Raw genomic sequence first — 72089 nt, 5'->3', positions numbered from 1 at the left:
ATATAATAACTGAAGATCTTTGTACATCTTCGTGCTTCCAGGATGAATGGATATGGCGAGTCATGAGCTTCCTTCATAATGAGCTCCCTCAAAGAGTCGTCACTAGGAACCCATAAGCGATCTCGATAACGAACTAAACCATCTACCTCAGAATACAACTTCCGGCCCTTGGCTTCATCTCTTGCTCTCTACTTTTGCAATTGCTCATAAGGGGACTGTCCTTCAGGGATTCTATATCTCAAAGTCGAATGTACTGACAACGTGGCAAGATTAAGGGCCTCGCCCCCAGCATACACTGTAAGGTCAAACCGTTGTATCTCGGACTGCAACGGTCTTTGAAATGATAAATGAGTGATAACTACTGCTTTTCGACTCAATGCGTCTGCCGCTGCATTAGCTTTTCCCGGATGATAGCTAATGTCACAGTCGTAGTCTTTCACTAACTCAAGCCATCTTCGCTATCTCATATTCAACTCTTTTATAGTGAGGAAGTACTTCAAACTTTTATGATCGGTGAATATCTTGCACTTCTCCACATACAAGTAATGTCTCCAAATCTTCAATGCAAAAACTACCGCTGCAAGCTCAAGATCATGAGTATGGTAGTTTTTATCGTGAACTTTCAACTGTCTCGACGCATAAGCTATAACTCTGTCATTTTGCATCAGAACTGCACCCAACCCAAGTTTAGAAGCGTCAGTATAGATAACATATTCTCCTATCCCCGCTGGCATAGATAACATTGGGCCCATAATCAAGGCTTGCTTCAAATTATCAAAATTGTCTTGGCACTCGGATCCCCATAAAAACTTTGCATTCTTCTTAGTCAAGGCGGTCATGGGTACCGATATAGATGAGAATCCTTGAATGAATTTCCGATAATAACCAGCTAGTCCCAAGAAACTGCGAATCTCGATTACGCTCTTCGGTACTGGCCACTCTCTCACTTCCTCAACTTTGCTTGGATCAACCTCGACTCCATCTCTAGAAATGATGTGGCCTAAGAATGCTACTATATCAAGCCAAAACTCACACTTGCTGAATATTGCAAACAACTTTCTATCATGTAGTACTTGCATTGCTGTCCTCAAATGACGACTATGCTCCTCTTTATTCTTCGAATAGATCAATATATCATCAATGAAGACTATGACGAATTGATCCAGATACGGCTGAAATACGTGATTCATTAGATATATGAAGATCACTGACGCATTGGTCAACCCAAATGGCATGACCATAAACTCGTAATTCCCATATCTCGTCCAAAACGCTGTCTTGTGAACATCCGACTCTCTCACTTTCAACTGATGGTATCCAGAACGAAGATCAATCTTCGAAAATATCGATGCACCTTGCAACTGACTGATACATGTGACCGTCCTTGAAGACGTCCACCCACACAGCAATATTCAAGTGCTTTCGCACTTGATTCAGTTCTGCCACCAATTCAGGAGTGGTGACCTCCCCAGAGTTGTATAAGAGCTCAAGCTCCTGCAATCGCTCCCAGTAATGCAGACTTTCATAGAAGACTTCATCTTCTATCTCAGCCTTTCTGGCCTCCACAGAAAAGGGTGAAAGACTTGAGTCACCCGTATCAGACATTTTTTATCTTGAATATTTTGGATGATATGTCTAAAACTAATTGAGTCATTTCTATTTATAGCAGAATATCAAGAAAGCTGAAGAGTCGTCAACGTTTCAGCAAAACCAATAACCTCTCTGACTCTTAAAATTATTTTGTAGCACTACTTTAATTATTATATGCACCAATTTAGGGGGAATGTCAGTTTTTAAGACGTTAACTGAGAAGAAAATCGTTTGTGAATTCTCAACTGACTTGAATCAGTTTCCCAACTGATCGTTCAGCTTGAAAATTTTATAAATCTTCTCACATAAGTTAACCAATTAAAAACTTATTATATTCCAAATCAAATGAGGTGACTAAATTTTTATGACGTGGCATACTTTAAAACCGCTCATTATTATATACACACGATTACAGCACACGTGCACACATTTTTATTCAAAATTTTTCCCGGGCTGACACGTGTCCAGAATTTTAACAGTCACGAACAAAAGCATTTTGCCCGCTTCACTTCAGTTCTATTCTTCACAATTACAATCAGTTTCTAAGAGTATACAAATTTCAGAACTTATTCTCTTCAATTTGCAGATCACTACACTTTCCGAAATGGCAAACCAGATCCCAGCCCATATCTTGAATGCGATGGTCATCGATTTTAACTCGGTTCTATCGATTCAAGAAGCAGACGTTAAGAATGTATTTCTAAAGCTTGAGTCGGCAGGTCTCAGGATGTTCTTGGGACAATCTTCTCAGAAGATATACCTCAAGGAGGTCAATGAATTCTATCGGAAGGGATTTATCACTGCTAATGACACTATCTCTGTGACTATCAATAATCAGTTGCTACTCCTTTCTGAAGAAGCTTTCGGAGAAATCTTCTCTTTGCCAACTGATGGTTATGTCAGCTTTTCTGAAGTAAAAACTCATGACATTGAAGAAATGCAGTCTCGACTATCTGCTGATGGACGGAAAATCAAGGTTTCCGATCCAAAGAAGGAACTGAAACCAGAAATTCAGTTGTTAGCTGATATCGTGGCAAAGGGAATATTAGCAAAAGCCGGTTCTTATACTGCTCTTACACTCGAAAAATTCCAGGTAATGACCATAATCATGGGTGAAAAGAAAGCAAATTGGAGATATATTCTTTTTAACATCTTGAAGAGTATGCTCAAGTCATCCAAACAGTCATGTGGCTTCGCCATCCAAATCAGTTATCTGTTAAAACTGAAGGGTTTGGTAGCTGAAGAAGCTGAAACATCATCAAAATTCAAGGTATTTACTGCCAAAAACACCTTGCCATCAAAAACCAAAATAGAGGTTGAGCCATCACCAGTCAAGAAGGTCAAAACAGCAAAAAGAAAACTGATTCTCAGTGAATCAGATTCAGAGAAAACTCCTTCCCCTAGCTTGTCAAGAGACCAAGGACTCAAAGAACCAAACCAATAACCACAGTGAAAGTCATTCCACCTGAGAAAATTATTCAATCAGCTGCTCAACAGCCCATTCGAGCTATCCCTTTGCAAGTAGTCTCACCTGATGATTCAGTTATTAAAGCAAAGACACCAGCTAAGGTAAGAGCTCACTTGACTCTTGTAAATCGCCCTACCATCCTGCCTAGAGCCTGATCTAAAGGTGTAATATTAAGGGAACCAGTGCACTCCACACATTCTGGAATGGATCTTCCTCACATTCTCTCAACGTACAAAGGAAAAGGCAAGCTGGTTGAAGAACCCCGGCCATCCAATGTCATTCAAACACACATTGACCTAGTTTGGGAACAGGTCAATGCATTTGCCACATCACAATTAAAATCTTTTGATTGTTCAGAACAGAAATCTTTGCCAAAGAACTGAAGCATAGATCTCAACTGAAAAAGTTCATCAAGCTAGAAGCAATTGTGATGAAAGTAGTCAAAGCTGCTACAATTCCACAGGCATTAGAAAGGCAGAAATATTTCTTTAATAAGATTCGCGTAAAAAAGCTAACAAGAATGGTAGCAAAGCTGAAATCCAACTACAATCCCACAAGTCCAACTACATACAATGATAGAGCTGTGTTCACTCAACTGGACACATATCTTAGTAGTCTGCAGAGTGAAATCAGATTTTGGGAGAAGATCAGGAACTAGTTCTTCATGACAAACCCCCCAACTCAAATATTGAAAAAGATTTATCCTCCTCTCCACAAAAAGAACCATCTCCACAACAGGCAATTGAAAAGCCAGTTCAGGGAATACCTCAATCCTCTCAGACAGAACATCAGCTATATTCTGAAGCAGAACTATCCTTGGCAAACATTGATGAAATCATTCAAGCTGTTACCTTGGAAGCTCAGCTAGAGGAAATACAATATGACTCAATTACCCATTCAGTTGAACAACCAGAGCAAGACATTAAGATATCATCTGAAGCACCAGCTGAGTCACTTATTGCTGAAAAATTTATATCTGCTCAAACTGAAGATCAAACTGAAGTGCCAAACCAAACTTCAGAAAAAGAAATAACTGAATCGGAAAAAGCTCAAACTGAAGCACTAGTTCAGCCAGAAACTTCTGCTGAACAAGATATTCAAACTGATGAACAAGCAAAACCCTCAGAACAAGAAACTGCTGAACATGTAGAAGGTCAGTTGCTCACTGAATCAAAGGAGCAAGAACAAATTTCAGTTAATTCTCCACAGGAGGCCCCTATGTATGAACCATCCATCTCCCTCATTCAGCCAGACAGTCCATTTCTTGATCAAAACCAACGTTCATCATCTCAAATTCAAGAAAACATTCCAGCTCAGCCTATGGCTGGAACAATGGAAACTAATCAAGCATTAGTTCTTTTTGGACAAACATCAAAGCATTCAGAAACGCCCAGTCAGCGATCTCCAATTCAATCCACAGAAATGGATGTTGTTCTTGAAGAAATCCAGAACATACAGTACAATATGCAGCAGATGCTCGCTGAAATCAAGAAAATTCAATTCGAACAACTGTCTCATACTGTCAAATTAGATTCTTCGACTGAATTTGACTCGGCGAAACTAAACGCTCTTCAAGCCAACATGGACTCTCTTAGCAGAACTGTGCATGAAATAAAGAAGGGGCTAGTTAACTCACTCTTTACAACTCAGGATGTAATCAGTCAGAGAGTTGAGCGACTGGAAACCTCTGTTTCAAATAAAATAGAATTGCTACAGACCTCCCTCACAACTGTTGCCACAAGTATCTCATCAGATGTAAAAATTCTTTCCATTGACGTTCGAAAGTTATCAGACAAAATGGAGTTGTTTGACAAAAAGGGGGAAGAACAGCAGCTGAAGAAGAATTAATCAGATTATTAGAATCAACCGATATAATATTCTCAGATTTTATGTTATCTACAAGGAATCCAGTTATTTTATGATTCAGTTGCGTAATCTATTATCTACAAAGAGCTCAGTTATTCGATCTTAAATCACTTGGTTTTGTCAAACACCATAAAGGGAGAAATTGTTGGAAACTAGATTCTGGAGTTTGACAAAACATGAATCAATCGATTAACAAAATATGAATCAACTGATACGCGCAAGCAAATTCGGCAACTGAACTTATCGACTGAAATCAGCCGATACAATGATACAGAGTAAACTGATCAGTTGGAACTGATCAGTTAAAACATTCAGCTGAATGCCTCAAAGTCTCTCAACTGAAGATGTCTCGGGAAAGAACAAAGAAGACATAACAGATTACAAGAGCACCGCACAACAACCAAGACTACTTAAAACAACGCATTCCGGACAAAGCAATTAAGACGCCGAATTAAAATAAATGAAGCAAACAATATCGAAGGAATAATCAAGTGGAAACCAACGGATACAAAGATTCAAATTTATCTCAAGATTACCGTTGGAAAAGAAGAGTATAAATATGGTAGAAGAAAAAGAAGAAGTGACGATACATCATTCAAAACTTGTTATTACTTTGTCAAAATCTCAGCTCACTCTTACTTGATTTATTCGTAGCAATCAAGGCTACAAGTTGAGCAAACTAGCACTCTGTAATATTTGTTAATTCAATAGTGCTAAGATCAGTTACGCACAGAGATCATTTTGTAATACTAAGAGTTTCAGTTTAGGCAGTGGGTAAGTCCTAACTGAAGTAGGTCTGTACAAGTGTTGTATTTGATCAAAGTCTTTTAGTGGAAATCCTATCCTTGTGATAGAAGGGGTGACGTCGGAGTAATTGAATTCTCCGAACATCCAGAAACAATTCTTGTGTATTTAATTTCAGTTCTGTATTCTATCTGTCAGTCAGTTACCTTCCGCAACTACCTCAGTTTAACTGATTGATATTTACCAACAAGATTCCGAGAATCAGTTTGTCACCAAACTGAACTCAAAAATTCGATAAGACCAATATTAATTTAGAGTGTTTATTCCTGTTCTGGAGGCGCGTGGCCGACGTCCAGCCACCACGCGCGGCCACTCTTTTTCCAGCAAACGTAAAAGATGATTTCCTACAACTTTTATGTTATAAGTTTTCTGAAATACCCAGCCGAAACGTGCCAGAAAAGAAAAAACTAGTAAAATTCACACGCCGACTTCGGCTGCCGAAAAACACTATTTCCGAGGCCGATTCCGGAAAACCAAAGACATGAATGAGAAGTATGACATACAATGAACAACTTTTGTGTTTAAACTAAGGTCAAATACGGTCATAAAAGGTACGGAAATTGGGAGTGAAAACAGTACCTGAAAAGTGAGTTTTCGGGCAATATTCCCTTCCCGGGCAGTAGCGATTTATGAATTTTAACAAAAAATTGGCTGATGATTTTTTGACATCTCCTTGTGTGGTATATTTCCGGGTAAGTTGAGAGTGTCGTGGAATTTTTATAGAATATTTGGAAAGGTTTTGGGTACATAAAAATATTTTTGGCTCCTTTTCTCTACTTTTTGAGTTATAAACTCTCACCACTCTATCCTACACTAGACCCACTCCTTAAACTCGAAAATTCAGGCTAAGAACTCTTGAAATTCCTGAAGTGAAGGGTGCATTTTATCGGCAATGGTCGAGGCTTATCTCCAATCTATGATGAACAAATCTCGATCATCGGTTGGGCAAGAAGGGAGGTGCTGTGTTGGTTAAGCAACTATGATGATGTTATGTAGGTATGTATGCATGTATGAATTTGTATACATAATATATTAGTTATTTCATTTTATTTTATTTATAAAAATTATTGGTAATATATGATAATTTAATATATACCTAATTATGGGGTATTACAAGTTCCCTCTTGTTTTTATTTCACCCAAAATTTTCCGTATGAACACCTATTTCATAAAAATGAAATTCAAACTTAGACAACCCAAGTAGTCTTATATAATCTAATTCCAACATACATATTCACTTAATCCCAAATTTCTTAATGACTTTCAAAAATTCCTTAAGACATGGTGTCTAACTCACTTTTTACACGCGTCTATTGAGTAACCTAACCATCAATCATATTCAGCTTTCTAGAAAAATTTAACTCTAACAAATGTACTATCTTAACTGTTTAAGATCATGACTAAAACTTATGATGCATTAAGTTCCCAAAAATATGTCAACTTAATGTCTAATCCTATAACTTAACCAATTGGTCAACTTTACCTCAAATTGTTATCACTATAAATTTTTAATTTGCCACAATATTATTTCACTAACGCTTAAATTTTTAAGCTCAAGATTGATTCATCCTACAATGTCCTTGATTACCGTTCCTCATAACATTATAACCCAGGTATTTAAAGGTTTTAAATATCCCTTCAAGCTTAAATCATCGGAAATTCCTGTCACTTAAACTATTTAATTCTCACTTATTACTGAACTAGTCTTCAAATTCCTTAATAATTGCAAAATAAATTCCTAATTTCCTCGAAAATTATCCACTTGGTCTTTAATTACCAAAAATTCCACAATTACCCATAAGTTCTTGGTGTTCCTAATTATATTTTATAAGTTTCCCGTAACATAAAGTACAATAATTTTAAGCTTATTAATCACAAACTCAATTTCCCGTAACCAAATCTTAAATTTCCAACAAAAATTGAAATCTTAAGTTATACATTTTATACTTCTAAATATTATCATAGTGTTCGAATCATTATTGTTTATATAAAGTCCTCAAAAATTAACCAACTAGTAACCACAAACCATGAACATTTTCTTAGAAAACCTACATGCTCCAAAAGCATTCATATTTTCAAGATTAACTTATGACCCATAAGTAGAACATCGGTACTACTAATCCAAAAATTACTATAGTCAAATCATTTTCAATCTCTCTTAACGCCCAATATTCGAATTCTTAGACATGTCCAATTCCAAACGCAACCAACATGCAATCCAATCTAGTTTTTTTAAAAAAACATTTAATCTCCAAAATATATAAACAACTCAACATGTACTGTAAAACATATATCATGTAAACTTGCAGGTGATATCATTAAAAATATCTAAAACATTTAAACTTACAGACTTGAGGCTTGAAGATTGAGCTGCAGAAGCTGGTGGTGGCACAACCCTATACAGGATCCTTGCTCTGATACCAACTGCATCGTCTACGAATTTAAAAGTGCGGAACTTTTTTTTTTAAAGCTCACATTTTCGAAATAACATTTAAATGTTTTGCATGCATGCGCTCTACTGAAAAATATGACATTTAAAAATGATCTTAAATATTTGACAATAAAAATAGTGCAGTTTAAAATAACAAAACTCATCCAAAATCATATTAAACATAAATAAAATAAAATATTAAAATCATCAACGTATAATAATGTTCATATCCTCTCAAATCTAATAAATTATAATGCGGAAAAAATGTGGTCCTCGGGTCGTGTCACCCCACCATGTCTGTCGACTCAGAGTTCAGCACCTCCAATCCCCCCGACATCGAACTCACGTGCATTACACACACCTAGTAAGTTGACAGACTCAACACACTTGTACCAGAAATAACAAGTACATACACATGGCACAGAACAGTGAAAAATAGCATACTCAGAATATCTTTCATGACTTTAAAAGCGTAATGAAAAAGTTTCATATGAAATCCTTACGTGACAAACATATCATCATTAATCATCGGTCATCATTTATCATTTACCATTCATCATTCATCGTTCTTTTAGCGAATTCATTTAATTAATTGTGACCATCGTACATCATTCATCATTTACGATGGTTCCATCATACATAGAACTACGGTACCCGGTGCCTGTCGGACATCAGTGACATGATTACTCATCCACTATGCCTATGCCTCATCATCATCATTTACATATACGTTTTAAGCATTTACATATAATTCGATAGCCACAACTAATTCTCATCATTCAAAACATTATCATTTTCATCACTTATCAAAATTATGCACATGCGTAAATTTTATTAAAATCAAGCAAACAGCGTATATTTTCATAAATTCATAAAAATCGTGACCGTGATGCATAAACATTTAAAAATATGATAAATTTGTGCTCAGGGCGCTGCCAGGACTAATATCTCACACCGGGTGCAAAATGACCATTTTTCCCCTGCAAACCCGAAATGACCATTTTACCCCTGGACCTCTAAATTTCAATCCGAAGTCAACCTATCACCTTAAAAGACATCAAAACATAATAATAAGAATTTCTTAGACGTAAACCCGAGCCTGTTTCAATACTTAAAATATTCGTTTTAAAACTTGGACCGTGATCCCGGTTTTATCCCAAATCAACCCAAAACTTAACCAAATTTTTCCCAACTTAAACCGTGACTTAAAAATAAATTACCAGCCTCTAAAACACCTGTTCCAGACAACTTATTACCCACGAAACAAGCCCAAAGATTGATAGAAATCTCTAGCGTATGCACACAATTTTCACAGCTTGAGCGATTTTACGATAAAAATCAAATCTCTCTCATTTCTTAGTAGAAAATTACGAATTTTCTATCGAATCAAAGATAACGCAGAGTGATACAAATTATATGTTGAACATATTTCCAGAAAATCAACTTATAAGTATCAGAATTTAAAATAACCGAGGGTGAGGGGTTTCGTGACACAGAAATTTCACAACTTGCGCTGCTTTACAATAAAAATCATATCTCCCTCGTTTCTTATCATAAAATTACAAATTTGCTATCGAATCGAAGAAAACACAAAGTACTACAAACCATATGTTGAACACATTTCAAAAAAACAAATCTATAAGTCAAAGAAATCAAATTAACCGAGGGTGACGGATTTTGTGATACAGAAATTTCATAGCTTGGGCGGCTTTACGACAAAAATCTATCTCTCTTGTTTCTTATCATAAAATTACGAATTTGTTGTTGAATCGAAGATAACACAGAGTGCTACAAATCATATGTCGAACACATGTCCACAAATCCAAACTATAAGTCAGAAAATTCAAAATAACCGAAGGTGACATGTTTTGTGACACAAAAATTTCACAGCTTGCACAGCTTTACGATAAAAATCATATCTCCCTTGTTTCTTATAAAAAAATTACAAATTTGCTATTGAATCGAAGATAACACAGAATGATAAAAATAATATGTTGAACATATTTCCCGAAAATACCCCTATAAGTCGCATAATCAAAATAACCGAGGGTGACGGGTTTTGTGACAAACTTCAACGAAAAAAGTTATCGACCCTCGACTTAACCCATCTAACCATCAAATATAGCCTATTGACACCCTCTCACCATCGTGTACAGCCCTTAGAAACACGAAAACCGGCAGCCCCTTGCACCCATCAACAAAAACGTGAGAGTTATGCAAAGAAGATCAAGATTCATATCAAACTTTTCGCAAAAACACAAACACAAGCAAGATCGATGGATGAACATGAAACTACATAAATTTCAGCATATTTATGGCGTGAGTGAAGAGAAAACGAGATACAAGCGTGCCTTGATGTGTAGATGCTCGAAAACTTGAAGGAATGCGCGTCGGAGAAGCACCGGAAAAGCGGGAATGATCTTTTATTGAAGAAAAATGGAGGAGCCAATTTTTCTCTCTAACTTGCTGCTGGAAACGAAGGTGGAGGCTGGAGAATAGAGGGGGTGGTCGGCTGATTGAGGTATAATGGGTTCAGGTTTAGTTTATGGTATTATTTATAGGGTTTAACATAAGATAATGGGCCCTTAATTGCATTTAAAAAATTTAATGAAGGTCTTGAGTCCACTAAGCTTAAAAATAAGGCCATCAAGTCCCAATACACTCCCGAAAAATATTTTGTTAAGATAAGTTTTTGAAAGTATTGCCTGAGCCCTCAAAAAGTCCCCTGATTCGGTAAAATTTGTGTGCCGCTTAAAATATGCTCCGGCGGGTAAAAATACCGACAAAGCCCATTTCTAGAAAAATACACTTAAAACACCTTATTCTAATTGATAAAAATTTAATCATGTAATTAAAATAATTTTCTTGATAATTCCCCGGTCTCCGTTCCTCGATCGAGCACAAAATGCAACTTAAAATCCTAATGCATGAGACTTTAAATAAACCATGAATTAAAACACATAATTATGCAATAAACATCCATTTAATACATTAAAGAAATTTAATAAACTACAAAGAAATTTAATGACTTGCATGCATATGGTTTACATGGACTTTCAAATTTTTGAGACGTTACAATCTATTCCCCTTAAATTGAATTTCGTCCGCGAAATTCGCTTATCCTCGATAATCAAAAAGTTCACTCTCTTAATTTTAGTATCCCAAAAATCCTCGTTTTCACTGCGCTACTTTGATAAAATAAGTGTTAAGATGTCCTTACGTCTCCTCAATCCTAATTAAATTTCCTGCCAAAATCCTTGATTGTGAATCACAACTTAAAACGACTTAGGGCGATTTAGTTCTATTCTACTATGACCTCGAAATTGACTTATCTCGCAATTTCTCATACTAGATATGGATGTCGAAACTTATCGCACCTTAATTTTCTTATACTATGCTCATAATGCTCATCAACCTATTACATTAGCATTTATGCAGTTCAACTTAAGAAATATTAACACCAAAATTTATTGATCGACTTATATCCTCGGTAATGCACTTAAAAGTTAAACATTATCTCAACCCCATAATAATATTAGCCTAAGATCCTTGAATCGAATATTTATCTTACGGCACCAAACTTACGTAACTTACTATTTACAAATACATCTCGGATGTAAAATTGTTGTAAATCTTAAACCTCGAGTAACGTTAATCCATAAAACCCAATTCTACAATATCAACCTTTTACCTATAATAAAGCCCTCTTACCCTCAATTACATGCTTAAACTATTTCTTTTCCAATTACAATATAGTTGAGGCCTAAGACCCTTGGACTTTCCTTCATGAAACAAATGTCGCATTCTTACGTATCCTTAATGCTTAATTAGTACTTGCGTATAAAACTTAATAAGTTATCCCATGGTAGCCTTAGATTAACTATAATAAATAAATTTCTCCTATAACCCATAGAGTTCTATAATCTGCATATCAAGATTTTACATTTCTTACTCGATAAAAATTTTAATATTCGTCCCTTGGTAACCTATGATGAACACAATTAGTTCCTTTTTGTTTTTATTTCACCCAAAATGTTCCGTATGAACACCTATTTCATGAAAATGAAATTCAAACTTAGACAACCCAAGTAGTCTTAGATAACCTAATTCCAACACACATAATCACTTATTCCCAAATTTCTTAATGACTTTCAAAAATTCCTTAAGACATGGTGTCTAACTCACTTTTTACACGCCTCTATCGAGTAACCTAACCATCAATCATACCCAGCTTTCTAGAAAAATTTAACTCTAACAAATGTACCATCTTAACTGTTTAAGATCATGATTAAAACTTATGATACATCAAATTTAAGTTCCCAAAAATATGTCAACTTAATTCTATTCCTATAACTTAACCAATTGATCAAATTTACCTCAAATTGTTATCACTCTAACGCTTATTTCACTAATGCTTAAATTATTAAGCTCAAGATTGATTCATCCTACAATGTCCTTGATTACCGTTCCTTATAACATTATAACCCAGGTATTTAAAGGTTCTAAATATCCCTTCAAACTTAAATCATCGGAAATTCCTGTCACTTAAACTATTCAATTCTCACTTATTACTGAACTAGTCTCCAAATTCCTTAATAATTGCAAAATAAATTCCTAATTTCCTCGAAAATTATCCACTTGGTCTTTAATTACCAAAAATTCCACAATTACACATAAGTTCTTGGTGTTCCTAATTCTATTTTATAATTTTCCCGTAACATAAAGTACAATAATTTTAAGTTTATTAATCACAAACTCAATTTCCCGTAACCAAATCTTAAATTTCCAACAAAACTTAAAATCCCAAGTTATACATTTTATACTACTTAATATTATCGTAGTCTTCGAATCATTATTGTTTATATAAAGTCCTCAAAATTTAACCAACTAGTAACCACAAACCATGAACATTTTCTTAAAAAACCTACACGCTCCAAAAACATTCATATTTTCAAGATTAACTTGTGACCCATAAGTAGAATATCGGTACTACTAATCCAAAAATTACTATAGTCAAATCATTTTCAACCTCTCTTAACGCCCAACATTCGAATTCTTAGACATGTCCAATTCAAAACGTAACCAACATGCAATCCAATCTAGTTTTTTTAAAAAAACATTTAATCTCCAAAACATATAAACAACTCAACATGTACTGTAAAAAAATATATCATGTAAACTTGTAGGTGGTATCATTAAAAATATTTAAAACATTTAAACTTATAGATTTGAGGCTTGAAGACTGAGCTGCAGAAGCTGGCGGTGGCACAACCCTATACAGGATCCTTGCTCTGATACCAACTGCATTGTCTACGGATTTAAAAGTGCGGACCTTTTTTTTAAAGATCACATTTTCGAAATAACATTTAAATATTTTGCATGCATGAGCTCTACAGAAAAATATGACATTTAAAAATGATCTTAAATATTTGACAATAAAAATAGTGCAGTTTAAAATAACAAAACTCATCCAAAATCATATTAAACATAAACAAAATAAAATATTAAAATCATCAACGTATAATAATGTTCATATCCTCTCAAATCTAATAAATTATAATGCGGAAAAAATGTGGTCCTCGGGTCGTGTCACCCCACCAGGTCTGTCGACTCAGAGTTCAGCACCTCCAATCCCCCCGACATCGAACTCACGTGCATTACACACGCCTAGTAAGTTGACAGACTCAACAAACTTGTACCAGAAATAACAAGTTCATATACATGGCACAGAACAATGAAAAATAGAATACTCAGCATACCTTTCATGCCTTTAAAAGCGTAATGCAAAAGTTTCATATGAAATCCTTACGTGACAAACAGATCATCATTAATCATCGGTCATCAATTATCATTTACCATTCATCATTCATCGTTCTTTTAGCGAATTCATTTAATAAATTGTGACCATCGTACATCATTCATCATTTATGATGGATCCATCATACATAGAACTACGGTACCCAGTGCCTGTCGGACATCAGTGACATGATTACTAATCCACTATGCCTATGCCTCATCATCATCATTTACATATACGTTTTAAGCATTTACATATAATTCGATAGCCACAACTAATTCTCATCATTCAAAACATTATCATTTTTATCACTTATCAAAATTATGCACATGCGTAAATTTTATTAAAATCAAGCAAACAGCGTATATTTTCATAAATTCATAAAAATCGTGACCGTGATGCATAAACATTTAAAAATATGATAAATTTGTGCTCAGGGCGCTGCCAGGACTAATATCTCACCCTGGGTGCAAAATGACCATTTTTCCCCTGCAAACCCGAAATGACCATTTTACCCCTGGACCTCTAAATTTCAATCCGAAGTCAACCAAGCACCTTAAAAGACATCAAAACATAATAATAAGAATTTCTTAGACGTAAACCCGAGCCTATTTCAATACTTAAAATATTCGTTTTAAAACTTGGACCGGGATCCCGGTTTTATCCCAAATCAACCCAAAACTTAACCAAATTTTTCCCAACTTAAACCGTGACTTAAAACTAAATTACCATCCTCTAAAACACCCGTTCCAGACCACTTATTACCCACGAAACAAGCCCAAAGATTTCTGGAAATCTCTAGCGTATGCACACAATTTTCACAGCTTGAGCGATTTTACGATAAAAATCAAATCTCTCTCATTTCTTAATAGAAAATTACGAATTTTCTATCGAATCAAAGATAACACAGAGTGATACAAATTATATGTCGAACATATTTCCAGAAAATCAACTTATAAGTATCAGAATTTAAAATAACCGAGGGTGAGGGGTTTCGTGACACAGAAATTTCACAACTTGCGCTGCTTTACAATAAAAATCATATCTCCCTCGTTTCTTATCATAAAATTACAAATTTTCTATCGAATCGAAGAAAACACAAAGTACTACAAACCATATGTTGAACACATTTCAAAAAAACAAATCTATAAGTCAAAGAAATCAAATTAACCGAGGGTGACGGATTTTGTGATACAGAAATTTCATAGCTTGGGCGGCTTTACGACAAAAATCTTCTTATCATAAAATTACGAATTTTTTGTTGAATCGAAGATAACACAGAGTGCTACAAATCATATGTCGAACACATGTCAAAAAAACCAAACTATAAGTCACAGAATTCAAAATAACCGAAGGTGACATGTTTTGTGAAACAAAAATTTCACAGCTTGCGCGGCTTTATGATAAAAATCTTATCTCCCTCGTTTCTTATCAAAAAATTACTAATTTGCTATTGAATCGAAGATAAAATAGAGTGATAAAAATCATATGTTGAACATATTTCCCGAAAATACCCCTAGAAGTCGCATAATCAAAATAACCGAGGGTGACGGGTTTTGTGACAAACTTCAACGAAAAAAGTTATCGACCCTCGACTTAACCCATCTAACCATCAAATATAGCCTATTGACACCCTCTCACCATCGTGTACAGCCCTTAGAAACACGAAAACCGGCAGCCCCTTGCACCCATCAACAAAAACGTGCGAGTTATGCAAAGAAGATCAAGATTCATATCAAACTTTTCGCAAAAACACAAACACAAGCAAGATCGATGGATGAACATGAAACTACATAAATTTCAGCATATTTATGGCGTGAGTGAAGAGAAAACGAGATACAAGCGTGCCTTGATGTGTAGATGCTCGAAAACTTGAAGGAATGCGCGTCGGAGAAGCACCGGAGAAGCGGGAATGATCTTTTATTGAAGAAAAATGGAGGAGCCAATTTTTCTCTCTAACTTGCTGCTGGAAACGAAGGTGGAGGCTGGAGAATAGAGGGGGTGGTCGGCTGATTGAGGTATAATGGGTTCAGGTTTAGTTTATGGTATTATTTAATGGGTTTAACATAAGATAATGGGCCGTTAATCGCATTTAAAAATTTTAGTGAAGGTCTTGAGTCTACTAAGTTTAAAAATAGGCTCATCAAACCCAAACACATTCCCGAAAAATATTTTGTTAAGATATGTTTTTGAAAGCATTGCCCGAGCCCTCAAAAAGTCTCCCAATTCGATAAAATTCGCGCACCGCTTAAAATATGCTCCAGCGGGTAAAAATACCGAGAAAACCCATTTCTTGAAAAATACACTTAAAACACCTTATACTAATTGATAAAAATTTAATCATGTAATTAAAATAATTTTCTTGATAATTCCCCGGTCTCCGTTCCTCGATCAAGCACGAAATACAACTTAAAATCTTAATGCATGAGACTTTAAATAAAAAAAGAATTAAAACACATAATTATGCAATAAAAATACATTTAATACATTAAAAAAATTAATAAAATACAAAAGAAATTTAATAAATTCCATGCATGTGGTTTATGTGGACTTTCAAATTTTTGAGACGTTACAACCTCAGTTTAAATGGCCCTTCCAAGGACAGAATGGGAAGAGGCCATTTCAGGGACCACAAAAATGCAAGGGTCATATCCCTCAGCAGAAGGCTCCTCAGAGGCCAGGTGAGCACCCGGTTTGCCCGAAGTGCCACTGCCAGCATCCGAGACAATGTTTATGGGGATCAGACAAATGTTTCAAATGTGGAGCCACCGACCATATGCTGAAGGACTGCCCACATTGGAGGCAGCCGACCTAGGGGAGAGTGTTCGCCATGTAGGTAGAGGAGGAGGCGAACCCAGACACGACCCTGTTGACTGGTAACTTATTTAATTCAGCACCGCATTATCTTTGCTATGCATGTTTCGAATTTTATTTGGGATTATTATTGTGCTAGTTAGTATTTTTGGTGACTTTGTCTAGAGATTTTCTGCTATGCATGAGTTTAAAATTAGAATTTTGGGATATAAGTTTTGTGTTTTGTGATAACGTCTCTCAGGAAATATTTTCATTAAGAGAGTAGCCACGAAGGCATTGATAGATTCCGGGGCCACTCACTCTTTTATTTCGGAGATTTTCGCTAATCATCTAGACGTCAAGTCTATTGGACTCAATGTGAGCTATTCATAGACAGTCTCATCAGGGGAAGAGCTATCAGCTACTAGAGTGGTCAGAGACATCGATCTTGAACTACAGTGCCACCTTGTGTATGCCGATCTAATTGTGTTGCCGATGCCACAATTTGATTTCATTTTGGGAATGGACTGGCTGACGAAGAACATAGTTCTTATTGACTAACAAAAAAGGTTAGTGTTGGTAAGACCGTTGGGCATGGAGCAGTTTCTCTTTGAGGCAGATAGATGGAGGAGTTTCCCTTGCATGATATCTTCCATGCAGGCACGAAGCCTTATTATAAGGGGTGTCAGGCTTTCTTGGCCAGCATTATTTGTACACATGACGTACCCACTCCGCCAATATCTGATGTCCCAGTAGTCAGATATTTTCCTGACGTTTTTTCTGTTGACGTCACAGGTCTTCCACCAGAGAGAGAGGTGGAGTTCGCCATTGACCTTGTGCCAGGCACTGTGCCAATCTCTAAGGCACCGTACCAATTAGCTCCAGCTGAGATGTTAGAGCTCAAGCAGCAGATTCAGGAGATCCTAGACAAAGAATTCATCCGCCCTAGTTTCTCACCATATGGCGCACCAGTGCTCTTTGTAAAGAAGAAAGATGAGAGCATAAGTTTGTGTATCAATTACCGAGAGTTGAACACGGTGAAGATCAAGAATAAATACCCAGTTCCAAGGATCGATGACTTGTTCGATCAGTTGCAGGGAGCTACATTGTTCTCTAAGATAGATCTGCGATCAGTGTATCATCAGCTGAAGGTAAAGATGAAGATGTTCATAAGACAGCTTTCAGAACCAGGTATGGTCACTACGAGTTCTTAGTGATGTCGTTTGGACTGACGAATGCTCCAGCTATTTTTATGGACCTGATGAATCTTGTATTTCAGTCCTACCTAGATCAGTTCGTCATAGTGTTCATTGACGAAAATCTTATCTACTCGAAGAGCCATGAGGAGCACAGTCAGCATTTGGGTACAATTTTGCAGGTCTTGCAGAGTCGCAAGTTGTTTGCAAAATTAAGTAAGTGTGAATTCTTGTTGGAGAAAGTAGCATTTTAGGTCATATAATATCTAGAAGTGGCATTGAGGTGGATCCAGCTACGGTGGCAGCAGTTAAGAAATGTGTTGAGCCGAAGAATGCGTCAGATATCCGTAGTTTCCTAGGCTTAGCAGGCTACTACAGGAAATTCATCGAGGGATTTTCCTCGATTGCAGTGCCAATCACTTCGTTAACTAAGAAGAATGCTAAATTCGTTTGGAGTGATGAGTGTCAGAAGAGATTTGATACTTTGAAGCAAGCTCTTATCACAGCGCCAGTATTAGCCATGCCAGCAGGGAAAGGTAATTTTGTGTTGTACACCGATGCATCTAAGCTCGGTTTAGGCACAGTATTGATGTAGCATGATCGGGTTATAGCATATGCCTCCAGACAGTTGAAATTGCATGAGAAGTATTATCCGACTCATGATCTTGAGTTAGTTGTCGTTGTCTTTCTGTTGAAGATATGAAGACATTATTTGTACGGCGAGAAATTCACATCGTCCTTTTGGAGGAATTTACATGCAGCCATGGGGACAAAGTTTCTATTCAGTACGGCATTCCACCCTTAGACAGATGGACAGTCCGAGCGAGTGATTCAGATTTTGGAGGATTTGTTGAGAGCCAGTGTGATCGATTTCCATGTGAATTTGGAATTGAAGCTATCTTTAGTGGAGTTTATCTACAACAACAGTTTCCAATCGTCTATAGGTATGGCCCCATATGAGGCACTGTATGGAAGGAATTGCAGATCGCCGATTCACCGGGATGAAGTCGGTGAGAGATAAGAACTTGGCCCAGAGATTTTTCAACAGACTTCAGATGTGGTGGTCAAGATCCGAGACATGATGAAGAGCACACAGAGTCGTCAAAAGAGTTATACTGACAAGAGGAGAAGGGATCTTGAGTTTGCCATAGGAAATCACGTTTTCGTAAAGATAGCACCTATGAAGGGTGTTATGAGGTTTGGGAAGAGAGGCAAGCTTAGGTTCCGAGGTTTATTGGACCGTTCGAGATTCTGGACAGAGTTGGAACACTAATTTATCGTGTAACCCTACCACCAAATCTGGCCGGTGTACACAATGTGTTCCATAGCTCGATGATGAGGAAGTACCTAGCAAATCCTTCACATGTTTTGAGCTATGAGCCGCTGCTGCTTGTTCCAGATCTGTCATATGAGGAAAGACCTGTTCGAATCCTAGACAGACAGGAGCGAAGACTTCGGAACAAGGTGACCAAGTTGGTCAAAGTTCAGTGGCTGAATCAATCAGTGGAGGAGGCCACTTGGGAAACCGAGGCAGATATGAGGAATCGCTACCCGGAACTGTTTGGTAAGACTTAATTTTGAGGAAGAAATTTATTTAAGTGGGGAAGAATTGTAGAGCCCAAAATCAGTACACGAAAAACCCATGAATTTATTTAATTGTTAAATTATTCAATTAAGTTTAAAATGATTTTTAGCGGTGTATGATTTATGAATTTTCATTATTTTAAATTATTTATGTTTATGTGATGTATGTTAAAATGTTTTCTTGAGTTGCATGTTTCAGGCGATTATTCGACGCGGAATCAAGGAAATGAGACCAGCGACGCTTTTCACGATTTTAAAATGTGGTATTTTATTTTAAGTTAGGATTGGGGCATTTTAAATGATTTATTTAGTTTTAGAATTTAAAAAACCTAATTTAATTGTTAGGTGATTTTATGATTTTAAATTTTTGAAGATGTGTCACTTGTGCATTTTATTTTAAATTAGGGGATTTTAATAAAATTAGTGTGGATTAACATTCTCATTAACATTTTTAATTATTAATTAAGCACTTTTCACCTAATTAACCTCTAATTACATGCACACACCCACAATTACACACACACTTCGGCTATTAGACACAGACATTTCATTGCATCTTCAATCATTTATTTGAAAGGAAAAACTTAGAGTTCTAAGCGTTTATAGCAGCCGCCCCTTCCTCTGCGATTTTCCAGCAATTCTCGTCCACTTTTCTTCAAGAAAATTGTTCCACGTTTGTCCCGGATCAACCCTCGCATCATTCCCGCTTCAGTATCATCGTTATGGTAGTTTTAAATATCAAAACATGTGTATTCTATTGTTTCTGAATCGATATCGTCATATTATGTGTTGTGATATTTATTATGTGTACAAATTCATGTATGATGTGCAAGAGTTTGAGCAAAATTGGTTGGATTAAATTTGAAACGATATTTAGATCACAAAACCAAATGTTCATGTCATTTCGCGTACTGTTCATTTTCGGTAGATTTTTTGGAAACATTTTTCAACATATAAAATGTAGTACTTTTGATACCTTCGATTGACAGTAAATTCATAATTTTTGGACACGAACCAAGTGAGTTATGATTGTTTTCGTGGGACTGCTCAAACTGTGATTTTATGAAAATGAGTTCTTGACGTGTTCTTGAAGTTTATTTTTTCCAGGGTTCGTTGGGAACTGTCGGGTGCTCGCTGCTGTTTAGGTATAATGAGTATGATGGTGGGATGAGTTTTAGTGCTCCGTTTCGTGTCGATAGGCATATGGTTGCATTAGAAGTCGTAGGAAGCGTTTTGGTGTCAAAATGTCATGTTCACGGGTTGTGTTGCGTTGTTTGTTGTGCGTCGTTGGTTTGGGGCATTGTGTCAGTTTGGAACATTGCCATAGTATCCTAGGTTGAGTCTCGTTGCATCGGTTCAAAGTTGTTTGAGTGTGGCTTTGAAATTGCATCAAAATGTGTTCATTGGTTTTGGTTGTGCGCAGGGTTAGCGCCGCTGCGCCCGGCCTGTGCAGCACTAGCGCCGCAACGCTTCCATAGATGTGCCCCAGCACTAGAGCTTCCGCTCCGCCAGCGCCTAGGTGCTTGGTAGTGCCGCAGCGCAGCATTGCCCAGCCCTAAGCGCTCGCCATGACTTTTAAACCACTATTCAGGTCCATGTCTTTCACGTTTAGGGAAATGTTCACACTTCATATAGTGATTTGTTTCCGGGTTCGATGTCATGGTTTAGTACGAGGATTAAACAAGGTCAATTCCCGAGTGAGTTAGAACTTCATAAGTGAATTGTTACTTCGGGTGGTGAGCACGACTATTACGTTTAAATTATGAAAATTAAGTGAATGTAATTGTGTTAGTATGTGCAACAGTGGCCCCAAGCGAGATCCAACAAATCCCTCAACGCCATGTAAGTATGTTCGATGTACAAAAGAAAATATTTTATGTATTTTTGTTAAGCTAAATGTCTCGTTACCAATTATGAACGGGTTTGGAAGCCAGTGAACTCTCCACCCCGGTAAAGCATGATCGGGTATAGATCAGGATTGAAAAGCGGTAAAGCATGATCGGGGACCAATTCACTCGGTAAAGCATGACCGTGGATCTCATGTATGTGGTAGTGGATATCTCTGCCAGCCCAGTACTGTGGTTTAGTTTGATCAGGAGCATTTATGTATGGGTCACTTGCTTTAAAACATATCTCTACGCAAAATGATGAATTTTATGCATGTTCAATTATGTATGATGCAAGCATGTTTATGAAAAATTTTACGATTTGTTGGCACATCTATGTATACGTTAATACATTCAAGTTTGAGTATGTACGCCCTACTTTAAAATGCATGTGGTTTTATTACGTATTACTTGTTATTCCCAGTTTATACATGTTGAGTCTTTATACTCACTAGAATTGATCGATGCAGGTGAGGACGAGTATGAGGAGACGAGGGTTGGGGACCAATGAGCCGACTCGGTCTGCGCAAGAGGCTAAACCCGAAGACCGCATACATTTTTTTTAGAACTTTATGCATGTTTCCAATACTCTGATTTTCATGAGATTGTTTACGATATTTAAACGATTACTTTTTGCAAACCTTGTCGGTAATTTGTATTATTTAAAATTTTTTTAGACGAGCAGATTATGTTATCGCAATTTGAAAGTTTATATTTCATTTAAGAAAATTTTTATTTTTCCGCAAATTTTAAATAGTTTAAAAGTACGGCATGTTACACTGATGGTTGCACAACCCTTTACAGGAACATTACTCTAATACCAACTGAAACGTCCACTATTCGTTTTGCTTAAAAAGTACTAGAATTTTTTTAAAAAAAAACCTCACTAACATTCGGCCGAACACCCACATGCATATAAAATATTTTTTACGCCAATTTAAAAATAGAACAACCAACTATATTTGAAAATCAAAGGAAATAGTTCAAAACATAAAATCGTCAAACATTTTACCAATCCTAAGAGCAATATTGAAAATAAAGCCAATACTATCAACCTCTCAAAACATAAATAAAAGTCGTAAAAATTTTTAATCATAAACGTAAACATAAGTGCGGAAAAAGATAAGCTGTTCCTCGGGTCATGTGCACCTTCAACCCAGTCAGGCCAACCATCAAGACCTCCACTACCATCTACATCAAACTCACCTGCATCAATCACGTCTAGTGACTCTAAAGACTCAACACACTATAATCTTGATGACAACATAATACGCATACAGATTACATGAACAGTGAAAATACTTTTACTTAAAATAAAAATTTCATAATCATGTACAACTTAAACATATTCATATTATCATCAACATATTCATATCCATCAAAACATATGCATATTCATATTCGTTGAATTTTGATTGTTGATTGTGACTTTCGTATTCGAATTGGGGGCGATGGATCCATCTACATGTAACCACATTACTGGGCGGTGGGGAGATCAGCGACACTCTCACCCATCAACTGAGAATTGGCCTTACGTATTAACATATCATCGTATTAGTCACAATCCCTTCACATCCTTCAACATTTCATATTTCCATCACTTTATAAAAGAATGCATATTAATATCATTTTTCTTTTAAACCAAGCATTGAACATATATTTTAAATGTCCATATTAAATCATAAAATTTCATAAACATTTAAACTAAAAATTTTAACATATAAAACAGCATTAAGAGCACTGCCATGACGTTTACTAATTTCTAAGTGTAAAATTATCATTTTATCCCTGGATGTAAAAATACTCGAATTTGAATTTTTCTTAATTCCATTGACTCTAGAACATCCCAAATAATTATTTAATCTTAAATTAAATTTTCCACAATTTTATTTAACTTAAATTCTAGACTTTTCACTTATTCCTTAATTATTCATTTTTAATGTGTTTTAATCCCAAATTAATTCAAACTTTATTATAAAATTTCCAAATTAAAAACTGATAGGATCGATTGACGTGTCAAGAGTGTTTAGAAGGGGTGATTGAATAAACACTCTCAATTAATATTGGTCTTATCGAATTTTTGAGTCCAGTTTGGTGACAAACTGATTCTCGGAATCTTGTTGGTCAATATCAATCAGTTAAACTGAGGTAGTTGCGGAAGGTAACTGACTGACAGATAGAATACAGAACTGAAATAAAATACACAAGGATTGTTTCTGGATGTTCGGAGAATTCAATTACTCCTACGTCACCCCTTCTATCACAAGGATAGGATTTCCACTAAAAGACTTTGATCCAATACAACACTTGTACAGACCCACTTCAGTTAGGACTTACTCACTGCCTAAACTGAAACTCTTAGTATTACAAAATGATCTCTGTGCGTAACTGATCTTAGCACTATTGAATTAACAAATATTACAGAGTGCTAGTTTGCTCAACTTGTAGCCTCGATTGCTACGAATAAATCAAGTAAGAGTGAGCTGAGATTTTGACAGAGTAATAGCAAGTTTTGAATGATGTATATCGTCACTTCTTCTTTTTCTTATGCCATATTTATACTCTTCTTTTCCAACGGTAATCTTGAGATAAATTTGAATCTTTGTATCCGTTGGTTTCCACTTGATTATTCCTTCGATATTGTTTGCTTCATTTATTGTAATTCGGCGTCTTGATTGCTTTGTCCGGAATGCGTTGTTTTAAGTAGTCTTGGTTGTTGTGCGGTGCTCTTGTAATCTGTTATGTCTTCTTTGTTCTTTCCCGAGACATCTTCAGTTGAGGGACTTTGAGGCATTCGGCTGAATGTTTTAACTGATCAGTTCCAACTGATCAGTTTACTCTGTATCATTGTATCAGCTGATTTCAGTTGATAAGTTCAATTGCCGAATTTGCTTGCGCGTATCAGTTGATTCATGTTTTGTTAAACTCCAGAATCTAGTTTCCAACAATTTCCCCCTTTATAGTGTTTGACAAAACCAAGTGATTTAAGATCGAATAACTGAGCTCTTTGTAGATAATAGATTACGCAACTGAATCATAAAATAACTGGATTCCTTGTAGATAACATAAAATCTGAGAATATTATATCGGTTGATTCTAATAATCTGATTAATTCTTCTTCAGCTGTTGTTCTTCCCCCTTTTTGTCAAACAACTCCATTTTGTCTGATAACTTTCTAACGTCAATGGAAAGAATTTTTACATCTGATGAGATACTTGTGGCAACAATTGTGAGGGAGGTCTGTAGCAATTCTATTTTATTTGAAACAGAGATTTCCAGTCGCTCAACTCTCTGACTGATTACATCCTGAGTTGTAAAGAGTGAGTTAACTAGCCCCTTCTTTATTTCATGCACAGTTCTGCTAAGAGAGTCCATGTTGGCTTGAAGAGCATTTAGTTTCGCCGAGTCAAATTCAGTCGAAGAATCTAATTTGACAGTATGAGACAGTTGTTCGAATTGAATTTTCTTGATTTCAGCGAGCATCTGCTGCATATTGTACTGTATGTTCTGGATTTCTTCAAGAACAACATCCATTTCTGTGGATTGAATTGGAGATCGCTGACTGGGCGTTTCTGAATGCTTCGATGTTTGTCCAAAAAGAACTAATGCTTGATTAGTTTCCATTGTTCCAGCCATAGGCTGAGCTGGAATGTTTTCATGATTTTGAGATGATGAACGTTGGTTTTGATCAAGAAATGGACTGTCTGGCTGAATGATGGAGATGGATGGTTCATACATAGGGGCCTCCTGTGGAGAATTAACTGAAATTTGTTCTTGCTCCTTTGATTCAGTGAGCAACTGACCTTCTACATGTTCAGCAGTTTCTTGTTCTGAGGGTTTTGCTTGTTCATAAGTTTGAATATCTTGTTCAGCAGAAGTTTCTGGCTGAACTGGTGCTTCAGTTTGAGCTTTTTCCGATTCAGTTATTTCTTTTTCTGAAGTTTGGTTTGGCACTTCAGTTTGAGCAGATATAAATTTTTCAGCAATAAGTGACTCAGCTGGTGCTTCAGATGATATCTTAATGTCTTGCTCTGGTTGTTCAGCTGAATGGGTAATTGAGTCATATTGTATTTCCTCTAGCTGAGCTTTCAAGGTAACAGCTTGAATGATTTCATCAATGTTTGCCAAGGATAGTTCTGCTTCAGAATATAGCTGATGTTCTGTCTGAGAGGATTGAGGTATTCCCTGAACTGGCTTTTCAGTTGCCTGTTGTGGAGATGGTTCTTTTTGTGGAGAGGAGGATAAATCTTTTTTAATATTTGAGTTGGGGGGTTTGTCATGAAGAACTAGTTCCTGATCTTCTTCCCAAAATCTGATTTCACTCTGTAGACTACTAAGATCTGTGTCTAGTTGAGTGAACACAGCTCTATCATTGTATGCAGTTGGACACTTGTTGGATTGTAGTTGGACTTCAGCTTTGCTACCATTCTTGTTAGCTTTTTGACGCGAATCTGATTAAAGAAATATTTCTGCCTTTCTAATGCCTGTGGAATTGTAGCAGCTTTGACTACTTTCATCACAATTGCTTCTAGCTTGATGAACTTTTTCAGTTGAGATCTATGCTTCAGTTCTTTGGCAAAGATTTCTGTTCTGAAACTTTTCCAACAATCAAAAGATTTTAATTGTGATGTGGCAAATGCATTGACCTGTTCCCAAACTAGGTCAATGTGTGTTTTAATGACATTGGATGGCCGGGATTCTTCAACCAGCTTGCCTTTTCCTTTGTCAGTTGAGAGAATGTGAGGAAGATCCATTCCAGAATGTGTGGAGTGCACTGGTTCCCTTAATATTACACCTTTAGATCTGGATCTAGGCAGGATGGTAGGGCGATTTACAAGAGTCAAGGGAGCTCTTACCTTAGCTGGTGTCTTTGCTTTGGTAACTGAATCATCAGGTGAGACTACTTGCAAAGGGATAGCCTGAATGGGCTGTTGAGCAGCTGATTGAATAATTTTCTCAGGTGGAATGACTTCCACTGTGGTTATTGGTTTGGTTCTTTGAGTCCTTGGTCTCTTGACAAGCTTATGGGAAGGAGTTTTCTCTGAATCTGATTCACTGAGAATCAGTTTCCTTTTTGCTGTTTTGACCTTCTTGACTGGTAATGGCTTAACCTCTATTTTGGTTTTTGATGGCAAGGTGTTTTTGGCAGTAAATACCTTGAATTTTGATGATGTTTCAGCATTTTCAGCTACCAAACCCTTCAGTTTTAACAGATAACTGATTTGGATGGCGAAGCCACATGACTGTTTGGATGACTTGAGCATATTCTTCAAGATGTTAAAAAGAATATATCTCCAATTTGCTTTCTTTTCACCCATGATTATGGTCATTACCTGGAATTTTTCGAGTGTAAGAGCAGCATAAGAACCGGCTTTTGCTAATATTCCCTTTGCCACGATATCAGCTAACAACTGAATTTCTGGTTTCAGTTCCTTCTTTGGATCGGAAACCTTGATTTTCCGTCCATCAGCAGATAGTCAAGACTGCATTTCTTCAATGTCATGAGTTTTTACTTCAGAAAAGCTGACATAACCATCAGTTGGCAAAGAGAAGATTTCTCCGAAAGCTTCATCAGAAAGGAGTAGCAACTGATCATGTTAGTCACAGAGATAGTGTCATTAGCAGTGATAAATCCCTTCCGATAGAATTCATTGACCTCCTTGAGGTATATCTTCTGAGAAGATTGTCCCAAGAACATCCTGAGACCTGCCGACTCAAGCTTTAGAAATACATTCTTAACGTCTGCTTCTTGAATCGATAGAACCGAGTTAAAATCGATGACCATCGCATTCAAGATATGGGCTGGGATCTGGTTTGCCATTTCGGAAAGTGTAGTGATCTGCAAATTGAAGAGAATAAGTTCTGAAATTTGTATACTCTTAGAAACTGATTGTAATTGTGAAGAATAGAACTGAAATGAAGCGGGCAAAAAGCTTTTGTTCGTGACTGTTCAAATTCTGGACACGTGTCAGCCCGGGAAAAATTTTGAATAAAAATGTGTGCACGTGTGCTGTAATCGTGTGTATATAATAATGAGCGGTTTTAAAATATTCCACGTTATAAAAATTTAGTCACCTCATTTGATTTGGAATATAATAAGTTTTTAATTGGTTAACTTATGTGAGAAGATTTGTAAAATTTTCAAGCTGAACGATCAGTTGGGAAACTGATTCAAGTCAGTTGAGAATTCACAAACGATTGTCTTCTCAGTTAACGTCTTAAAAACTGACATTCCCCCTAAATTGGTGCATATAATAATTAAAGTAGTGCTACAAAATAATTTTAAGAGTCAGAGAGGTTATTGGTTTTGCTGAAACGTTGACGACTCTTCAGCTTTCTTGATATTCTGCTATAAATAGAAATAGCTCAATTAGTTTTAGACATATCATCCAAAATATTCAAGATAAAAAATGTCTGATACGGGTGACTCAAGTCTTTCTCCCTTTTCTGTGGAGGCCAGGAAGGCTGAGATAGAAGACGAAGTCTTCTATGAAAGTCTGCATTACTGGGAGCGATTGCAGGAGCTTGAGCTCTTATACAACTCTGGGGAGGCCACCACTCCTGAATTGGTGGCAGAACTGAATCAAGTGCGAAAGCACTTGAGTATTGCTGTGTGGGTGGACGTCTTCAAGGACGGTCACATGTATCAGCTGATGCTCCGCAAGGAATTGAAGATCCTGAGGCGCATAGCTCATTCTCACAGCTTTCTCATGACTGCTCCTTCTTCTCTATCTGTTTGGCTGAAATTTTGGATAATTGTTGTGGAGGAGAAGTATGATGATGTAATCCAGACCAACATTTATAAGTAATGAAATATTTATCTTGTTTTAACTCTGTTTTTCTGCAAATGATATATTTCATCAGCTGTGATATGTAAACAAATGAACTGATGAGAGACTAACTGTCATAAGTTGATCATGAACTGGGACTATTTAAACAACTATTAATAGAATTCAAACTGGTGTCAGTTGACAATGAACAACTGATAACTTAAAGTCCTTGGTAAATGTGAAAGACGCATTGATTAACTTGAGACTCTTCAGCTTCTCCAACGTCATTTTCCTATAAATAAGATGATAGTGATAAAAATGTGATGCAATATCAGTTCAAAAATATTTCAATATGTCTGATTCTGATGCATGCAGCAGCACTCATGTTCATGTTACTGAGCAGTCAACCCCTCGTTTAAAAGATATCAAGAGAAAGATGGAGATATATGTTTTTCAGAAGGTGATGTTAATATGGGAAAAGATTCATGAGTTGAAGAGGGTGAGTGACAGTGGTGCTATTCCTACTCGTGCTCAGGCGGCAAGAGCACTGAAATACCTTGAACGTTTTGAAGTGAGGCATGTTAGGGATTTGGTTGAAGACAAATGTCTTTTGGAGGCGATGCTATGGAAGGAGTGGCATGTTGTTGATAAGATTTCGAAATCTAGGGCATTTGCTAGAGTTCGAATTTATGAGTTAAATGATTGGGTTAGGGCGTGGCTAGATTCAGTTGATTCCATGATATCTTCTGTGAAATGGGAATGTTGGTATTCTTAATGAAGTGTTATTTTCAATTTGTTGTGTTCTTATTTTCTACATATAATTCTGTTAGTGAAGCAATATTACTAATAATTTCTAAGATAAATCAATTAAACCAAGAATATTTCGAAAGTAAGAAAACTTAGCCTCGGGTAATGGTTTTGTGAAGATGTCAGCTGCTTGCTGTTCAGTTGAAATATATTCTAGTCGAATATCCTTCTTTAACGCATGATCCCTAATGAAGTGATGCTTAACATCTATATGCTTGGTCCTTGAGTGAAGAACTGGATTATAAGTGATGGCAATTGTGCTGGTATTATCACAAAATATGGGCGATTCAGTTGACGTTACTCCATAATCCTTCAGTTGTTGCTGAATCCAGATCAGTTGTGCACAACAGCTACCAGCAGCAAGATATTCTGCTTCTGTTGTTGAGGTAGCTATGGATGTCTGCTTCTTGCTGAACCAAGAGATCAGTCTGTCTCCTAAGAACTGACAAGATCCACTTGTACTTTTGCGATCAAGTTTACATCCTGCATAATCTGCGTCTGAATATCCAAGTAAATTGAAGGTGGAGTCTTTGGAATACCATAGCCCAACATTGTGCGTGTCCTTAAGATATCTCAGAATTCTTTTAGCAGCTGAGAAATGTGATTGCTTAGGGTTTTCTTGAAATCTGGCACACATACAGACAACAAAAACAATATCAGGTCGACTGGCTGTTAGGTACAACAATGAACCATTAATCCTCTATATAATGTCGCCTCTACTGATATTCCCCCTTCGTCAGTATCTAGTTTAACTGATGAGCTCATGGGAGTAGTTGCAGCTGAGCATGATTCCATACCAAATTTCTTTATCAACTCCTTTGTATATTTTGTTTGACTAATGAATATACCAGTTTCCAGTTGCTTCACTTGCAGTCAAAGAAAAAATGTCAGTTCACCCATCATGCTCATTTCAAACTTTTCCTGCATTAACTTAGCAAACTTTTCGCACAATTTGGGGTTAGTTGACCCAAATATTATATCATCAACATAAATTTGAACTAATAGAATATGATTATTTTTAGTAAATTTGAACAAGGTCTTATCAACTGATCCGACTGAAAAGTCATGATCAGTTAGGAATTTTGAAAGAGTTTCGTACCAAGCCCTAGGAGCTTATTTAAGACCATATAATGCTTTGTTCAAATAGTATACATGATCAGGAAGTTTGTGATTTACAAAACCTGGAGATTGTTCAACATATACTTCTTCTTGTAACTGACCGTTTAGGAATGCACTCTTCACATCCATCTGGTAAACTTTGAAGTTTTTGTGAGATGCATAAGCAAGAAATATTCTGATTGCTTCCAATCTTGCAACTGGAGCATACGTCTCATCGTAGTCAATTCCTTCTTCTTGCCTATATCCTTGTGCTACTAGTCTTGCTTTGTTGCGTATAACTGAACCGTCCTCGTTTAGTTTATTCCTGTACACCCATTTTGTACCTATAATGGTTTTTGATGTTGGTCTTGGAACTAAGTTCCAGACGTTATTGTGAGTGAACTGATTCAGCTCTTCTTGCATAGCATTTACCCAGTTAGGATCAGCAAGAGCTTCATCAGTTTTCTTTGATTCCATTTGTGAGACAAAGGCTGAATGAATAAATAAATTTAACATTTGATTGCGTGTTCTTACTGGATCAGATGGATTTCCTACTACCAATTCTGGTAGATGTGATTTTCTCCATCTGTACTCAGCATTCGTTGCATCTGCAACTTCTTCAGTTGGTAACTGAATGCAGTTTTCAGCTTCAGTTGATGCCTCGTCAGCTGATATTTGAATATTATCATTTTCCTTTAATAACTGATTGTCAGCATTGACTTCCTGCTCATTTAATTGATCCAATATATCTGGTTCTGGTGTTTGAAGGATGTTTTGATTATTATGATTTTCATCTTTGTCATCATCTTCCAAACTGATATCTGAAAATCGATCAGCTAGCTCAACTTGATCAGTTGGCTTATCAGTTAGTGCAGTTTCATCAAAATCAACATGCACAGATTCTTCAACATTTAAAGTTTTCTTATTAAAGACTCTATAAGCTATACTAACTGATGAATATCCAAGGAATATTCCTTCTGCAGATTTGGCATCGAATGCTTTTAAGTAATTTTTACTATTATCATGAATAAAACATCTACAGCCGAATATTTTGAAATAAGTGATTATACTTTTTCTTCCATGCCAGATCTCATATGGTGTTTTCATATGATTCTTATTAATCATTGATCTGTTCTGAGTATAACATGCAGTATTTATTGCCTCTGCCCAAAATCTTTGAGAAATACCAGAATCAGCAAGCATTGTTCTAGCAGCTTCTTTAAGGGTTCGATTTCTTCTCTCAGCTACCGTTTTGCTGAGGAGTTCTTGCTGCTGAGAGCTCATACTTGATTCCAGCATTTTCTAGAAAGCTTGAAAGTGTTTGATTGATGAATTCAGTTCCTCGATCAGATCTGATTCGATCAATCCCAACTGATTTTTCATTTAAAAGTCTTTTAAAGAGTTTAATCAGTTGTGCAGCCGTATGGTCTTTGGATTTGAGAAAGATAACCCAAGTAAATCTTGAAAAATCATCTACGACCACCAAGGTGTATTTCATTCCCCCTAAGCTCATGACTGGTATTGGACCGAAGAGATCCATGTGCAATAGTTCTAAGCATCGGGATGAAGACTTACAGCCCTTGTTTTTGAAAGAAGATCGTACTTGTTTTCCATACTGACATGCTGAGCAAAGTTTTTCTTTTGAAAAATTTATTTTGGGCAAACCAGTTACAAGTTCATGTTTACTCAGATAGGCAATGGATTTAAAGTTTAAATGATTTAACCTTTTATGCCACAACCAGTTTTGAGATGATTTTGAAGCTATAAAGCAGACTGGTGCATGAGGCTGTTCATTCCAACTGACTTTATATGTGTTTCCACATCGTTTGCCAGTTAGTATGATTTCATCAGTTGATGTTTTAACTGAGCATGAGTTTTTATCAAATTGTACCGAGAATCCATTGTCGCATAACTGACTGATGCTAATCAAGTTATACTTCAGATTCTCTACTAATAAAACATCTTTAATAGTAAAGTTACCATGGATAAGCTTACCCTTACCCACGGTTTTACCTTTGGAATTATCTCCGAAACTGATGTTTGGACCACTATATTTGGTCAGTTGAGATAGCATACTTGCATCTCATGTCATATGTCGTGAGCAACCGCTGTCCAAATACCATATTGAATTTTTATCTGTACCTGTTACCTGCAAGCACACACATAATATGATTTGGTACCCATATCTATTTGGGTCCAAAACTTATTAGTCCCTTTGGAACCCATACTTGGATTAGTCTAACTGACTTTCCAGTAGCTGTATTCCAAATGGTTTTTCTCGGCTTTTGTGTGCTTGGTGAGTAGTGTACAGTTGATACAGTATGTGTTTTAGTCTTATTCAACTGATTGTTCAATCTGTATCTCTTCTGAACTGGCTTGCAGTTATAGTAATTGACATAGCCATTCGAATAGCTTTTGTGAAATCTTTTTGATGACCCGCTTTGTGAATCAGTTGAAAGCTTTTGGCTATAGCCAATCCCATATCTTCTAGCCTTGTTCAACTTCTCAGTAGGTTGTTCAATCAGTTTATTGGGCTCAATTTGTTCTTGTACCACTGCTGATTTGACAAAGTGAATGTACTTCCCTTTGTTCATTGTCAGCTTTGGTTGAGTATCATTTGAAAACGTTTCTCCTTGATTACTGAACCCTAAACCAGTTTTATCAGAAACTGATTTTTGTGAATTCTGCATCTCATTCAGTGCAGTAGACGACTTATTCCAAGATTGAATGAGTTCAGTCTGTTTTGAATTTTCAAGGATCAATTTCTGGATCAGTGACTGATCTTTCTTTCTCTCTGCTTTTAACTCAGCAATTCCCTTTTTAGACTCAACCCATCAACTGATTCATCAGTTTTGGTTTTATTGTCCATGGGATCATTTTGCTTTGACTTTATTTCCTCAAATGATGATGCAAGTTTCTGGTACTCATTTACCATTTCATGCAATGTTAAAATGAGTTCTTCTCGTGTAAAATCAGTTGAACTAAAATCAAATACCTGTTGACTTGTAGATTCTGCTTCTGTATCATTGGCCATTAGACATTTGACTTCCTCTTCATCACTTGAGCTATATGAGCTTTCTGGTTCTGATTCGTCACTATCAGTTTCTGCCCATTTGGATTTGTTCTCTTCAGCTAATAGAACCTCATGTTTCTTTTTGTAGGTTTTCTTATCATCTCTGGATCTTCTCTTATGCTCATATGATTTCTATCTTCTGTCAGTTGATCCTTGACTGTCCTTTTTAGGTTTAGGACATTCAGCAATATAATGACCTGTTTTGCCACAATTGTAGCAAGCATTTATTTCTTCTTTGGAATTGTTTCTCTGGTATTGCTTCTGAAAGTTTCCTTGGTTCTTTCTCATGAACCTCCCAAACTTTTTGATGAATAATGACATAGCATCATTGCTTAACTGATCGGCAGATTTCTCGACTGAACTGGTTGATTCAGTTCTTACAGCTGCTAGAGCAGTTGTAGCTGTAGGAGTAAATGGTTCTCCTTCTCTGCTCTGCAATTCAAATTCATAAGCCTTTAAATCAGCAAATAGTTCATGAAGTTCGATCTGGTTCAAGTCTTTAGATTCTCTCATAGCCATAGTTTTGACATCCCATTCCTTTGGAAGACCTCTCATCACTTTTAGTGCAACCTCTTTGTTAGTATACACCTTTCCGAGTGCATTTAATTCATTTACAATACTGCTCACCCTTTCATCATACTCATTCATTGATTCTCCAACCTTCATTTTGATATTGTCAAATTTCTGAACAGCAACAGAGAGTTTATTTTCTTTTGTTTGGTCATTTTCTTCATATAACTGAATCAACTTTTCCCAAATTTCTTTTGCTGTTTGGCACATCTTTATTTTGTTGAATGTTGCTTTGTCCAGTGTTTTGTATAGAGTATCTTTGGCCACATTGTCAAGATTGGCTTTTCTTTTGTCCTCAGTTTTCCACTCTTTTCTGGGCTTTTGAATTCTCTGTTGTGCCCCTTCAGTTATGGCAATTGCTGTTATTTGCTTTTAGAATCTTCATGGGTCCGTCTGTTATGACATACCACATGTCATCATCTTGTGCAGCTAAGTGAGCCTGCATTCTGATTTTCCAGTCATCGAAATCTTCTCTTGAGAACATATGAATTTTATTGAATGAAGTCATGCTAGCAGATTAATAGATCAGAAATATTCAAGAACAAGATTCAACTGCTCTGATACCACTTGATAGGATCGATTGACTTGTCAAGAGTGTTTAGAAGGGGGGGTTGAATAAACACTATCAATTAATATTGGTCTTATCGAATTTTTGAGTTCAGTTTGGTGACAAACAGATTCTCGGAATCTTGTTGGTCAATATCAATCAGTTAAACTGAGGTAGTTGCGGAAGGTAACTGACTGACAGATAGAATACAGAACTGAAATAAAATGCACAAGGATTGTTTCTGGATGTTCGGAGAATTCAATTACTCCTACGTCACCCCTTCTATCACAAGGATAGGATTTCCACTAAAAGACTTTGATCCAATACAACACTTGTACAGACCCACTTCAGTTAGAACTTACCCACTGCCTAAACTGAAACTCTTAGTATTACAAAATGATCTCTGTGCGTAACTGATCTTAGCACTATTGAATTAAGAAATATTACAGAGTGCTAGTTTGCTCAACTTGTAGCCTTGATTGCTACGAATAAATCAAGTAAGAATGAGCTGAGATTTTGACAGAGTAATAGCAAGTTTTGAATGATGTATATCGTCACTTCTTCTTTTTCTTATGCCATATTTATACTCTTCTTTTCCAACGGTAATCTTGAGATAAATTTGAATCTTTGTATCCGTTGGTTTCCACTTGATTATTCCTTCGATATTGTTTGCTTCATTTATTGTAATTCGGCGTCTTAATTGCTTTGTCAGGAATGCGTTGTTTTAAGTAGTCTTGGTTGTTGTGCGGTGCTCTTGTAATCTGTTATGTCTTCTTTGTTCTTTCCCGAGACATATTCAGTTGAGAGACTTTGAGGCATTCGGCTGAATGTTTTAACTGATCAGTTCCAACTGATCAGTTTACTCTGTATCATTGTATCAGCTGATTTCATTTGATAAGTTCAGTTGCCAAATTTGCTTGCGCGTATCAGTTGATTCATATTTTGTTAATCGATTGATTCATGTTTTGTCAAATTCCAGAATCTAGTTTCCAACAAAAACTTAGACTTTTTATATTATTTTAGCCCTCGTGAACCACGACTCGTCCCCCGTGAGCCATGTTTCGATTTTTTAACCATTGAAAAACCCTAAATCGAACCAACCCAAAACCCTTGAGCAATCTTCGATTTTTACTTAGCCACGCTCGAGCCAACCCGAGCCAACTTCAAACCAGCCCTCCCTTGGACCCTTGTGAACCCTTAGCACCCCTAGGACCTGAACCCAAGCTCGAACCGAAGGCACAACATCAGATGCAAGCTCTCGGCCTAGACTCCTCAATGACAAGGACTCCTCGAATCGTGCTTAGGACTATAGCCGATGGGCCAGCCCCTGAACATACCCTTTTGCAACCTCTTAGGACCCTAGTGACTCGACCTAGCCCAGTCCAAAGCCCCCTGGCCGAGCCTACCAACTCTGCGCACTGCTGCCCCCATGCGCGACTTCCCTCGGCGCTTCTCGGGTGGAGTCCTAACTTGCTAGGACTCCTTCCCAGTTGTGACCCTCGTGTCCTATTATGGCTAGGACTCCTTCACTGACCCAAGCCAAGCCCCAGCCGTGACCCAAGTCAAGCCATGCAACCAAACCCTTGAACCTGAGCCCTTGATCACTCAAAACCGAAAGATGGTTCCAGCTTGTATCATGTTCATGTGCAACGTGTTTTGTGTGTTCTAGGACTTTTTATAATCGTGTAAAACAACCTTAACAATTCTTAATCATGGCAGCCCCTTAGGTACAAGTAAATAGTGATTTTTGGATAAAAACCCAAGCCTTAATAGTTCATGGAGATGCATAAATGAGAATAATTAAAATCATCACTTTTTTTCATTCAAAACATATTCAAATACATAATATAGTGTGATGATGAGTAAAGGAAAGAATATGGCGTCTCTTTGCGTTTTTAACGCAAGAATTTACATAGACGAATCGAAGAACGACGGCGAGAAGACGTTGGCTTGAAAAACCTTGACAAATTTCAAAGATTTCTCTTGATCTTGATTGTGTGTGCCGTGAATTGTTGTGCTAGGAGTTTTGTGTGTGGAGGGGAGATGGGCGTGTTCTTTAAATAAAAAATAAGTGTAGGGTTTAGGTTTAATTAATTACTAAAAACAATAATTGATAGCTTAGGCCCATTAGCATGGTACAATTGTCCCATTAAACCCATTAGTTCATATTTAAAATATCTCGTCTAGCAAAGTTCGTGAAATTATTAGCCGATTGTCAAAACGTTCGTATTTTTGTTTAAAATCCAACACCGATAAAAATTACGTTCCGACGTATAAAATCACCTCAAACTCCTTATTTTCAAAAATAAGAAAAAGCATCAACCATATTTTAAATAATTAAAAACAATTATTTAATAAAATTATTTTTCATTTTTTGCCTCCAGTTTCCATTCCTCAATCGCAACTCGAATAACCTTTAAAATACATTTTAATGCATTTAAGTAGAAAAAATACTAAAACATCATAAAAACATATCACATAATAAATTTAGCAATTAAAATCAATTAATTAACTATTTTTCATATTCCCTAGATTTGCATGCAGTAGGATTACGTTGTCTTAGTTTTTGGACCTTACAAAAACCCTTTAATTACATTTTTTATTTTTCCTAGATTTGCATGCAGTTAGTTTACGTTATCGCATTTTGGACCTTACATAATATGTGCTCTTTGTGAGAAAATCATTATTTCCATACCTTAGCGAAGGAATCGATATAATCTTCAACAATGCAGCGAATAAAACATTTGCAACATTTCCGAACAATGTAACCCTATATCTACATTAACAGTTTAATATAAGACATTATTATCAAATCATGTAAACTTATAATGTTTAATTAAATATAATTTTACCTCGACAAAATATTGATATTGAAGCATATGCACTTATTACAGCTTTCATTTTCCATTGTTTTTGTAACGTCCCAAAAATTTGAGGGTTCACGTGAACCACATGCATGCAACTTATCAAATTTTTTATGTATTTTAATTAATTATTTTTAATGCATTTAATGCATGATTGTGACATGAATATGTATTTTAATTCTTGGCTTATTAAGATTTCATTTACTAAGGCTTTTAGCATTATTTCGCGCTCGAACGAGGAACGGAGACCAGGGACAGTTAAGGAAATATATTTTTAATTATTTATTATATGGTGTAAATATGTATGATTTTCGAAAATGAGCCTTGTTAAGGTATTTTTACTCAACGAGCCATATTTTAAACCAGTACGCAAAATTTAGCAAGTCGATGGATTTTTGAGGGTTTAGGCAATATTTAAAAAAATGTACCTAAAAAAATATTTTTCGGGAGTATTTAATGCATAATTTGCCCAAAATTCTATTTAACCTAATTATTTTTAATTAAGGGCCATTATAAACTAAATATTATAATTAACCTACCATCCAAAAACCCTACACTCCTAACCCTACACTTGGCCGCCCCCCCCCTTCATCCTCTTCCAGCAGCCATTTTTGAAAAATACAGCAGCTATCCTCGTTAGTTTCTCAAGCTTCTTTCAAATGACTCCTTCTTTGTCTCTCTGATTCAAGTTCTACGTGAATATCTCTAAGTTTTCGAGCGTATATACGCAAAGGCACGCTCTAAATCTCGTTTTTCTCATCATTCACGTCATTATATGATGATTTGTGTGTTTATGCATGAGAAATTCTTAGAACTATTGTGTTGCATCCGTTTTTCAATGTTTGTCACAAAATATGCATACTATTCTACATGTACCTCACGTTTTCTATGGTTTTGTGCAAGGGGCTGCTAGTTCTAGGTTCCAAGAGGCTAAACACGTCGAGATGTATGGTGAATAAGGTGAAGATGGTGTCGGTTCAGGTCTAAGGGAAAGGGGCCGGTCGCTTGAATTCTAGGAGGCACGTAGCGGCTAGATCTGGTTAAGTGGGAGGAGTAGTCGTGCATGGCTTGTTCCAGAGGCTTGTTTGGATGTGAGTGGTTCGTGACAAGGCCTTGGAATGGTCCATGATCGGCTGGTAGGGTGGAAGTACATGGAGCGAAGCAAGGAGGCTGATTAGGACGAGATAACGGTTAGATCGGTTGTTTCATGGTGGACCATGGGGTGCGCGTTCATGGGGCTGAGGGCAGTGCTTAGGTCGGTCCAAGAGGGTCCAGTTGATTCGGGTTAAAACCGGGACCCATGTCCAAGTTTTAAAACGAATCATAAAAGTTACGGGACAAGCTTGAGGTTACGTCTAGGAAATGATTATAATTATGTTTTGAGTAGTTTGGTTGACTTCAGGTCAAAATTTGGAGGTCCAGCGGTAAAATGGTCGATTACGGCTTCCAGGAGAAAAATGATCATTTTGCACCTGGGACGAGTTAGCGGTCCTAGCAGCGCCCTGATGACAAAATTACATGTTTTAATTGTATATGTTATCATGAACATGACTTTCTATGGAAATTACGAAAAAATACGTTGCATGCTTGATTTTAAGAAAATTTATGTATATGAATGATTTTTATTAAGTAATGAATACGATGACATGTTTTTGAAAGAATGGAGTTGGTTTTGACTAATACGAACACAAAAACGAACACAAACATGTAAAGTCAAGGCTCAGTGGATGGGTAATACTGTACCGCGATTATACGTAGATAGATCAATCGACTCTGCGTAGATGTATCAATCGACTAGAGCTGATACGAAAGTCACAACTAATGATCTGAATTCAAATAAAGAAAATGAACACGTATATGTTGATATGATGAGATATGTTATGAATACATTTATGCTTTGGCATGTTATGTTTAAGTTCATGCTTCTAAGATCGTGAATTTTATTTTAATTACAGTACTTTTCATTGTTGCATGATATGTATATGTAATTGTTATAACAGTTCAGGTGTGTTGAGTCTTTAGACTTACTATGTTTGATTGATTCAGGTGATATTTTGGTTGAGGAGACTGGAGGTGCTGAAGACTGAGTAGGCTGAGCTGTGGGTGCATATGAAAACCTGAGGACCTTGCATTCTTCCGCATAATATGATTATGAGACATGAGTTTAAACAATATTTTTAAATGACTTTGAATCTTGTTTTACGTTGTTGAGTTGTAAGACTTTTGGTATTAGACTCGAGTTTCTCTTTTAAAACAGAATATTAGGAGATTGATTGCATTTTAAGATTTTGTGTAACTCCAGTTATTTTTATTCAGTGATTGGATGAGTTTTAAAACGCCTGATTAACTAGTATAAATGTTAATGACTGTGTGTATTTTCGGTCATAGCTTTTAAAAAATAAAAATTAAAAAATATTTCAGTAGAATTTTAATGAGCAGACGTTTCAGTTTTGTTGACAGATTTTGAGCAATTAATGCATGCTTTGTACCATAGATTCGCCTTAATTTTCTGTCTCATGTATATTTGCCTTGATGCAATAGAATTTGTTTTGTATTTGTTAATAAGTGAGATACATTATATCAAATTAAATATCAATTTGTAATATCCTATCTCATGTTTTATAAATGTCACTTATAAAACATTTCCATTGAATAAATATTCAAAAAAATTCTCGCAGAGTAACAAAAATAAATTGAATAATAAATAATATATATTTCGTAGAATATTCATCTGATTTAGAATTTTCGTCAAAGTAAATTCTTCAGCATCTTTAATTTGATGTGTTATTCATAATTTTTTAGACTTCTTTCTTTGACGTTGTTACCTAGCCTGTAAAAGAATTATTAACATAAAGATATTTACAAACTTGAATAAAATAAAAAGAAATAATAACAATCTTATAGTTTTGTTAAAAATAATTGGAAATAATCATAGTATATATTTATTGTTTCTTTTCTATGCGAGATGGGTTTGTGACATTGTTGTTGATTTGAGCTGAAACTTTCCTACTATCGGTCACGAGGAGAAGTAGTGAGTAATGCTAATCAATAATTTTTGTAAAGATTTATGATAAAATTTTAAAAAAATTACCTTCAAATATATGTCTTTTCAAGTTTCAGAAAGCTATAACTTGTTTATCTATCTCTATCTCTTGTAAAAATAGTCGTTCGCTAATTGCAAGATCATCCCATAAAGTATTTGTTATAGGTTCTAGCCCTTAAGAAGAGGAAATAGTTAAAATCAGTAAAATTATATTTATTCAATATATTGTGAAATTTTAATACTAAAATAAGGCTTTAAAAATATTAGTTTGCTTTTTTAAAAAAAAATGAAAACATATAGATAGAGTAAATACTCACAAAGGATTTATAAGGATTGCAAAGAAATTATTATTATCATAAAGTTTTGGTGATTGATAAAATCAAAACAACATCTAACTATTGTAGGATACAACTACTATCTATCTTGTATAACAGGAACAACTCAACCGTTTCAGTGGAAGAGTTTCAACCGTTAGAAGCTTTCCAACCGGTTGGGTTCTTAAACATCCAGAAGTGTAAAAAGATCATTAAGAGTTCTAAAACAGGCAGTGTGATAAGTTCTGATTAGAGTAGGCTGTTGCAACAGTTTGTGAAGCCAAAGTATTTTACTAGAATCTTTCCTAAAGAGGAAGAAAGGGTGACGTAGGAGTTTTATGTCCGAATATCCATAAAAATCTCGTGTCTTTACTGTACCGTACCGTATTTTGAATAACTTAAAATTGCAGAAAAATAAAAAAAAATTTAAATAAGAAAATCATCTTTCAAAATGCATCAAAAATAAAATGTTTGACAAAATATTTTGAATGTAAACGAGTTTGCAAAAGTACTTGTTTTTAACAACATAAAATGTTTTTTTTCAAAACATCAGAGTAAATGAGTTTAAAATGCATAAAGAAATTCTTGAAACATAGGCGGTCCTCTGATTTAGCCTCTGCGTAGTCCGAGCCGGCTCAATGGTCCCCACCTCTCGTCTCCTCAACCTCGTCCTCACTTGCACTGATCAAGTCTAGTGAGTCTAAAGACTCAACATGTATAAACTGATAATAACAAGTAATACATAATAAAACCACATGCATTTTAAAATAGAACATACATACTTGAACATTAACGTACTTACATAAACGTAGACGTGCCATCATATCGTAAAACTTTACATTAACATACATGTATCACACATACTTGAACATGCATAACATCATTTTGCGTACAGATATGTTTCAAAGCAAGTGACCCATACATAAACGTGCCTAATCAGACTAAACCACAGTACTAGGCTGGCAGGGATGTCCACTACCACATACATAAGATCCCCGGTCATACTTTACCGGGTGGATTGGTCCCTGGTCATACTTTACCGCTTTCCAATCTTGATCAAACCCGATCATACTTTACCGGGGTGGAGAGGTCCTCGGTCATGTTCACCGATTTCTAAACCTGTTCATATTTGGTCACAAGTCATTTAGCATACCTCAAAAATAAAACATTTTCTTTTGCACGTCGAACATACTTAAAAACGTCGAGGATTTCGTTGGAATGCTCTGGACATGCTGCCCTAACCAAAGCATCAAAGATTCAGAAGATCCCAATGAAGCCTGCAACCAAAACTTGAGAAAACGAGAAGAACATGCACAAATTTTCGCAGCTTGAGCGATGTCACGGTAAAAATCATATCTCCCTTATTTCTTATCAGAAATATACGAATTTTCTATCAAATCGAAGATAACACGATGTACTACAAATCATAAGTTGAAAACATTTCCAGAAAACCAACCTATAAGTCGCAAAATTTGAAATAACATAGGGTGACGGATTTTATGACACAGAAATTTCACAGCTTGTGCAGTCCCTCGAATATTATCATAACTCACTCGTTTCGTATCCAAAAATTACGAATTTACTGTCAAATCGAAGGTATCAAAAGTTCATACGTTTTATATGTTGAAAGTTTTTCCATTAAATCGACCGAAAATTCCCTGTATTCGAAAATACAGAAGACTCTGTTTTTGAGATCCAAAATTTTGATCCAAAATCGTTTCAAATATTTTTGCTCAAACTTTTGCATAACATATACATGTTTTTCATACAATATACATCAAAATAATTAATATGACAAGATCGACGCAAAAACGAAAGAATATACATGCCTTTGGTATTTAAAACTCACGATACGGTGAATAACGAAGCGACGCGGTGCGGGAAACGATCCGGGAAACTTGAGGCACGATTTTTCTACATAAATCAACGTGTGATTGCTGAAATTTTGAAGGAGAAAGGTGGAGATGGGGCTGCTGAAGAAAGAGCCTAAGAATACTCCAAGTTCTCTCCAAAAATAAATGAATGGGTGCAAGAGATGTGTTTGTGTGCAAAGGCCAAATGTGTGTGTGTATATGTGCATGTGTGTGTGAGTGTAACGTGTATGTGTGTGTGTGAGTTAGTGGGTTAATGGGATAGTGGGGATTAAAGGCTTTAATTAATAATTAACTTGCTATTAAGACTACTAACCCACTATTAACTTTACTAAAAATCCCATAATTTAGAATAAAATACTCAAGTAATAAACTTTGAAACTTTAAAATCTTAAAAATCACCTAATAATTAAATTAAGTTTTAAAATACTTAAAACTTCATAAATCATTTAAAATGACACTTTCTTGACTTGAAATAAAATACCACATTTTAAAAATCGCCCAAATCGTCGCCGGTCTCCTTTCCTCGATCTCGCATTGAATATTCGCCTGAAACATGAAACTCGAAAATTAATTTAATGCGCATCACATAAACTTGTAATAATTCAAAATAATACAATTTCATAAATCATGCGTCGCTAAAAATCATTTTAAAATTAATTAAATAAGTAACAATTTAAATAATTGCATGAGTTTTATGTGTACTGATTTTGGGCTCTACAATTCCTCCCCCACTTAAATAAATTTCGTTCTCGAAATTAAATCTCACCAAACAACTCCGGGTAGCGGCTTCTCATATCTGCTTCGGCCTCCCAAGTGGCCTCCTCCACTGATTGATTCAACCACCGGACTTTGACCAACTAGGTCAACTTGTTCCGAAGCCTCCGCTCCTGTCTGTCTAGAATTTTGACAGATCTTTCCTCATACGACAGATCTTGAGCTAACTGCAACGGCTCAAAACTCAAGACATGCGAAGGATTTGCTATATACTTTCTCAGCATTGAAACGTGGAATACGTTGTCTACACCGGCCAGATTCGACGGTAGGGCTACACGATAGGCTAGTGTCCCAACTTTGTCAAGAATAATTAATGGCCCAATAAATCTCGGACTCAGCTTGCCTCTCTTCTCAAATCTCATATCACCCTTCATAGGTGCTATATTAACGAATACGTGATCTCCTACGGCAAACTCAATATTCCTTCTTCTCTTGTCAGTATAACTATTTTGAAGACTCTGAGCGGTCTTCATCCTGTCTCGGATCTTGACCACCACGTCTGTGGTCTGCTGAACAATCTCTGGACCAAGTTCCGATCTCTCACCGACTTCATCCCAATGAATCGGCGATCTGCATTTCCTCCCATACAGTGCCTCGTAGGGAGCCATATTTATAGATGATTGGAAACTATTGTTGTAGGTAAACTCCACTAGAGGTATCTTGGATTTCCAATTCCCATGGAAATCGATCACACAAGCTCGCAACAGATCTTCCAATATCTGAATCACTCGCTCAGACTGGCCATCTGTCTGAGAGTGGAATGCAGTACTGAATAGCAACTTCGTCCCCATTGTTGCATGTAAGCTCTTCCAGAAGGACGATGTGAATCTCGGGTCCCTGTCGGACACAATAGAAACTGGGATCCCGTGCAATCGAACTATATCCATGATATAGAGTTCTGCATACTGAGTCATGGATAAAGTTGTCTTCACCGGTAAAAAATGTGCTGACTTAGTTAGTCGATCCACTATAACCCAAATGGCATTGGATCCTCTGACTGACCTCGGTAAACCCACAACAAAATCCATGGTAATATTCTCCCATTTCCACTCGGGGATAGGGAGCGGCTTAAGCATTCCTGCTGGCCTGTGATGCTATGCTTTTACTTGCTGACAAGTGAGACATTCAGATACAAATCGACGAATGTCTCGCTTCATACCTGGCCACCAATACAGCATCTGCAAATCCTTGTACGTCTTGGTACCCCCTGGATGAACGGAATACGGAGATGCATGTGACTCTGTCAGAATATCCTCTCTGATCGAATCAACACTAGGCACCCACATCCTTCCTCTGTACTTGACAATACCATCGGACACTGTGTAGAGTACACTGCCCTTGGCCTCATCCTTCAGTCTCCATTTCTGTAACTTCTCATCCGAAGGCTGACCTCTATGGATTCGGTCTGGCAAAGAGGACTGGAATTTCAGATTAGACAGCTTAGGAGCTTTGCTCTTAGGATAAACTTCCAGTCCAAACTTATGAATCTCTGACTGAAGAGATCTCTGCACTGACAGCTGTGCTACGACTGCCACTTTTCTGCTCAAGGTATCTGCCACAACATTAGCTTTCCCCGGATGGTAGCTAATTTCGCAATCGTAGTCTTTCACTAATTCCAACCACCGTCTTTGTCTCATATTCAGTTCTTTCTACGATAAGAAATACTTGAGACTCTTGTGATCAGTGAATATCTGGCATTTCTCACTGTACAAATAATGTCTATAAATTTTCAACGCAAAGACAACAGCAGCTAACTCGAGATCATGAGTCGGTTAGTTCTTCTCATGCACCTTCAACTGTCTGGAGGCATAAGCTATAACCCCACCATGTTGCATCAACACTGCGCCTAGCCCGAGCTTAGATGCATCGGTGTAAAGCACAAAATTGCCTTGCCCTGCTGGCATGGCTAACACTGGCGCTGATATAAGAGCTTGCTTCAAAGTATCAAAGCTCTTCTGACATTCATCAATGCATACGAATTTAGCATTCTTATTGGTCAATGATGTGAGTGGCACCGCTATCAAAGAAAATCCCTGCATAAATTTCCTATAATAGCCTGCTAGCCTAGGAAACTGCAGATATCCGAAGCATTCTTCCGTTCAACACATTCTTTAATTGTTGCTACCTTAGCTGGATCCACTTCGATACCACTGCTAGATATTATATGACCCAAAAACGCTACATTTTCCAACAAGAATTCACACTTACTAAATTTTGCAAACAACTTGCGACTCTCCAAGACCTGCAAAACTGTACCCAAGTGCTGACTATGCTCCTCATGGCTTTTCAAGTAAATGAGAATGTTGTCAATGAACACTATGACGAACTGATATAGGTATGGTTGTAATACTCGGTTCATGCAGTCCATAAAATCGCTGGAACATTTGTCAGTCCAAACGGCATGACTAAGAACTTGTAATGCCCATATCTAGTTCTAAAGGCTGTCTTAGTTTTACTATACTATGACCTCGAATTCTAACTTTATTCACAATTCCCAATATTAGAAATTGGGGTTCAAACTTATCGTATCTTACTTTCCTTATACTATACCCGTATTGTTCATCGATCTATTACATTAGCATTTATGCAGTTCTGCCTAAGAAATCTTAGCACCAAAAGTTACTGATCAACTTCTATCCTTGGTACTACACTCAAAAATTAAACCTTATCTTAACCCCGTAATAATATTGACATACGATCCTTGAATCAAATCTTTACCTTACGACACCAAACTTACGTAACTTAGCTATTTACAAGTACATCCCAAATAAAGATTGTTGCTAATCTTGAATTTCGAGTAACATTAATCCATAAAACCCCAAAATAAACAATATCGATATTCTACTTAGATAATAAAACCTTCCTAGCATCAAACACATGCTTAAACTATTTCCTTCCCAATTACATTATAGTTGAGGCCTAAGACACTTAAACCTTCCTCATTGGAACGAATGTCACACTTTGACATATTCTCAATACTCAATTCATTCTAACGCATAAAGCTTAGTAAGTTTCCCCCTGTTAATGATGGACTAATTCTAACAAATTAACTTCACTTATAACCCACAGAATTCTAGAATCCTCATATAAAGATTTTAGATATCTTACTCGATAAAAATCTTAATATTCGACCATTGGTAACCTATGTTAAATACAACTAATTCCCTTTTGTTTTTATTTCACCCATATCCCCGTATGATCACATATTTCATAAACTTGAAATTAAAACTTACACAACCCAAGTAGTCTTAGATAACCTAATTCCAGTACTCATATCCACTTAATCATATATTTTTTAATGACTTACAAAGATTCCTCAAGACAAGGTGCCTGATAGGGCCTCTTGCCATGCCTATCGACCTCAATGTCCCTCTAGTCCTGTCCTGCTGCCAAAGCTCTCGACACGGCAACTGTATAAGTTGTAGGACCAGCAACCCTGAAATCACGGCGCAAGATCGACCGCAACCCATCAATAAAATGCATCAGCTTCTCCCGGGCATAATTCACAATCAGGGGTACAAAGTGACACCCCCTCTCGAACTTCCTCACGAACTTAGCTACGCTGCTGTGTCCCTGACGCAACGTCATAAACTCCCTAGTCAGTCTAGATCGTACTTCCTCAGTGAAGTACTTGGAGTAAAAGACCTCCTTAAAGCCATCCCATGATAGAGTATGAAGATTCACCGACACGGACGCGCTCTCCCATTGAAGCCTGGCATCCCCTGTCAACAAAAGGTGGCACATCTAACTCTGTCTGTATCCTGCAGCTCCATGGAAGCGAAAATCATCTCGATAGACTTAATCCATCCTTCAGCTATCATCGGGTCAGTAGTCCCCGAGATCTCCTTAGGATCCACCCTCCTAAACCTTTCGTACACAGCCTCCGGTCTGGGCCTCGCCCCTGTATCCACTGTAGCTTGATTCCCTGCAAACTGTGCAAAGATCTGAGTCATCCCTACAAGCATCTTAGCCTACATATCTGGGGGTGGACGAGGATGAGTGACCCTCTCCCCATCCTGAGGCTCTCTATCCTCATTGCCAGCTCCTCGCACAATCCTACGTCTGGGAGGCATACTGTCCCAACATTTACCCAACACGTAACCCAATATGCATGAACATAATACTAATATCATAAGATGCACGTAGTTTCACTCAAACATGCACATGCTGAAATCACGTCTGGATAAGTATTACATGAAAGAATTTAAAACTTTAAAACTTACAAACTTGAGGTGTGGCTTCGTGAGCTTCTCGCAACTGACAGTAGACATAACCCTGTACAAGAACACGGCTCTGATACTAACTGTAACGTACCGTATTTTGAAATACTTAAATTTTCAGAAAAATAAAAATTTTCTTAAATAAGAAAATCATCTTTCAAAATGCATCACAAATAAAATGTTTGACAAAATATTTTGAATGTAAACGAGCTTGCAAAATTATTTGTTTTTAACAACATAAAATGTTTTTTTTCAAAACATCAGAGTAAATGAGTTTAAAATGCATAAAGAAATTCTTGAAATATAGGCGGTCCTCGGGTTTACCCTCTGCGTAGTCCGAGCCGGCTCACTGGTCTCCACCTCTCGTCTCCTCAACCTCGTCCTTACCTGCACCAATCAAGTCTGGTGAGTCTAAAGACTCAACATGTATAAACTGAGAATAACAAGTAATACATAATAAAACCACATGCATTTTAAAGTAGGACATACATACTTGAACATTAACGTACTTACATAAACGTAGATGTGCCATCATATCGTAAAACTTTACATTAACATACTTGCATCACACATACTTGAACATTAATAACATCATTTTGCGTACAGATATGTTTCAAAGCAAGTGACTCATACATAAATGCGCCTGATCAGACTAAACCACAGTACTGGGCTGGCAGGGATGTCCACTACCACATACATAAAATCCCCGGTCATACTTTACCGGGTGGATTGGTCCCTGGTCATACTTTACCGCTTTCCAATCTTGATCAAACCCGATCATACTTTACCGGGGTGGAGAGGTCCTCGGTCATGTTCACCGATTTCCAAACCCGTTCATATTTGGTCACAAGTCATTTAGCATACCTAAAAAATAAAACATTTTCTTTTGCACGTCGAACATACTTAAAAACGTCTAGGATTTCGTTGGAATGCTCTGGACATGCTGCCCTAACCAAAGCAGCAAAGATTCAGAAGATCCCAATGAAGCCTGCAACCAAAACTTGAGAAAACGAGAAGAACATGCACAAATTTTCGCAGCTTGAGCGATGTCACGGTAAAATTCATATCTCCCTCATTTCTTATCAGAAATATACGAATTTACTATCAAATCGAAGATAACACGATGTACTACAAATCATAAGTTGAAAACATTTCCAGAAAACCAACCTATAAGTCGCAGAATTTGAAATAACATAGGGTGACGGATTTTATGACACAGAAATTTCACAGCTTGTGCAGTCCCTCGAATATTATCATAACTCACTCGTTTCGTATCCAAAAATTACGAATTTACTGTCGAATCGAAGGTATCAAAAGTTCATACGTTTTATATGTTGAAATTTTTTCCATTAAATCGACCGAAAATTCCATGTATTCGAAAATACAGAAGACTCTGTTTTTGAGATCCAAAATTTTGATCCAAAATCGTTTCAAATATTTTTGCTCAAACTTTTGCATAACATATACATGTTTTTCATACAATATACATCAAAATAATTAATATGACAAGATCGACGCAAAAACGAAAGAATATACATGCCTTTGGTATTTAAAACTCACGATACGGTGAATAACGAAGCGACGCGGTGCGGGAAACGATCCGGGAAACTTGAGGCACGATTTTTCTACATAAATCAACGTGTGATTGCTGAAATTTTGAAGGAGAAAGGTGGAGATGGGGCTGCTGAAGAAAGAGCCTAAGAATACTCCAAATTCTCTCCAAAAATAAATGAATGGGTGCAAGAGATGTGTTTGTGTGCAAAGGCCAAATGTGTGTGTGTATATGTGCATGTGTGTGTGAGTGTAACGTGTATGTGTGTGTGTGAGTTAGTGGGTTAATGGGATAGTGGGGATTAAAGGCTTTAATTAATAATTAACTTGCTATTAAGACTACTAACCCACTATTAACTTTACTAAAAATCCCATAATTTAGAATAAAATACTCAAGTAATAAACTTTGAAACTTTAAAATCTTAAAAATCACCTAATAATTAAATTAAGTTTTAAAATACTTAAAACTTCATAAATCATTTAAAATGACACTTTCTTGACTTGAAATAAAATACCACATTTTAAAAATCGCCCAAATCGTCGCCGGTCTCCTTTCCTCGATCTCGCATTGAATATTCGCCTGAAACATGAAACTCGAAAATTAATTTAATGCGCATCACATAAACTTGTAATAATTCAAAATAATACAATTTCATAAATCATGCGTCGCTAAAAATCATTTTAAAATTAATTAAATAAGTAACAATTTAAATAATTGCATGAGTTTATGTGTACTGATTTTGGGCTCTACAATTCCTCCCCCACTTAAATAAATTTCGTTCTCGAAATTAAATCTCACCAAACAACTCCGGGTAGCGGCTTCTCATATCTGCTTCGGCCTCCCAAGTGGCCTCCTCCACTGATTGATTCAACCACCGGACTTTGACCAACTAGGTCAACTTGTTCCGAAGCCTCCGCTCCTGTCTGTCTAGAATTTTGACAGATCTTTCCTCATACGACAGATCTTGAGCTAACTGCAACGGCTCAAAACTCAAGACATGCGAAGGATTTGCTATATACTTTCTCAGCATTGAAACGTGGAATACGTTGTCTACACCGGCCAGATTCGACGGTAGGGCTACACGATAGGCTAGTGTCCCAACTTTGTCAAGAATAATTAATGGCCCAATAAATCTCGGACTCAGCTTGCCTCTCTTCTCAAATCTCATATCACCCTTCATAGGTGCTATATTAACGAATACGTGATCTCCTACGGCAAACTCAATATTCCTTCTTCTCTTGTCAGTATAACTATTTTGAAGACTCTGAGCGGTCTTCATCCTGTCTCGGATCTTGACCACCACGTCTGTGGTCTGCTGAACAATCTCTGGACCAAGTTCCGATCTCTCACCGACTTCATCCCAATGAATCGGCGATCTGCATTTCCTCCCATACAGTGCCTCGTAGGGAGCCATATTTATAGATGATTGGAAACTATTGTTGTAGGTAAACTCCACTAGAGGTATCTTGGATTTCCAATTCCCATGGAAATCGATCACACAAGCTCGCAACAAATCTTCCAATATCTGAATCACTCGCTCAGACTGGCCATCTGTCTGAGAGTGGAATGCAGTACTGAATAGCAACTTCGTCCCCATTGTTGCATGTAAGCTCTTCCAGAAGGACGATGTGAATCTCGGGTCCCTGTCGGACACAATAGAAACTGGGATCCCGTGCAATCGAACTATATCCATGATATAGAGTTCTGCATACTGAGTCATGGATAAAGTTGTCTTCACCGGTAAAAAATGTGCTGACTTAGTTAGTCGATCCACTATAACCCAAATGGCATTGGATCCTCTGACTGACCTCGGTAAACCCACAACAAAATCCATGGTAATATTCTCCCATTTCCACTCGGGGATAGGGAGCGGCTTAAGCATTCCTGCTGGCCTGTGATGCTATGCTTTTACTTGCTGACAAGTGAGACATTCAGATACAAATCGACGAATGTCTCGCTTCATACCTGGCCACCAATACAGCATCTGCAAATCCTTGTACGTCTTGGTACCCCCTGGATGAACGGAATACGGAGATGCATGTGACTCTGTCAGAATATCCTCTCTGATCGAATCAACACTAGGCACCCACATCCTTCCTCTGTACTTGACAATACCATCGGACACTGTGTAGAGTACACTGCCCTTGGCCTCATCCTTCAGTCTCCATTTCTGTAACTTCTCATCCGAAGGCTGACCTCTATGGATTCGGTCTGGCAAAGAGGACTGGAATTTCAGATTAGACAGCTTAGGAGCTTTGCTCTTAGGATAAACTTCCAGTCCAAACTTATGAATCTCTGACTGAAGAGATCTCTGCACTGACAGCTGTGCTACGACTGCCACTTTTCTGCTCAAGGTATCTGCCACAACATTAGCTTTCCCCGGATGGTAGCTAATTTCGCAATCGTAGTCTTTCACTAATTCCAACCACCGTCTTTGTCTCATATTCAGTTCTTTCTACGATAAGAAATACTTGAGACTCTTGTGATCAGTGAATATCTGGCATTTCTCACTGTACAAATAATGTCTATAAATTTTCAACGCAAAGACAACAGCAGCTAACTCGAGATCATGAGTCGGTTAGTTCTTCTCATGCACCTTCAACTGTCTGGAGGCATAAGCTATAACCCCACCATGTTGCATCAACACTGCGCCTAGCCCGAGCTTAGATGCATCGGTGTAAAGCACAAAATTGCCTTGCCCTGCTGGCATGGCTAACACTGGCGCTGATATAAGAGCTTGCTTCAAAGTATCAAAGCTCTTCTGACATTCATCAATGCATACGAATTTAGCATTCTTATTGGTCAATGATGTGAGTGGCACCGCTATCAAAGAAAATCCCTGCATAAATTTCCTATAATAGCCTGCTAGCCTAGGAAACTGCAGATATCCGAAGCATTCTTCCGTTCAACACATTCTTTAATTGTTGCTACCTTAGCTGGATCCACTTCGATACCACTGCTAGATATTATATGACCCAAAAACGCTACATTTTCCAACAAGAATTCACACTTACTAAATTTTGCAAACAACTTGCGACTCTCCAAGACCTGCAAAACTGTACCCAAGTGCTGACTATGCTCCTCATGGCTTTTCAAGTAAATGAGAATGTTGTCAATGAACACTATGACGAACTGATATAGGTATGGTTGTAATACTCGGTTCATGCAGTCCATAAAATCGCTGGAACATTTGTCAGTCCAAACGGCATGACTAAGAACTTGTAATGCCCATATCTAGTTCTAAAGGCTGTCTTAGTTTTACTATACTATGACCTCGAATTCTAACTTTATTCACAATTCCCAATATTAGAAATTGGGGTTCAAACTTATCGTATCTTACTTTCCTTATACTATACCCGTATTGTTCATCGATCTATTACATTAGCATTTATGCAGTTCTGCCTAAGAAATCTTAGCACCAAAAGTTACTGATCAACTTCTATCCTTGGTACTACACTCAAAAATTAAACCTTATCTTAACCCCGTAATAATATTGACATACGATCCTTGAATCAAATCTTTACCTTACGACACCAAACTTACGTAACTTAGCTATTTACAAGTACATCCCAAATAAAGATTGTTGCTAATCTTGAATTTCGAGTAACATTAATCCATAAAACCCCAAAATAAACAATATCGATATTCTACTTAGATAATAAAACCTTCCTAGCATCAAACACATGCTTAAACTATTTCCTTCCCAATTACATTATAGTTGAGGCCTAAGACACTTAAACCTTCCTCATTGGAACGAATGTCACACTTTGACATATTCTCAATACTCAATTCATTCTAACGCATAAAGCTTAGTAAGTTTCCCCCTGTTAATGATGGACTAATTCTAACAAATTAACTTCACTTATAACCCACAGAATTCTAGAATCCTCATATAAAGATTTTAGATATCTTACTCGATAAAAATCTTAATATTCGACCATTGGTAACCTATGTTAAATACAACTAATTCCCTTTTGTTTTTATTTCACCCATATCCCCGTATGATCACATATTTCATAAACTTGAAATTAAAACTTACACAACCCAAGTAGTCTTAGATAACCTAATTCCAGTACTCATATCCACTTAATCATATATTTTTTAATGACTTACAAAGATTCCTCAAGACAAGGTGCCTGATAGGGCCTCTTGCCATGCCTATCGACCTCAATGTCCCTCTAGTCCTGTCCTGCTGCCAAAGCTCTCGACACGGCAACTGTATAAGTTGTAGGACCAGCAACCCTGAAATCACGGCGCAAGATCGACCGCAACCCATCAATAAAATGCATCAGCTTCTCCCGGGCATAATTCACAATCAGGGGTACAAAGTGACACCCCCTCTCGAACTTCCTCACGAACTTAGCTACGCTGCTGTCTCCCTGACGCAACGTCATAAACTCCCTAGTCAGTCTAGATCGTACTTCCTCAGTGAAGTACTTGGAGTAAAAGACCTCATTAAAGCCATACCATGATAGAGTATGAAGATTCACCGACACGGACGCGCTCTCCCACTGAAGCCTGGCATCCCCTGTCAACAAAAGGTGGCACATCTAACTCTGTCTGTATCCTGCAGCTCCATGGAAGCGAAAATCATCTCGATAGACTTAATCCATCCTTCAGCTATCATCGGGTCAGTAGTCCCCGAGATCTCCTTAGGATCCACCCTCTAAACCTTTCGTACACAGCCTCCGGTCTGGGCCTCGCCCCTGTATCCACTGTAGCTTGATTCCCTGCAAACTGTGCAAAGATCTGAGTCATCCCTACAAGCATCTTAGCCTACATATCTGGGGGTGGACGAGGATGAGTGACCCTCTCCCCATCCTGAGGCTCTCTATCCTCATTGTCAGCTCCTCGCACAATCCTACGTCTGGGAGGCGTACTGTCTCAACATTTACCCAACACGTAACCCAATATGCATGAACATAATACTAATATCATAAGATGCACGTAGTTTCACTCAAACATGCACATGCTGAAATCACGTCTGGATAAGTATTACATGAAAGAATTTAAAACTTTAAAACTTACAAACTTGAGGTGTGGCTTCGTGAGCTTCTCGCAACTGACATTAGACATAACCCTGTACAAGAACACGGCTCTGATACTAACTGTAACGTACCGTATTTTGAAATACTTAAATTTTCAGAAAAATAAAAATTTTCTTAAATAAGAAAATCATCTTTCAAAATGCATCACAAATAAAATGTTTGACAAAATATTTTGAATGTAAACGAGCTTGCAAAATTATTTGTTTTTAACAACATAAAATGTTTTTTTTCAAAACATCAGAGTAAATGAGTTTAAAATGCATAAAGAAATTCTTGAAATATAGGCGGTCCTCGGGTTTACCCTCTGCGTAGTCCGAGCCGGCTCACTGGTCTCCACCTCTCGTCTCCTCAACCTCGTCCTTACCTGCACCAATCAAGTCTGGTGAGTCTAAAGACTCAACATGTATAAACTGAGAATAACAAGTAATACATAATAAAACCACATGCATTTTAAAGTAGGACATACATACTTGAACATTAACGTACTTACATAAACGTAGATGTGCCATCATATCGTAAAACTTTACATTAACATACTTGCATCACACATACTTGAACATTAATAACATCATTTTGCGTACAGATATGTTTCAAAGCAAGTGACTCATACATAAATGCGCCTGATCAGACTAAACCACAGTACTGGGCTGGCAGGGATGTCCACTACCACATACATAAGATCCCCGGTCATACTTTACCGGGTGGATTGATCCCTGGTCATACTTTACTGCATTCCAATCCTGATCAAACCCGATCATACTTTATCGGGGTGGAGAGGTCTTCAGCCACGTTCACTGACTTCGAAACCCGTTCATATTTGGTCACAAGTCATTTAGCATACCTCAAAAATAAAACATTTTCTTTTGCACGTCGAACATAATTAAAAACGTCGAGGACTTCGTTGGAATGCTCTGGACATGCTGCCCTATCCGAAGTAGCAAAGATTCAGAAGATCCAATGAAGCCTGCAACCAAAACTTGAGAAAACGAGAAGAACATGCACAAATTTTCGCAGCTTGAGCGATGCCACTGTAAAAATCATATCTCCCTCATTTCTTATCAGAAATATACAAATTACTGTCAAATCGAAGATAACACGATGTACTACAAATCATAAGTTGAAAACATTTCCAGAAAACCACCCTATAATCGTAGAATTCGAAATAACATAGGGTGACGGATTTTATGACACAAAAATTTCACAGTTTGTGCAGTCCCTCGATATTAACATAACGTACTCGTTTCTTATCCAAAAATTACGAATTTACTGTCAAATCGAAGGTATCAAAAAGTACTACGTTTTATATGTTGAAAGTTTTTCCATTAAATCGACCAAAAATTCCCTGTATTCGAAAATACAGAAGACTCGATTTTTGAGATCCAAAATTTTGATCCAAAATCGTTTCAAACATTTTTGCTCAAACTTTTGCATAAGATATACATGTTTTTCATACAATATATATCAAAATAATTACTATGACAAGATCGATGCAAAAACGAAACAATATACATGCTTTTGATATTTAAAACTCATGATACGGCGATTAACGAAGCGACGGGGTGCGGGAAACGATCCGGGAAACTTGAGGCACGATTTTTATACTAAAATCAACGTGTGATTGCTGAAATTTTGAAGGATAAAGGTGGAGATGGGGCTGCTGAAAAAAGAGCCTAAGAATCCTCCAAATTCTCTCCAAAAAAAATGAAAGGGTGCAAGAGATGTATGTGTATATGGGTATGTGTGTGTGAGTGTAACGTGTATGTGTGTGTGTGTGAGTTAGTGGGGTAGTGGCTTAGTGGGGATTAAGGGCTTTAATTAATAATTAACTTGCTATTAAGACTACTAACCCACTATTAACTTTACTAAAAATCCCATAATTTAGAATAAAATACTCAAGTCATAAACTTTGAAATTTTAAAATCTTAAAAATCACCTAATAATTTAATTAGGCTTTAAAATACTTAAAACTTCATAAATCATTTAAAATGACACTTTCTTAACTTGAAATAAAATACCACATTTTACAAATCGCCCAAATCGTCGCCGGTCTCCTTTCCTCGATCCCGCATCGAATATTCGTCCGAAACATGAAACTCGAAAAATATTTTAACGCGCATCACATAAACTTGTAATAATTCAAAATAATGCAATTTCATAAATCATTCGTCGCTAAAAATCATTTTAAAATTAATTAAATAAGTAACAATTTAAATAAATGCATGGGTTTTACGTGTACTGATTTTGGGCTCTACAATTACTTTCTGCAAGCACTTAAATTTTATACCATTTCTTGTTAACATGCTAGCCAACTGGTTGCAGCTATCATTAGAAATCTTGAAATGTTCTCCGCACTTTTAAAATGGTTCATATTTCTAACCGTTCGAGAAAAAATTTCAACCGCCTAAAAAACAATTGAGAACAAATTTTAAATACAACTATTTTTAAAGAGTTTATTCATCCCCTCTAAAATCTTTCACGATCCTAACAAGTGGTACCAAAGCGGGTTTTCTTGAACTTTTATATTTACAATCTATGGCATCATTTAACAAGATTCCTGTGTTTTCAAAAGAAGACTATGATGACTGAAAAATTCGCATGCAGACACATTTAGCAGCTCAGGACGATGGAACGTGGTATGTCATCACTGACGGGCCTATGAAGATCTTGAAAGTCAATCCATATGTGGCTATAACTGAAGGTGCTCCCTGGATGGTGGAAAACTATTGATCCGAATGGACTGCTGAGGACAAGAAGAAGGCGAACCTTGATAGCGTGGCCAGTGATATCCTTTATAAAACTCTAGATAAGAATATGTTAGCCAATATTAAAACTTGCTCCACAACAAAGAAGATCAGGGAAAAACTCACACAATTGTGAAGGCAATTATCACACCAAAGAAAATAAACTAACCTTTGCAATCCAGAAGAACTATCTACATCTCAGCAAACCAAGACTCTGGCAGTAACCACACAATGACTCTTTCGGTTGAAGAGTCTGCAAGTAAGAAATCAGCTGAGAAACTAAGTAATGACGCTATGTCCATATTTGTTAAAAGATTTGGTAAATTTATGCATAAAAGTCATTCTCAATTTTACTAAACCATATTACAAGAAGGACCATACTTATGATGGTCAAGCTTGTTTTAACTGTGGGAAAAAGGGACATTTCATTACAGAATGCAACAGGCCGAAGAAAGATGAGAAGAGACCGTTTGAGAGAAGACGGTCCAAAGATGATAATAAGTTTATCAAAAATAAATATCAGCGAGTTTTAATTGCCAAGGAAGGAAAAAGCAAGTGGGCCGACTCAGACTTAGAGTAGTCCATTTCCGAGGAATCTTCGAGTGAAAGCGACTATGAGACAGTCAAATGTCTCATGGCTGATGAAGTATCAGAATCTACCGAAGATGTGATATTTGACTTTGAATCCTTGGAATTTACACGGGATGACCTTGTCATAGCACTGCATGACATGGTAAATGAGTTTACAGGACTATCGCAGAAATCCGATGAGGCTAAGGCAGAAAAACAATATTTGAAAAACAGCTTAACCATCTCCAGCTGCTCGCAGCAAAAGGAGGTTGACAGTTTGAAATTCAATTTATGTCTGTTAGCGGCTGAGAATGATGATTTACGAAGATTATTCCATTCCACTTTGAAAGAGAACCAACAGTTGATAAACATAGTCAACTCATGTGATAAGTCCTCTTCTTCTCTTGAAAGGATGCATGAGATACAGAAACCAGCCGGAGATAGAACCGGGCTTGGTTATAGCATCCATGATTGCAGTACCTCTGATGCACAAACTCAACTGCTACTAAAAAAAGGCCGTTTAAAATCAATCAAATTTGTCAGATCTAGTACCATGATGAGCTGGAATTCCAAATCAATCAAAATGTAAATTTTGAGAATAATGGAAGGCGACGTGGTATAGGATATTTCGAATGTGAGAGTGTGAAAACCAACCGATCTTGGCTTAGACGCAATCCAAATCCAACCATTCACAACGGTTCAGATTTGTCCCCCAGAAAACCAAGTTCAATCAGACATCACTCAAGAATAAATCCTAACCAATACTATAACGGTCGACCTATTCAAAAAGGATACAGATTAAGTGACAAGGACAAACGACCAAGACAACTTACTACAAAATAAAGAACACTACACACACCAAGATTATGCACCTAACCGCATCCATTCTGGGACACACAATGGAAAATCCAAGGGTGGATCCCAAAGGACCTAATCAGCTCGGACCCAAATAGATATGGGTACCAAGATCTATTCAATAATTTCAGATACAAAAGAAGAAGAATGTAGAAGAATCTACTTGGTTCCTAGATAGTGGCTGCTCTAGACACATGACAGGAAATATACAACTTCTATCAGAAGTCACTGATTACCGAGGACCAAGAATCACTTTTGGTGATAACTCTAAAGGTAAAAAGTAGTGGGTAAAGGTAAGATTACCCACGGCAAAATAATTATCAAAGATGTACTCTTAGTTGAAAATATGTGTTACATTTTGATTAATATAAGTCAACTATGTGATAACGGTTACACCGTTTAGTTTCACAAGCACACCTGCACGATTAAATCTACAGCTAATATTATGTTGACTGGTCTTAGAGAACAGAACACATATAAGGCGAGATGGAATGATGACAACTTAAATGCTCCTACATGTTTTATTTTCTTAAATGGAAATAAAAATTGATATGGAATAAACGGCTTAATCCCCTTAACTTCAAGTCTATTGCCACTATTAGCAAGCTTAAGTTGGTATCTGGTTTGCCTAACATTTATTTTGCAAAAGATATAATATGTAATGCTTGTAAAATAGGTAAATAGGTTCGATCAATATTCAAGAATAAAGGAAGGAAATCATTATCTCGATGCTTAGAACTACTTCATATTGATTTATTTGGACCCATACCAGTAATGAGCTTAGATGGAAAGAAATATACCCTATTGGTAATTGATGATTTCTTCCGATTCACGTGGATAATAATTTTAAGTTCCAAGGGTCAAACCGCTGCCCAGCTCATCAAACTTCTCAAGAGACTTCAAAATGAAAGAACTGCAATGGTGGACAGGATCATGAGTGATAGAGGAATTGAATTCTTGAACCAACTCCTGTCATTCTATCTTGAAGATTATGGCATCAAGCATTAGCTCTCAGCTACCAGATCACCGCAACAAAATGGAGTTGCTGAAAGAAGAAACCTCACCCTCAAAGAAGCAGCTAGAACTATGCTAGCAGAGTGTGGGATTGCTCAGAGATTTTGGACAAAAGCTGTCAACACTGCTTGCTACACTCAGAACCGGTCCATGACCAACAAGTATCATGAAAAGAATCCAAATGAGATCTGGACCGGCAAGCAGATCGAAATTTGATATTTCCACATATTCGGTTGTAAGTGTTTTATACATAATAATGTCAAAACACATTTAACCGCATTTGATGTTAAATCTGATAATGGTGTCTTCTTGGGATATTCAGCAGTAAGCAAAGCCTATAAAGTATATTATCAAATGACTCTAATTGTTGAAGAATCCATACATATTGTATTTGATGTATCATCTATCTGTCACGATAATAGTAGTAACAACATTTATGATTTAAGTAATAAATTAGATGCTACTAACCTTGAATCTAGCGGTGATGATAAGATAGATTTGAGAAGAATAGGCGAACATATCTATGAACAAAATCCAACCGTCCAAGAACAACCTCATCAAATGGATGAACCGGTGAACAATCACCCGCCAGAAAATAATCAGATAGAGGAGGAAATGGTGGAACAAGAAGATGCTACGGCTCAACCAGTAGAGGCCAATCCATATGGACCATGTCTCTGGTGGAAAAAGAATCATCCACTCGAGCTGGTCATCGGTAACCCAACCGCACCTCTTAGAACTAGAAAGTAAATGATTGATTTATGCATGCAACATTTGTTTCCGGGATAGAACTTAAGAAAGTTGATGATGCACTAAATGATAGTAATTGGATAGATGTGATGCAGAAAGAACTAAATCTGTTTGAAAGAAGCAAAGTATGACACTTATTTCATCAACCTGCTAATATGCATGTAATTGGTACTAGATGGGTGTTTAGAAATAAGATGGACAAAAACAGTTCAGTAGTCAGAAACAAAGCTAGACTAGTAGCACAAGACTATAGATAGGAAGAAGGTATTGACTTTGATAAATCATTTGCTCAAGTTGATATGCTAGAGGCTATTAAAATATTTCTTGCATTTTCTGCATTCAAAGACTTTAAAGTGTACCAAATGGATGTCAAATCAACATTCTTAAATTGTTTGCATAATGAGGAAGTATATGTTGAACAACCACCTGGATTCGTTAGTCACAATCATCCTAATCATGTCTATAAATTGGATAAAACATTATATGGCTTAAAACAAGCACCACAGACATGGTATGAAACTTTAACCAAGTTCTTACTTGATCATGATTTCTCAATTCGAACAGTTGATAAAACAATGTTTAGATTTTCAAAAGATGATCATTCACTATTTGTACAAATTTACTCGACGATATTATATTTGGATCAATAATCCTAAATTGTGTGAGAGATTCTCCAAGTTGATGCATGATCAGTTTAAAATGAGCATGATCAGTGAATTAAACTTCTTTCTAGAACTATAAGTCAAGCAGTCAGAAAATGACATTTTTATCAACCAAGCCAAATATACAAGAGACATGTTAAAGAAGTTTGATATTGAAAATTGCTCTAAAGCTGCTACCCCAATGAGCTCATCAATCAAACTTGACAAAGATGAAGGGGGAATCTCAATAGACACAACCATGTACCAAGAATTGATTGGTTCATTGTTATATCTGACCGTTAGCCGGCCAAACATTATGTTTGTTGTTTTTTGTGTGCACGCTTTCAAGCTAATCCTATACAATCACACTACACTACTGCTAAATGAATTATTAAATATCTTAAATGTACTACTAATGTGGGTCTTTGGTATTCGAAAGACTCAAGTTTTAATCTTTTAGGTTATTCAGATGCAGATTATGCAGGATGAAAAATTGACCAGAAAAGCACCAGCGGTTCATGTCAATTCTCGGGAGACAGACTAATATCTTGGTTCAGCAAGAAACAAACGTCTATTGCCATATCAACCGCTGAAGCAGAATATCTTGCAGCTGGAAGTTGCGGTGCTCAAATGCTATTGATGCAACATCAGCTCAAAGACTATGGAATTCAAACCCCTAACTCTCATATCTTCTGTGACAATACAAGTGCAACAACCATTACATATAATCCTATATTGCACTCGGACAAAGCATATTGACTATTGACATCATTTCATCTGAGAACATGTCATGAAGAAGGAGATTCGCCTTCAATATATTTAAACAGATCAGCATGCAGCAAACATATTCACCAAGCCTCTACCGGACGCTAAGTTTTTGATTTCCGAAATATACTTGGATTAATTGATTTACCTTGATCTCTTTAACATGTTAATCTGTTGTTTACTTCCAGGATTAAGTTTTGGGGAGAATGAAAAAGAAAACTTGAACACAAAATGTAAAATGAAGAAAATAAACTTTCATTTCATTTAAAAAAAAGGGTTTAGCCCTAATAAGAAAGAATTATCTATCCTTTTTGTTCGGGCTTTTACATCATTTATTTCCCTATCTACAAAATCCCTCCAGAAGGATACCCAGATGATTATTCCACCGGTGTAGGTCTTCAAAAATTCATCAGAGAAGGCAATCCTTCTCAGAACCTCCTGCTCTTTGAAGAGCATCAGGAGGTAGACACCTTCACCCTTGAAGATGTCTGCAGCATGGGGGATGCATGGTATTTCCTTACATGTGCCACAAGTTCCCTCGTGCCAATAGGTCCTCCTTGAGAGAAGGACTGCAACTCTTGGAGTACCATGTGGACAACGTCTTCTCCAAAACGTTGTCCTCGTACTTCAACTTGCGGGCGGCCACTATGGACCGGTGAAATTCCTCCGCCATATCTGGTTATTTCAAGCTTCTTGCCTTATCCATTTTTTTTCTTTGATATAATATTTTATTGTCTATAAAAAGTTTTCAGTGATTTTGTGACTTACTATTTTGCTCTTATTTATAGACTCGAACCATATGAAGGGTCACGATCACCATTATGACTTATTGACAGGAGAATATGAAGATATCTTTGTTAACCATCGGCTGTTAATTCTCTGAGGATAAGCTCATTTAACCCTATTTAATGCGTATATTTAGGTGGAAATATCGGTTAAGTTGATAAATTAACGGGCTTAAAAGAACATGTTTTAAACCGTTGTGGTTGAAAAGTGGATTACCCATGTTTATTAAATGACTTCAAACCGCATACTCTCTAATCATATTAAATCAAACCGGTTCATTTTTATATTGGGCATGTTTCACAAATTCATCGTATAAAGTTCACTAAACTTCTCAACTGCTTCACATGATGTGACGACTATATTCTGAAAATACTCATTATACCTATATCTGAAACTTTTCAAATTTTCAAAATCCATCCACTGACAATCCGCCACGTGGATTGATCTGTGCTTTCCTGAACCGGATATACTCATATCAAATTTACATAATCATCTTTACTCCATTTCAAATATTTGTCATCTTAGCACTCTATTACTCTGTGACTTTTGCCTGTTAAGATTGTTTTGCAGAACTTGCTCATTAAACATTATTCATCCACACGATTCAATGGCTGCCTCGCCTCCATTGCTCACAACACGTTGGCCGTCGACTTCGCATCGGTTCTTTCTATGACAAACAAGCCTATGGTAGCCATGTTCAGAATGATTGCTTCCTCGGGCCTTTGAAAATTTCTCGGATGCAGCGAACAATACTATGAAACCATTCTGAAGGAATTCTTCGACTCTGCTTTCATGGAAAATGGGGAAATCCTCTACGCTTCAGGGAAAGAACTTTTACATTACCCAAGAGATGTTCGCTGATTTTTTTAAGTTATCAGTTGCTGGAATCACCGATTTTACTGTTCTTCTAGATGGCAACGATGAGCTTTGGAGAAGCAACTTCTCTCTCTGACTCTCCCATCTCTTCTCCAAATTTCTAGAAACGAGATCTGAATATTGAGTTAAGACTAATGGCTGATATAGTGGCGAAGTAAATTCTAGCCAAGGCTGGTGCATTTAATAAAATCACCCTAGAAAAATTCCTTGTCATGGCCACTATCGCGTCAAATCTTAAAGTCTGGCCTGATGTCTTGTTCAAGACATTGATTGCTATGATAAAGAAAGAGAATCAGTCTCAAGGATTTGCAATTCAAATTTTTCATCTTCTGCTTTAGGAAGGAGTCCAACCGGCGGATAAACTCCAAGACACGTTCCTAAACTCTTTTAAAACATAATAAAAATCATAATATGCTTGATTTAATTGTTTATGCATGAAAAAAATTGAGTTCGATTATTTTACGGTATGATACAGATTTTCAACGTTTTTACGATTTTATGCTTATTTTAAAAGAATCGTTATGAACCCAACGGACACACTACCAATACATGATAAAATATGATTGATTATGATCAAAACATGATAAATTTAAAGCAGAAAGCCAGCTGGAACCATAGGAAGGAATAAAAGGGAAAACCGTGAGTTTGTTGGGTTATGCAAAGCCAAGGGGTTCGGTTCTTATGCATGGTGCCAGGTGGCTCGACCAGGTCATGAGGAGGGTTCTGTTGGGATGTGGTAAGGTCCTAGGATGAGTCCTAGAGGGATAGGGCTAGAGTCATGGGCTGGGGAAGAGTCCACGTGAAGTGGGACTCTCCCCCATGTGTTAAACGCTGCTGTGCTTCGGGAGAGGGGTGCAGCGGGGCTAAAGGCGAGCCAGGGTGGTCCATCAGGGTCCTAGGGTGATGGGCAGGGGTCGGGCCATGGGCTGGTGCGTCTTGGTTGGCTGCTGGCTCGAGAGAAGATTGAATCCGTGAGAGAGCAAGGGAGAACGCGCAGGCTGTTTTCTGATCCAGGTAGCTCGCGCGCAGGGTCTTGGGCTTGGGATGGTTTGGGATGGGTCTGAGCGTGGTCCAGGGATGGTTAGGGTCAGGTGGGCTCGGTGGTGGCTCGGCTGCAAGTTTCCAGGTTTGGCTAGGAGTCTATATGTGTGAGGTTCCTTCCATGCGCATGTTTGGTCTTGGTTCCAGGAGGCTTGTGCATGGGTTAGGGTCATGTTCTTTGGGCTGGGATGGGTCAGGAGGGTGCCTAGGTGGGTTGGCTAGGGTTTGGCTCGTGGTGGCTTGGGCGTGGCTCGGGTAAGTTAGGAGTTGGCTCAGGTGGTTCGATAATGTGTCAATTTCGAGATTTTAAGAAGAAAAATTAGAACCATGGGTCCACGGGTGTGGTTCATGGCTCCCAAGGGTAGAATAAATAATAAAAATATTTTGTTTAAAACTTGGGATCAAAATGATGAGTTTTTGATTTATCCAGGATTTAATCACCTCACGAAACGTTAATTAAAGAATTAATTGAAAAGCCTAGTTTTAAAATTTATAAAATTATTAAAAAATATATTTAAACTTAAATAATTATTAAGAATAAGCTCATCTACTGGAAAAGACCCCAAAAAGAACTCATTTATGGGAAAAGACCCCAGAGAGAACCCGTCTATGGGAGAAGGACCCCGAGGGAACCCCGACGATCGTATTAAAATGATTTATTTATGCTCAAAGCTTATTTTAAATGCTTAAAATTATTTTTAAAATGATTTTAAGATTTATGATTTAGTTATGCTTAAATAATTTTAAATGATTTATTTATGTCCAAAAGTTATTTTAAATAAAAGTATGATTTTAATTTCATGTGATTGTATATGTATTATTTGATATCAATATTTAGAACGTGCTGAGTCTTTAGACTCACTTGGATTGTATGATGCAGTATTTGATGATTTATGGGAGGTGCTGACGATTGAGTGGACAGAGTACAACAGTACACACCCGAGGGCCTTTATGTTTCCGCACTAGCTTATTAGATTAAGGATTTAAAGATTATGTTAATGATTTTTATTAGAGATATTTTATGCTTTATTTTATTGTTAGTTGATCTTCTAAAGGTCGACTTAGGATGTTTTGTTAGTTGATGATATATGATTTATTTTATGCACTTGAGATTTAAGTTGTTAAATTATTAAGATTCATGATTATGTTAAATTATTTTATTTAGTAATTTAGAATTTATGATTTAAGATTAGAAAAAAATCGAGGTCTTTTCAAAGTGATTGGACGGAGGTTCAAGGAAGCATCGTTTTAACTCATGAGCAATCGAGAAGAGCTTGCAAGCAAGGTTCAAAGCCTCGAAGATGCATGAAAATGAGATTGGAGGCCATAGGACCGTTGTGCGAGTGTTAAATGAAGAGGAATGCAGAACAATTCGCGCTCGAGCGGTAAAATCCTACCGCCCGAGCGCCAAACATACTGTCCAAGAAGTGATTTTCAGAACACTCGGCGCTACACCATTTTGTGTTTATCAAATCAAACTTATCAAAGTTTATACTTTTTGACGTTTGTCGATTGTTCTTCACTCGGATTGTCAAAGACGGGTTCTTTGAAGGTTCGATTGAGTTTCAATTGCTTATCTCGTTAATATTTGTTGCTAAATTCTTAGTAATTTAGAGGTGAATATTACAACCTTACTTGTATCAAAAAGATCGGGACAACACAATCGTTTATTTATTTCATCGAATCGAGGACATGACTCCATTCTGAGCGCGTTTTTTTCGTGGTTTGAAGGAATCGCATCATTATTTTCTTCTTTAGTTTGTATATAAAATCAGGTTTAATTTGATTTAGAACCAAAATAATTTTATCAATACGATCTTTAAAAGAAAAAATTTCTTGTCCTATAATTATAAAATACAAATTTGTATAATTTTTCTTTTTCAATTATGTAATTAATATCTTTAACAGTTAATTGAATCATTTCATTATCAAATAGTTTTGAAAAAATAGTGAAATTTAAAATTTTATTATTCTGTTCTATAATAAAAAGATTTTTGAGGAGGATAAATAGATTCTTGAATTTGTTCTGAAGAAAATTTATAATTTTTTTCAAGAGTAGAAATATAATATATTATAAATATTTTGAAAAACCAAGGAAGAAAATGTATTAATTTATTTTGATTTTCACAATATTTATAAAATTCAGTAACAATATAATCAAATTCTTGTTTAAAAAAATTTTTAAAATACAATTATCTGAAAGATTCTCATTTGGATTGATTAAATTATGCATTGATCATCGTTCTAGCACGAGATCCTTTAGTAAAATCAATTTTTGATTTTTTATCTATTAAATAGTAAAATTTATTTATGAAACTGTATCATTTTCTTTAACTTTTTGAAAATTATATTGATGAACAATATTATTGTGGGGACCCGGACGCTAATTCATTCCTTAATCGTCCTTAGGAATAATTCAAACAATTATATATAATAAACAGGGTCTAAATTTTTTTTTTTTAAATACAAGGCGGAAACGTAATGTAATTCAATTCAGATTTCATACTAAACATAAAAATATAAATCTTGTATTATCTACAAGAATTCAACTAGGTTCAACTATATATCAGTGTTGAATCCTAAGTTGCTTCAAAGCCCAGATCTCCACGCTATCTAGTCCAGCCTCGTTCTCTTCTTGACCTTAATCCTATCCCACCTGTTGCCATGCACACATACAAATAAGACAACAGCCGGATAACTCCGTAGAGAATTACATTCTCAGTATAAATCATGTTTACATGCAATTATAAAAACAATATAAAAGCATATAACAGATATGTCTAACATGTATTCAAATCAGAATATAAATCCATATCAAGAATAAATCATATTCTAAACATGTACCATCATCAGGAACATAAATCAATATGTACCATATTCAGGAACATAATCAACATGAATCAATATAACTGTCAATTAGACTCATGACTTCACATTTAAGACTAGACTCAATCCTAGTCTAGGGTTCCCGGTTCCCAAAAGTTAGCATTCCCATATCGACCAACAGTAATAGAAAAGATTTCAATTCTATCCACGTCGATAGGGTATCGATCACCAGTAATAGAAGAAATACCAATTCTATCCACATCGATATGGTATCGATCACCAGTAATAGAAGAAACTCGTATTCTATCCACATCGGTATAGTATCGATCACCAGTAATAGAAAGAACTCCGATTCTATCCACATCGATATAATATCGATCACCAGTAATAGAAGAAGTTATGATTCTATCCACATCGATACGGTACCGATCACCAGTAATAGAAGAAGCTCCGATTCTATCCACATCGATATAATATCGATCATCAGTAATAGAAGAAGTTATAATTCTATCCACATCGATAGCCAAACATCAGGTGACAGACTTTGGCACAATCTCCAATACACTATCTTGTGACATCGTGCAATGTGCCCGTGGCGATCCCACCACTATCGGGCACTTCTGTAACAAGATTACTCGTCTAATATCTGCTGTCTATAAATCAAGAGAACAAGTACATCAATCAAATCAATACAATAAGGTAAAGTATGTGATTTAGGGAAACTCGAGCCAAACCTCACTCGAGTTGTGCAATCCCAACACAACATTAATTTATACATTTATCTTCTCAGTCCGACGAAGTATTGAAGTCGACTCTGTCCATACCCAATCTGATAATGACAATTGCATATATACAATATCAGTATATAACTCAGTTCAAAACCTGTTCTGATTAATACTCAAATCAAAACATAATCTGATCAATGCCAATCGACATATGAAACCCAATACAATCTCAACCAATACCGAATCTGCTCAATATCAATCAACTGATGTTTCGACGGTATAACAATACAGTCTCGATAACCCCGTCCATTCCAACACCATAGATATAATACCAGAATTCATAATCAATATCGGTGCAACTCATAATTTCAATAACAATACAAATCTGATATCGAATCTCAATCAATCAATTCCAAAAAATCATAACAATTACATAATCAGTCCGTTCTTAATCTGACTTCGATTCTATGATGTCTAACATGTCAAGAACATCATATATGAATTCCATTCAATTCTGGCAATATCATAATTACTAATCGTATCTGAACGTAACAAAACTTACGTCCAGTTGTAGCCTGTGTTGATAGGAACACAGTACTGAAGTCGGATTACAATTCAGACGGGAGGATCTTTCACAAAAGGCGTAAGGATTTTTGGCAAACTTCCTCGACCCTTTTCTCGTTTCTTCTTGCCAAATTTACGTTTTATGTATATATATATATATATACATAACTCGTGCATGATAGAAACGTGGCATGTTCTTGTTCTGCATGACTCGCGCATATGCGCGACTCCGAATGGCGCATATGCGCGAGACCTACTGGTCTCCATGCTCGGCTTCGCAACTACTGGCGCATATGCGTGCCTCAATCCGGCGCATATGCGCCAAAGCTTCTGTTCCAAAACGTTGGCTTCTGGACTGCTCGCGCATATGCGCGACATCACTCGGCGCATATGCGCGAGACACCATTTCTCGGCGCGTGTGTCTCGGCATCTCTCGCGCATATGCGCGCCTCACCTCGGCGCATATGCGCGAGGTTCTCTGGACAAAGCATACTACAGCTCGCGCATATGCGCGGGATCTTCTGCCCAACTCGCGCACAGCTCGCGCATTACGTCGCGCATGTGCGCGAGTGGCACCTCCCTGGCACCTAATTCGTGTCTTTTCTCATCTGTCCCGGTCTGATCTGTTCCGTCTTTAATCACCTCAATTAATCAAGAAATCATCCCAGATTAATCTCAGATTACGGTAAATACACCCAAATCAGTTCAGATTACGGTAATCAAATTCTCGGGCCTTACATTTCTCCACCTCTAAGATATGATTTCGTCCTCGAAATCACAGGCAATCAAATCAGATAAAGAAGGAATGTATAATAGAGGTTACTTCATCAAATTCATTCTATCAAACCATTCTGATAAAATTACTTGCAAATACAGGCTATACAACATCCGTATATACCAATCAACAGCTCATACCAAATCAATATCATCAGTTGTTATCAAATTCTGTTTATCCCAGTCAAGGATTTACTCAATCTTTGGCTTTAAATACCAATCGTCACCATCCGACGTCGGCATATCAAATCGGTTCATTCGAAGCTGGTGTTCATTCTTTTCTGAATCAGCTTCATTTTCTTTATAAAGATTTCTGCTTTTATCGAATTCAATCTCAGATATCATCGTAATATCATTCCCATTCAGCGGAAATCTGCAGTACTCACTGTACAATGTCTTATCTGTTGCTATCTCAATACTCGTTTGATAGCTATCATTATACAATAATTCATAAAGTGACAAGACATCAGGTCACTAGTACTAAAATCCAGCACTACATGTAGAACCCGTAAATCAGTAGACGTATAAGCCATGCATAATTCTAGATTTTTAAATTTAATTGACTTCATTGCATGATTTTTTTTAAAATGCATCTATTTGAAGTTAATTATTCATTATTTCAGTTCAGTAGTTTGATTTTTAGCATTTCAGTTATTTCAGTGAGGCCGGACCGGAGTTGGAGTTTTGAGATAGAATTTAAGATTGGAGAAATATTTCCAGAAGTTAATTTAGCTAGCAACTAAGTTCATTTAAGTTAGAAAGGGAGGTTTGAGGATTTAAAACATAATCTCAACAGAAAATTTTATCAGTTATTTCAGTACAGGCTCCAAAGAGCAAACATTTTTACTGTGATTATCAGTTCAGTTATGCACGTATTATAATTGCTCAGTACAGATTATTTTCAGCATGCCTCAGGACAGGATATGTTAACTCATGCATATTTTAATTCAGATTTTTACTCGTTACATGTGATATATGCATGCTGAGTCTTTAGGCTCACTAGACTTGATTGTTGTAGGTACTGATGAGGTCAGGGCCGAGGGCGGGGACCAGTGAGCCAGCTTGGGTCGGCAGTAGTGGCACCCGAGGACCTCAGTGCAGCAGTTGTTATGTTATTCCGCAAACAATTTTATCAGTCGTTGGATAATTTTTAAATTGTTGTTGTTGGCAAAAACTTTAATTTTCTTCCGCTGCTATTATTTTAAACATTTAACTTGATTCATCAGTCGATTTTATGAATGAGGCCATTTAAGTTCTTTTAAAAAAAGAAAATTTTTAATTTTCCGCAAATTTTCAAGAAAGGAGTTTTAGGCCCTTTACAGTTGGTATCAGAGCGGTGGTTCTGTATAGGGTTTCACTACTACTGACCGCGAGAAGCTCACGAAGCCACGCCTTTGGTCTGTAAGTTTTTCAGTTCAGCATTTTGTTCAGCATTTTAGTTAAAGCATGAATTTGTTTGTCAGCATGCTTCCAGATTTTCAGTATTTCAGGGTTCATTTAAAATAAATTATGGAATTATGCATGTTAGTTACGTATGGGTTATGTTGGAACAATATGCCCCCTAGACGCATTTTAGAGCGCAACAGAGAGGAGGAGCCTCGCCGAGAAGACAGGGAGGAGCGTAGATCAGAGAGAGACCTACCACCTCCTCCACCGCCCCCACCGGACATGAGTGCCCAGATGTTAGCTGGGATGGCACAATTCTTCGCACAGTTTGCGGGGGGCAATGCCGCAGCCGTAGCCGCAGCCGCAGCCATGCTGACAGGGCCCGAGGCTGTGTATGAGCGATTCATGAAGATGCGCCCGAAGGAATTCTCTGGGACATCTGACCCCATGGCTGCCGAGGGATGGATCAAATCCCTCGAGGTTATCTTCGATTTTATGGAGCTGGGGGACGCAGACCAAGTCCGATGTGTCACCTACCTGTTCACTGGAGACGCCCGCTTATGGTGGGAAGGAGCTTCGGTAGCCCTGACATTGGCTACACTTTCTTGGACCCGCTTTACGGAGGTTTTCTACCTCAAGTATTTTTCTGAGGAGGTTCGCACCAGGCTGACCACCGAGTTCATGAGTCTGAGAAAGGGGGATATGTCGGTTACGGAGTTTATCCGTAAGTTCGAGAGGGGCTGTCACTTTGTGCCCCTGATAGCGAATGATGCCAGAGCCAAGCTGATGCACTTCCTGGTGGGTTTACGGCCGATCTTGCGCCGGGATGTTAGGGTATCTGACCCTGCTACTTATAAGATTGCCGTCTCCAAGGCCTTAGCCGCAGAGCAGGATCTGCGGGATATCGAGAGGGATCGCCAGGGCAAGCGCCCAGTCCAGGCACCGCACCGCCCTCCTCCTCATCAGCATCAGCAGCAGAATAAGAGGCCTTTTCATGGACCGCCCAGGAACCGAGGCCAGCAGCAGCAGCAGCAGCGGGGACGCCCAGCTTTGAGGACTCAGGAGCACCCAGTCTGTCCCAGGTGCTCACGTCGCCATCCTGGTGCATGTATGGCTGGCTCAGGAAAGTGTTTTAAGTGTGGCAGTCCAGACCATAAGTTGCTGCAGTGCCCTCAGAGGAATCTGCCTACCCAAGGCAGAGTTTTTGCTCTCCATGCCGCGGAAACCAACCCAGAGACTATGTTGTTGACAGGTACCTTTAAACTTTAAGCTATTATTTGAATTTCCGTGTTTTGGGAATCGGGATTTAGATTTTGAACTTAGAACTGTTATAGGATTGCATGCTCTACTCAGATTTATTTCGGGGAAATTAAGCTAGAGGAACCTTGACCTTTGCATGTCTATAAGTTTAGATCTTGTAGTGGGATTCAACTTAGAGTTCCGATCTTTCAGGGAGAATTTTTATATCTGGTTCCGCTACCAAGGCCTTGATAGATTCAGGGGCCACTCACTCGTTTATTTCGGAGGTCTTTGCAAACTTCCTCAAGATCCAGACCATTGGGCTAGATACAGCCTTTTAAGTAGTGTTGCCGTCAGGCGAGGAGATGGCAGCTACCAATGTTATCCGAGATATAGACCTTGAGTTGCACGGTAATCTTGTTTATGCGGATCTGATCGTGCTACCAATGCCGGAATTTGACATCATCCTAGGGATGGACTGGCTATTGCGGAACAGAGTGTTGATAGACTTCCAGCGGAGATCTGTTCTTGTCCGACCACCTGGAATGGAGCAATTCTTATTTGAGC

This window comes from Primulina tabacum, chromosome 6, assembly GCF_025594145.1.
Source record: "Primulina tabacum isolate GXHZ01 chromosome 6, ASM2559414v2, whole genome shotgun sequence".
In the NCBI taxonomy this organism is placed as follows: domain Eukaryota; kingdom Viridiplantae; phylum Streptophyta; class Magnoliopsida; order Lamiales; family Gesneriaceae; genus Primulina; species Primulina tabacum.
The sequence above is the reverse complement of the archived record's forward strand: the minus strand, read 5'-3'. Positions refer to the sequence as shown.